The sequence below is a fragment of the Pinus tabuliformis genome, chromosome 8 (genome assembly GCF_031772625.1).
Source record: "Pinus tabuliformis cultivar Carrire ecotype Pingquan chromosome 8, CPIR1, whole genome shotgun sequence".
NCBI classification, from domain to species: domain Eukaryota; kingdom Viridiplantae; phylum Streptophyta; class Pinopsida; order Pinales; family Pinaceae; genus Pinus; species Pinus tabuliformis.
In genome coordinates, this window is record NC_142294.1 from 119,063,462 (window position 1) to 119,135,550 (window position 72,089).

Below are 72,089 nucleotides of genomic sequence, written 5' to 3' on the forward strand. Positions count from 1 at the left end.
ATTTATTTTTTCTGAAAACTCCTAACCGAGTTTCACTCCTTGCTTAGGAATACTGCAGTAGTCGAATCCCCAAAATTTCAATGCTGCCAAAAGTCCTGTGAAAATCATGCCCCGATATAGGAACCCCACACAACTACTCAGATCTAGTGGATCTGAGAGATCTGAATGGCTGATCGGATAGCTCTGAGCGACGCCACCGACTGCTGTTGCAGATCTGATGGATCGAAAAGGCTGGTCTGCTAACTCAGAACTGCGGGACTGATGTCTGCTGCTGCTGCAACCCCACTTGCGAGATCTGATTTGGCAGAGATTATGCGTGATCCCGAGATAGAAAAGGGAACTATGGTCTCGAGGAGTGTCAGGTGCTACAGATCGCAATATACACAAGGGTCTGACAGTAATACTCGGCCCAATGTTTCAGGGCTCTAACTAAGGAGGATCAACCGTACCCTTAGCCGTACAACCCAACTACCCTATCGTACGGGTGAGTAATCTCTCCGAGTGCTGTTCTCGGTGTACTGTAGCAGCAAGACAAGCGATGGTTTATCTATGGCGAGGTTTCAAAGGAGCTAGGGGGCTTTCGATATACCCAGAGGGTACTTGGAAGGCAATCCATGTGCGGTTCTGTCTAATGCGCTACTACTCGAAGGGGTACCCACAGGGGTTACAAGGGAGTCCAACAAGCGTGACCACCTCTTGTATTTCTTGCATGCATGCCTCCCCAAATCCGCAGGTTTATGTGCTCAACGACAGATCTCGGGGTTTAAAGACGCTGAAACACGTCTCTAGCCAATTTTTTTTTTTTTTTTTTTTTTTTTTTTTTTTTTTTTTTTTTTTTTTTTTTTTTCTGCTAAGAAATGGAGATCCCACCGGCCATGGAAAGAGCTCTGATACCACTTTTTATGCTCTTAACCTGCAAGATGATACCAGAAGACAGAATATGCGAAGAAATATACCCAGAACATAGAATAGTGAGAAACAACAACAAGTATTTTATTATTCAGAAAGCAATGTTCACTGGCCTCTTCGAGGGGGCAACCTCCAATAGAGCAGAGCTCGATTACAAAATAAGACACGATGCTCCTCGTAGGGAGTCTCTATTCTTTATATATGACTCATACATGCAATACCATGGATCAATACCATGGTTCTTATTAATACCATCTATCTAATACCATGGCCCATTTGCAACTAACTGTGGTCTCGTCATTAATTGCGGTTAGCCACTTACAATTATTAATATGGGCTTTATTGAATCCTTACTTAACTATAACTATGACTCGATCCTACTACATGAATAAGGGGGTTAGGGTGGGACCCTAACAATAAATCTTCATTTAACATCAAAGCAGATCTCCTAGACCAAACTTCTTCTCCGACTATCTTCAAAAGGACGAACACAATAGATCGTGAAGCTAAGACACCATGTAGGAATTTACAGGGTAAGTTCCTCAGACAGAACACCAAAGGACACCACGCACAACCAGATCGCAGATCAATACACCAGTATTTTTGACGTGGTTAAAACCCTCAAAGAGGGAAACAGTCCACGGCCTGAGCCAACGCGGCCACTTCAGGCAATTTATTTATAAAAGAATGAAAATTTACATATGCTTCTCTCATGCACGGATTACCCTACAAATGACCCTCCATGCGCTTTAAATAGAAATCATGGACCAATCGGGTGTCAAGCCACGGATCAAGTGTCGGTAATACCGAGGAGAGAATGAACCGTCAGATCACTACATATCGTGACCGTCGGATTGTAAGTTACAAAATGTACAACGGTAAAGAAACACACTTTACCTAACTCTATACTAGACCAAGTTGTACTTAACTATTTCCTATGTGTCGGAATATCCTAACATCCCCCCTTAAGAACAACTTGGGATAGGATTGAAGGATTTACAAATATGACACAATAGGAGAAGGAAGGAGGCACTAGAGCCTATCCCCCCTTAGTGACAACTTCCTGAACTCCAACCATAAATCGAAGTTTAGTGAACTTCGCCTCTGTGAGAGCCTTTGTGAAGATGTCTGCAACTTGATCATCTGTTGAACAATATTGCACTTCAAGAACATGGTCGTGAATGAGCTTTCTGATGAAGTGCATGTGCAGTTCAATGTGTTTGCTGCGCTGATGTTGGACTGGATCTTTGCATAGTTGAATGGCACTTTGATTATCACACCAAAGTGTAGTCGGATGCTGCTGCTGAAAGCCAAACTCTGACAGGATCTGACGAAGCCACAAGGCTTCCTTACTAGCTTCTACGGCACCACGATACTCTGCTTCTGCTGATGAAAGAGAAATGGCAGCTTGTTTCTTGCAAGCCCATGTAATAGGTCCTGAACCAAGAGTGAACACATAACCGGCAGTAGACTTCCGATCATCAGGGTCACCAGCCCAATCAGAATCAGTGAAACCAACCAATAGAGGAGCTGCTTCGGCACTGTAATGAATCCCAAACTGAACTGTACCTCGAACATAACGAAGTATTCTTTTAGCTGCTTTCCAATGACTTTCACGTGGGTTTTGCATAAACCGAGCAACAAGGCCAACAACAAAGGAAAGGTCAGGACGAGTATGGGTTAGATACAAAAGTTTTCCTACAAGTTGACGGTATAAGGTAGCATCAACTTCAGGAGAAGTACAAGTGACTGAAAGTTTGACTCCAGACTGAAAGGGAGAAGGGGCTGGCTTACAGTCTTCCATGTGAAAGTGGCGTAGAATATCACAGGCATACTTGGACTGAGAAAAGGAAATACCTTCCTTGGATTGCAAGACTTGAAGACCGAGAAAATAATGTAAGTGTCCTAAGTCTGTCATTTCAAACTTCCTTTTAAGGCTAGACTTCACATGGTTTATAAGGTTGGGATCACTACCGGTAAGGATAAGATCATCAACATAAAGAACAAGAATGATAAGAGACTTGCCCACTTGCTTGGTGTAGACAGTATTGTCAGAATGACACCTAGAAAAGCCAGATTCTAAAAGAAAGCTATCCATTTTGGCATACCAAGCTCGAGGAGCTTGCTTGAGACCATAAAGGGATTTCTTAAGCTGACATACAAGGCTGGAGTCTGTTTTTATGAAGCCAATGGGTTGTTCCATGTAGATTTCTTCATGCAAGTCCCATGCAAGAAGGCAGATTTAACATCCATCTGATGGACTTCCCATTTGAACGAGGCAGCAAGGGAAAGAACAAGGCGGATAGAGTTCATTTTGGCAACAGGGGAGAAGGTTTCAGTGTAGTCAATGCCTTCAACCTGTGAAAAACCTTTAGCAACAAGACGAGCTTTATGTTTATCAACTTTCCCATCTGGTCCATACTTGGTTCTGTAAACCCATTTGCATCTAACAAGTTTTCGTCCCTTTGGTAGAGGAACAAGATCCCATGTATCATTTGCCAACAATGAATGATATTCTTCATTCATAGCTGCTTCCCAATCTGGATGGCCTGAAGCTTCTGCAAAGGTGTCAGGATCATAATTTACTGGAGCTTGAGCCAGTAAAGAAGAGGCTCTCTCGAACTGAGAACGTGTACGTCGCTGATCTGTAGGATCACCGGCAAGATCACCTGCTGCATCCCGAGTAGCACGGACCCATTTTGGAAGCTGAGGAGCTGAAGGAGGATCCTGAGAAGGTGGGGGAGGATTGTCATCCTCACTATCATCATCTGAAGAAGAAATGTTTTCAAAAGTAGAAGAGATAGGGAGAGGTGGCACATCCGCCGGACTAGGCTCGCAGGCCGATATATTTTCATCAAATTTTACATCTCTTCTAATGATAACATTTTTGGACTTAAATGGAATAAGTCTATAGCCTTTGACATCTTCAGAATATCCAACAAAAGTACATTTTTCACTCTTAGGTTCTAAAGCTTTATGCTTTTCATCTGGAATATGGGCCCACGCTTCACTTCCAAAAACACGAAAGTGACTAACATCTGGTTTGATTGAGCTCCATGCTTCTTCTGGAGTGATATTCTTTAAAGCCTTAGTAGGAGTGCGATTTATTATGTAATTTGCACAGTTAATTGCTTCTGCCCAAAAACTAAGACCAAGTCCTTTAGATTTTAGCATACAATTAGCCATTTCCTTTAAGGTGCGATTCTTCCTTTCAGCTACACCATTTTGTTGTGGAGTATATGGAACAGTATGTTGCATTTGAATTCCATTCTCAGTGCAAAAGTTGATGAATGTGTTTTTAACATATTCTCCACCATTATCAGATCTTAGCTTAAGAATTTGATGTCCAGATTGTTTTTCAACAAAGGCTTTGAAGGCCAAAAATGTGTTAAATACTTCACTCTTGAGTTTTAAGAAGTATACCCAAGTGCGTCTGGAGAAATCATCAATGAAAGTTAAGAAATACTTGCAGCCAGAGAATGAAACAACAGGAAGTGGACCACATAAATCACTATGCACAAGCTGTAAAGGGGCTGAGGCGTGCCAAGAGGCACGTTTTTCAAAACTGTCCCGATGATGTTTTCTGAGTACACATCCGGAACAAACACCATCTCTGCAAGATACCATAGGAAGACCTGTCACCATATTTTCTTTACATAGATGCTGAAGGGAGCGATAGTTTAAGTGACCAAATCGCTCATGCCAAAGTTTGCTCACTTCATCGTTATGAGCAACAAATACTGAGGGAAGATTTGATGACCCAAAGTTGTGAAACTTATACAACCTTGTAGAATCATTAGCAATGCCAGTAGCCAAAATCTTTTTAGGATCTCTTAAGTCCTTGATTACAACATCATGAGGTGAAAATTCAACGATTTTACCTTCACCTGAATGAGTTATCTGATATACAGATAGAAGGTTGCAGGATAAGGTTGGAACACATAATACATCATTAAACTGACCATTGTCTAGATGAACAGTTCCAGTCCCTACAACACTAAGAGATCTATCATCACCAACATATATATTTTTGGTGTTACAATCATTTAAAGAAGAAAACATGGCTTTGTTTTTGGCCATGTGATAAGAAGCTCTAGAATCAATGAGCCACTCATGAGAATGAGAAGAAGAAGATACATTTAATGCATAACCAGACCGAGATGATTGACAACGACATGCAGAAAGTGCCATTCCTGAAGATGAAGTTGAAGTTGAAGAATGCTCCACATGGATGTTATGTTTCTTCATCGCTGCTTCCAAGGCTTCCATCTTCTTAAAGCATTTGGATTCTAAGTGGCCATCTCGATTACAAAAGTTGCAATGTCTATCAGTCTTCTTCCATTTGTTTTTATTTGTCTTATCATTTTGTTGAAATGATTTTTCATTTTGAGGCTGAGATTGCTTAGGACCCTTGTTTGGTTTAGGACCATTCTTTTTAGGATATGACTTCTTAGGATTCTTTGAATTTGGTTGCTGCTGGGCGGCTAATGCTTTCTTGGAAGAGTTTCCAAGATTAAGAAGACCAAGGTGTAAGAGTTTTTCTTGTTCTCTTATTAAAGAATCACAAAAAGAGTCAAAGGAAGGGGACTTGTAGTCTGTTCCTTGAGAAATGAAGGCTTCTCTTGTAGAATGGAAGGTGGAAACAAACACAGAGTAGGCTGGTCCCAACTTAGTGAGAATGGAATAGATAAGGTTACTATCTTCTTTCTTAACTTTAACACCTTCCAAGAGATATCTAAGGGTCTTGAACTTGGACAAGAAATCTTCAATGCAAGAAAAATTATTAGGGTCCAATGTAAGCAACTCATTTTCAAGTTGATGGGCTCTAAGTTCATTTTTAATCCCAAAAACTTTATTGATTTGTTTCATTGCTTCATCAGGAGTATCAAGTTCTGCAATATGGAATCTAAGATCTGGAGAAATAGACATCCCTATCAATCCACGTGCTTGATCTTGCCTATTTTCCCATTTAGCAGCCTTATCTTCATCCTTCGATTTCTTTTCTTGGCCTGAGGCTATTCTGTAGAGACCTTTACTTCTAAGTAAATCCTCAATGTATGACAACCATTGGAAGTAGTTGGTGCTGTCAAGGGTAACTTGGTATTGACTTTCCATTTCAATGGAAACTGAAGCTAAAGATGCTGAAACTAAGTGTTCCAATGGATAGATCTTGAAAAATTAGGCTGGTTAAAAAAAAAACGGCTCTGAAAACGGCTTCCGGATGAAGAAGTTATGGCTTTTTGAAAAAAAGTTGTTGAAGTTGCCGACGAAGTGCGGGAATGTGCGGAAATGAAAAAGTCCGCCCCCACAAAATGGAGACTTGAACCCAAGACCTCTACTCTCTTAAAATAGCTTTGAACCAATTGAGCTATACAAAAAATTTGAGAGAGAGAGAAAGAGAGAGAGAGAGGGGGGGGGGTGCTTTGGGTTGCGTGCTTGCTTTGAGAAAGCTCTTTTTCCCTACAAAACAAAAAACACAAAACCCAACACGGACATGCAAAGAAAACGAACCTTACGGCTCGAAGTTAGCTTTAGCCGAAAAACTAAATATTTTCAAAAATGAACCTTGCGGCTCAAAGTTAGCTTTGGCCGGAAACTAAATATTTTTCTCAATGTTTCTGATTTTCCGAGATCACACTAAGGCGCAGGGAAAAGAGCATATGCATGAGAAAAATCTTTCCTTTCTGTTTCTGATTTGCCCAGATCGCACAGAGTCGCAGGGCAAAGAGCATATGCAGAAATGAAAGGTATAGATCCGGTAATAAAAAAAAGGCTAAATAAACCGAAACCAAAATAAATAGAGAGAAAATAACTGCAAACTGCAAATAAACATTGTATACCTCCAGATCTTAAAAATGACGCAGCTAGGGCTACCAGAAACCTTTTCGCCTGAAACGAAAGGGGTTCCTCACTGGAACAGATGCTCCCAACACAACAGAGCAGTCCTCTCGGCCCGAAAGCAGTCAGAAACAATAGATCTAGGAAATGGCAGTCGGATGCAGTTCTACCGGCTTCAGATTTGGATCACCAACGGACGCGGCCCTCAAATAGCTCTGATACCATGTAGGAATTTACAGGGTAAGTTCCTCAGACAGAACACCAAAGGACACCGCTCACAACCAGATCGCAGATCAATACACCAGTATTTTTGACGTGGTTAAAACCCTCAAAGAGGGAAACAGTCCACGGCCTGAGCCAACGCGGCCACTTCAGGCAATTTATTAATAAAAGAATGAAAATTTACATATGCTTCTCTCATGCACAGATTACCCTACAAATGACCCTCCATGCGCTTTAAATAGAAATCATGGACCAATCGGGTGTCAAGCCACAGATCAAGTGTCGGTAATACCGAGGAGAGAATGAACCGTCGGATCACTACATATCGTGACCGTCAGATTGTAAGTTACAAAATGTACAACAGTAAAGAAACACACTTTACCTAACTCTATACCTAACTCTATACTAGACCAAGTTGTACTTAACTATTTCCTATGTGTCAGAATATCCTAACACACCAATGTCCCAAGAACCAGAAGAGATGAAGGAGATGCAAGATAAAGAAAGTTGGAAGACCATAGAGAAAAAAAAGAAAGCTACAGCACCAATCTCTCCAAGAAAGATGAGGAGCCAGACAATTAAAAACTAAGAAAATTATAGGTCCGATAGACCAATCTGGTCTCAGTGGACGTTAACCACCACCATCATCATCATGATCATCATTTGCAATGTAGAAATAAAATATTTCTTGAAATCAAATGTAATTCAAAACTAAATCACACACCTGGTAGCAAGGCACTTGGTGGGCTAAATTTGAGTAGTACTTTGATGAGTTTTTTTTGCGTATATGACTCCAACCGTAGTGAATATTTTGAATCCAAATATGCAAATGAAAGTACCTGCAAAACGAAGGAAGGAGGAGAATCTAGATGCGATAAATAATTAATAAAATAAAAGAAGAACCATTCCAGTGCCTTATGCCAATTAATATGGTAAGAGTTTCTCCTACTTCCTTGCATTAAAAATGACAGTTTATGGTCTCACTCAAATAAAAACACAATTGTCAAAGAAAGACAAATACTACATGAAATTTTTTCATGGAAAAGTTTTTTATTGCTTATAAAACTTTATGTAACTCCCACTTGGCCAAGACATACAAGAAAAATATCAAACAAATTTTGTTGTCTCACCTAAAACCTTACCATTTTGAGCTCTTTTCTTCAAATAGTTATTCCACTTCAACGTCTGAATTGAAACTAGTTGTCCTACACATATTGATGAGACCAATGAGGCAAACTTAGATTAAATTTGACCAAATATTAAAACTAATTTCTTGAATAAATAATAATTAAAAATACTTGAGTGCATGAATAATTGAATGACTCCTCTTGGTTTCGAGAATAAATTTTTGGAGCTACTAGTATAATCTTGGAGCAAACCTCCCTCAACTCGATGAAGCATCAATGAAGTCAACACTGGCTTTGTTGTTTGTTGGATTAAGGGTGTTTTTCTCAAAGATTGTCTAAATACTAATTAATTCTCTAGTGAATAGGGCCAACCACGTGAAGGTGGAAGCTCCCTTGGTCTCCCTCCCTGCCCCCCACATTACTATCGATTCCTTGATACCCAATCTATCTACGAAATAGTTGAAAGAAAAACATCAAAATACATATTAAAAAAAAAATAGAAAACTTTCATTCATTCATTCATTCGTAAATCCACAAAATATTTCATCTCAATATATTTTATCATAAAAAATATGATTACATAATATGAAACAACGTCATGTACATAAAGAGACATATAACAATTATTCATTAACATATAACATTCATTCATTAAATTATCATAGAAACAAAATACTTCATCTAAAAAACATTTATCACCAAAAATATGTTTTCATAATATGGTACGTGATGTTTGTAATGATATAACTATTACAATCATTTCTGTTCCTTTTTCTTTATTTTTTATGGCCTGGTTGGGTACTCATGACATTGTCGAGCCTGCCGAGGGAGGGGTGGGTCATCAACTATAACAAAAAGGAAATGTTAATATGATATTTTTTGTTATTATTAATTAATAAAAATAGCATTAGAGTTTTCTTTACCTCATGCACTAGTTGACACTTCATCCTCCATGTAATTGTTTCTGCAATTCATAGTTTCGACTTCTGCTCTATAATAGTCTTCTAAGATTCTATGCTTCCTCTCCATTTCTCGGTCTTGTAATAGTTTCTCTTAATTCTTGAACGAATGCTTCACTTCTCTCCTTCAAATGGTGAAATAGTAGGCTATTTATACTTATTGGTCACTATGCATTTTAGCCGAAATGAACAATTTGAATTGAACTCAACTTGTAGGCTTGTAATGGCGGCCGACTTGATTATCTTCTGTTTTGAGGCCAAATTTCAAGGATGAATGGTAATCCTTTTGGGAGAAGGAACTAAATTAGTGGAGGATATATTTAGACACAAAAAATTTATTTCTTTCTTGACCTTAAGGATCCAAAGAAGAGAGTCTTACAAAAATGACTTTGACTTTGACTGAACAAAAATTTGGCTTCACAATGCCCAAAAAACGTATTTGAAGGAAAACATTTAAGAAATTAGATTTCAAAGCCCCGCCCCTTCCTCATTTAGTGTTGTCTTTTGTATAATGGCTATGAAGTTGAAGGAACATTTTTTGTTAAGAGAATATTTCCATGTAAAACGATCCATTTTTGAAAGTCGATGATTAAATTTGAAAGAGATGAAATATATGTTCGTTACCCAAGTATCAACTCCTTGGAAATCTGTGGAATGAGCTGTAAGTCAAGCACAACATCACTTTCAAGACATTTTATCGCATTTATTACATATGGAGAAGTTCCAAAAGATTTATTTATTAAGCTTGTAATCAATGCTTTAGAAAAAATTCAGAATGAACTTAAAGATGAGACAAAAGCTTTCAAAGTTGTAAAGAAATATAGAGATTTAGATGGTGACCACATATGTCTTAAAATGTTATCATGTGGAATTCCTTTACATGAACAAATTCTTATTGGATTGACCGAAACCACCCTTGGAATACCATGAATGAAATGTGAATCAACGATCTAAAAATAGGTTTCTGGATTATGCACATGTAACTAGTGACTATGTGGCATGACTGCGTTAACTGGTGATTATGTGGCATGATGCCATGTCATAATGATATGGAACTAAGTATGAATTTGTATTACATGGCATGCTAATGTATTCACTATAGTCAATTAGTCAAATCTATGAACTTCTAGATTCTGGTCAATCCAATAAGAATTCATTAATGCAAAGGAATTCCACATTATGACATTCTAAGACATATGTGGTCTTCATCTAAATCTATATATTTATTTACAACTTTCCAAGGTTTTGTTTCATCTTTAAGTTCATTCTGAATTTTTTCTATAGCATTGATAACAAGTTTATAAAGAAATATTTTGGAACCTCTCCATAATTAAGAAATATGATCAAACATCTTGAAAGGGATGGTGTGCTCGACTTATAGCTCATTCCACATATTTCCAAGGAGTTGATACTTGGGTAACGAACATAATTTTCATTTCTTTCAACTTTTATCATCAACTCTCGAAAACGGATTGTTTTACATGGAAATATTCTATTAACAAAAAATGTTCCTTTGACTGAATAACCATTATAGAAAATACGACACTGAATGATCAAGGGGGATGCCTCTGAAATCTAATTACTTAAATGTTTTCCTTCAAATACATTTTTTGGGCACTGTCAAGCCAATTTCTTGTTGAGTCAAAGTCGAAGTCATTTTTGTAAGACACCCTTCTTGGGCACCTTAAGGTCAAGAAAGGGATTTAATGTTTTTGTGTCTAAATATCTCCACCAAATCAATTCCCTCTCCTTAAAGGATTATAATTGATCCTTCAAAGTTGGCCTCCAAATAGAATATAATCAAGTCGGCCTTTATTACAAGCCTACAAGTCAGGCTCAAGTCAAATTGTTCATGTCAGCTCAAATGCATAGTGACCAATAAGTATAAATAGCATATTGTTTCACCATTTGAAGGAGATATGTGAAGCATCCATTCAATAAGTAAGAGAAACTATTACAAGACAGAGAAATGGAGAGGAAGCATAGAATATTAGAAGAGTGTTATAGAGAGGAAGCTGAAAATGTGAATTATAGAAAAAATTACAAGGAGGCTGAAGTTCCTTGTTGCAGATATGATTACAAAAGGGATGTGACTATTGTAGAAGGAAGGCTGAGATTTCTTAAGAAGGAAGGCCGATATGTTTGAAGTAGGAGGGCTGAGACCATTACAGAAGGAGGGTCAAAATTTTGAAGTTGAAGCAGAAAGAGCCAAGAACCATGATTGCAGAGACAATTGCAGGAAGAACTGGTTTCGTGGTTCGACTAATTCTATTTATTTAGTCAAAGGGTCAAGTGTGTCTCAACCTGGTTTAATCTACTAGAGAAAGAGTTGAGTAGGTTTCCTCCTTCATAGGGGTTTTTCCCTGGATGTGTGCTTACATATTGTGTTCTTGTCTTTGTGATATTCATGTTGGAATTTACTTGATGAAAGGGGCACTAACAAAATCAACATATAATTTTACAATTACATGTCAAGATAATAGAAATCAAATTGAAGAATACAACTCACACAATGCCCTAGTTTTTACAACAATGGAGAGGTATTGGACCTCATTTGAGTCACATAAGTAATTTGATCTCTTCAAGAAGTTTGAGGAAAATTTAGAGCGAGAAAGAGGTGAAGGATAGCAAGGAAATCAATAAGGTCTACTTGTTTGGTTTGTGCATCACTTATTTGTTTGGAAGGCTCGCACGTATGGGAAGAAAGTTATCATTTTTTTTCTTCAGATTTTGAGCTCGAGAAGAGCACCAACCCGAGATATAGAGAGAAGTATTGTTGTTTGTGTGACAGGCCTATCACTTGGTGAGTTTTCTTGATCAAAGGTCTTGGAAGTCTTCCTTGAATTTCTATAAGTGGAGAAGATTTTGGGTTTTTTCACTGCGGAGGGGTTTTGCCCTATTTTTGGTGTTCTTGTTTGCATTACGATCTTATTTATTGGCATTGTCTTGATGATGAAAAAAAAATAATGATGATGATGATGATGATGATCTAACATTATATCAAAAGATTTCTCAATATAACAAGAGAAAATGTTATAAAAGAAACACTAATTATGTTTTCCCTAGTTTTTCTCAACATCTATGGTCTTGGAAGATTTGTAATGTAGAAATTAAAAATTGCTTGAAATAAAATGCAACACAAAATTAAATCACGCACCTGGTAGCCAAGCGTTTGGTGGGATAAAGTTGAGCAGTATTTCGAAGAGTTTTTTCTACTATATGACTCCAACCATAGCTAATCTTTCAAATCTGGATATGTGAATGAAAGTACCTGCAAATCAAAGGAAGGAGGAGAAGTTAGATGTGAAAAATAATTAATAAAATAGAAGAAAAATCATACGGGTGCCTTATGCCCAATTAATAGAGTAAGAGTTTATCCTACTTCCCTCCATGAAAAATGACAATTTATGGTCTTTCACTCAAATAAAAGCACAATTGTCAAAGACAGACAAATAATGCATGAGCTTTTTTCATGGAAAACTTTGTTATTTCTTATAAAAATTTATGTAATTACCACTTGGCTAAGACATACAAGACAAATCAAGAAAATCTTTTTGTCTCACCTAAACCCTTACCATTTTGAGCTACTTGCTTCAGATAGTTATTCCACTTCAACATCTGAATTGAAACTAGTTGTCCTACACATATTCATGAGACCAATGAGGCAAACTTAGATTAAATTTGACCAAATATTAAATTTAATTGCATGAATAAATAATAATAAAAATAATTGCGTTCATGACTACCTGAATGAGCTCCACTTGGTTTTGAGAATAAATTGATGGAGTAGTTTAATCTTGGAGCAAATCTCCCTCCACTCAAGAAGCAACAACAAATTCAACATTGACTTTGTTGTTGCTCTATTGGATTGAGGGTGTTTTGCTACAAGATTATCCAAATCCTAATTTATTCTATACTGAATAAGGCCAACCATGTGAAGTTGGAATTATCATGGCCCCTCCCTCACATCACTCTCAATTCCCCAATACCTAATATATCCAATGTATAGGAAATAGTTGAAAGCAAGACATTAAGATAAATAAAAAACAAATAAAAAATATTCATTTGTAAATCCACAAAATATTTCATCTCAATAAATTTTATCATAAAAAATATGTTTACATAATATGAAACAACATCATGTACATAAAGAGACATATAGAAATTATTCATTAACATATAACATTCATTCATTAATCATAGACACAAAATACTTCATCTCAAATTTTATTATTATCAAAGATATGTTTTCCTAATATGGTACATGATGTTTCTAATGATATAACTAGTACAATCATTTCTTTTTCTCCTTTTTTGATGTCTTGGTCATGTACTCATGACATTTTCGAGGCTGCTGCAAGAGGGGTGGATCATCAGATGTAACAAGAAAGAAATGTTTAATTGATATTTTTTGTTATTATTCATTAATAAAAATAGCATTAGAGTTTTCTTTACCTCAATCACTAGTCAACACTATTGGAATGGGTGCCCTGTAGTGGTGTCTATATGTTTTGTTGAGAAATTTCTCAACTTGATAAAAAGAAATGCCCTTTCCTACCACAAGAGCAGTATTATTCCTATGAGATTTGATGACCCTTGCCCTATACCAATGACTATTGTGGCTTGGTTTTGGAACATGTAATGAACCTCTATGTTCCTCATTCCTCAATCCCACTCCAATGGAGGGAAAGGACAAAGAGTGCCAAACGTAGAGTTTGACCCACCTTCCATTTAGATAGTGATACATGTCATGTTATGGACACCCATACCCACAAAAAAATCCACATTAAGTGCCACATGAGAGGTCTCATGTTTATTATTAATCTCAAATTATAGTGGATGTAGACCGCCAAATCCATGAGGGGAAATGTTAGGAATTGTCAGTGAATACTTACTAGTATTCAGTGTTCATAATTGTCTATGTACCATGACTATGATGTAATTAATGTACTTTTCAAAATAAAAAGAAAAGATATTTGTATTTTTGCAAAAGAAAATTATTTATTCAAGAATGGGTTTCTTTCCCATAGATTATTTTGTCTTAGGTTTAGCACCCATTTGTGTGCTCTACGGTTGTGACAAGGTCAAAGTCAAGATCATGATGTAAATTCCCATGAAGGTTTCTTGAATTGATGTAAAAGAAATGTTTTAAATGTAAATATGAGATCTAGAAGCTACCAAGTGATGGGTCGGCTAGCCCATAAATTCGGCCCCACAAGAGGCCCTTGGACCTCAGTGAAAGACTATTTAAAGGAGAGGTATTTGACCTCATTGGAGATAGATAAGCAATTCAAACTCTTCAATAAGTCTGAGAAAAATTAAGAGCGAGAAAGAAGAGAAGGATAGCGAGGAAAGGAATAAAAGTTTGTTTGTTTGACCAAGGAGTTAATTATTTGTTTGGCAAGCTTGCATACTTGGGAAGGAAGCTATCTCTATTAAGATTTTGAGCCAAAGAAGAGAAACAAACCAAGTTAAAGAAACAAGCATTTTTGTTTGGGTGGTTGGCCTATCACTTGGTGAGTTTTCTAGATCAAAAATCTTGGAATTCTTCCTTGAATTTCTAAAATAAGAGAAGTTTATGGGTTTTCCCCTATGTAGGGGTTTTTCCCTAGCATTGATCCTATTTTTGGTGTTCTTGTTTGCATTGTGATTTTCTTTGTTGGCGTTGTCTTGATGATAAACACATCATAATAATAATGATAATGGATTGAAATTGCACAATTATAACATTATGTGTAATTATATAGAAATAATAATAAAAATACAATGCAAATAAAAATAATATAAGAAGGAAAAAATTCACATATATAGACACTAGTTACAACTTTACACTGGCCATAGAAACATTGAAACCACTGAAATATATGAACTATCATTACTGTAATATCATCAACTCTATCATGCCAATATTATCACTAGGGTTTTAGGTTTTAGAAATGATAGCATGGATATCTTTGATACATGGTGCCATACTACTGTGTTCCACACATGTGCAGTGTCATGTCGATACTGAACTGCAATGTGTAAATCATGCCATGCTAATATAATAGAGTGTATAGTTGAACGATGTTGTATTATGTTACAATGAGATCATCATACATATAGAGCCAAATATATATATACAATTCGTTCCAATCATACCATGCAATAAGGCCGCATAACAGAGGTGGCATATATACAACAAGGGTTCCAATATACCACAGTACACTAGTTCCTAGAAGAACGGTGACGACAATGGAGACGAGACCGCATATGAAGAGGAACAATATGATTCCAAAACTGTAATGTAAATGTGATGTATGGTACCTGAGCTATCATATAGATGCAATGCCAGGAATTGAAATTATATGCAACCAAGATTGTATGCAGTGTATCAGACCATGCCATCACGCGGTGACAATATCATTATCTCATGCAATGCCAAGATGGTGCCATCATGTGATGGAAATACCATACCCTCATGCGATGCCAAGACGGTGCCATCATGCAATGTAAAGACCATACCCTCATAAGATACCAATATGCTACCATCGTGCGTTGTCAAGGACTTTCTCCTAGGACGAGATTCTAGAGAAAGTAAAAATCCAAGTTCTGAGCATAAATCTAAGACCTTATCATTGTAATAAAAGAACAATCCTATTAAAAATTAATCAGAGGTGTCTTAAGGATATTTTCAAGAGAACGAATATTCAATGAATCCATACTCTCAAGATTGAATTCATTGCTAATTAGATCATAGTTCTGGGCACTACATGTAGCCCTATTCTCATGTCCAAAACCACAGAGTTACATTCAAAGTCATTGAAATTTGGAAGAGAACAATATCACTATTTGCAAGGCTATGAATAGCCATGGTATTCACAAAGCTAATTTTTTGGTGGAGATTGAAAAATGAAGGCGTGATGAAGAAAAGAAAAAAAACCAAACCACTCATAATTACAATCCAAAGTAGCATGGGGTGGCGATACAACACTAGCATATTGACTCGTTTTTATTATAAGTAAGCATGTATAAATTATATTAATTGAACCAAATTTACAATATGTACATTCATGAGTTCCGTCTCTACCTTAGAGCGAGGAAACTAGAGAGATATGACAATAGTTCTATACCCCTGGAGGGGGAAGCTAGAGTTAACATTATACTTCCAAAATTAGGACCATAAAAACTACAGGGGAGGGAAAGGCCTCGCAGTGCTAGACCGTGGAATGATGAGAAATGGTAGTTTCACATTGAGGCATAGCAAAAATATTTTTAGTCTTAGAATTGGCACACTTAGGCCAAGCTAAACCTTTGATATCACATTGGTAATTGCTGAAGCAAAACGGTCTTCTGTAGTTTATTGATTAAAAGAAGAAAAAAACCAATCCAGGTCTACTCAAGATGTTGTCGGGTTACATGAACTACTATGAAGCCAAAAATAAGTCAAGATGAAGCCACCATGTTCTTGAGAAGTTCCCTGAGCCTGCAACGAATTGACCTCCTCTGAGATTTCCTCCAGAATGAAGTGCCTGTAAGGGCTAGGCTTGGGCAGGGAAGAAGGAAAAGCATTGGGGTGAATGGAGGTGGGGGAGCTATGCAAGAAGGAGGGGGGCGGGAGCTTGTAGGAGGGGAGTGTGTAGGAGACTTGACTGAGGAGGGGATGATGGGAGGGTAATCAATTCCCAGGTCCCTATAAGCTAACCGCTTCAAGGAGGTAGAAGAGTGGTTGAGGAGCGTAGAGAGCTCAACAATCCAATGAGTGGATTTTTCCTTAATCGCCTGTTGTTTCAACTATTAGGCTATAAGGTTTCGTAGGGCCCATAGGATTGAGAACCCATGACACATCTCCTCTTCCTCCATAGCCACAAATTTCCTACGGATACTCTTTGGAATGGCGTGGTTGAACATGGTGGAAATGGAGTGGTCATCCAGGGTGGTGGGGGGTCTCCCTCTACCTCGTCCACGTCCAAGATGATGGCCATGCCCTCTTTCCCCACTCATGGTTGGAGTACAAGAGCTGGTGGGTGTAGTAGCGAGGCTGGGAAAGGTGGTGTTGGGTAGAAGGGAAAGCAACCCGAGAAGGAACGACACAAAGTGTAGGTTGTGGAAGTTTAAGAAGCCGGGAGAAAACGCAGGGTGGTCCTAGCAAACCGAGGCAATATGGTGCATGAATTAAATACTTTGGGATGAATCCATGTGACAGCAAACTTCCTCCATGTGCCTAAGTCCGTCAGCGAGAAGGGGTGCTTGTCATCTGGATACCCGGATCTGGGGTAGTATATTGACTATTTACCCTAGCTTTCCTTATGAATTCTTTCGAATACCACATATCGTCTTCGGGGTACCATGTATGAACTTATTGGTCTCATGTTACCACTGACAATTTTCTTGTTTCACCACCTCTAGCCGCCCATGACTAAATATGATATTCAAAGATGGATGAATATGGTGTAGACCATGACTAAAGAAAGGACTCGAGAAGGAATTGAAATATTAATTAACTGATAACCATTCTACTACTCTATTATTAATGCATACATTGAGAAAATTATTGAGAAACCGTATAATTGTAGGTGTTCAAGACAGAATGTGTACTTACCATTGCTTAAACCCGATGCTCGAATCCATCAACTACTATGGATTCTTGAAGGAGTCCACAAAGGGAAGAGAAAGTTGAATCAAATGTAGGGAGGAGCCACTGAGAATTGCCTAGGCTGGTCTGCAAGAATCAAATGTATGGAGTAACCACCAAGAAACACGAAAGCGAAAATTGCATGGAATGTAGGGAGGAGTGAATGAGAAACCCTCAGGTCTACAAGAATCCAATGTAGGAGAAGCCACCGAGAAACACTCAAGGGAACACTGAATTGAGTGTAGGGAGAGGAGACATCAAGAAACCCTTAGGTATGTTACATTAATCAAATGTAGGGAGGAGTCACTAAGAAACACTCAAGGGAACACTATATCGAATGTAGGGAGAGGAGACATTGAGAAACCCTCAGGATCCACTGCAAGAATCGAATGTAGGGAGTAGATCCACCGAGAAACCTTGAGGTCTGCTGCAAGAATAAAATGTGGAGAGCAAAGAGAAACCCTCGGGTCTGCTGCAAGAATCAAATGTATAAGGTATTGGAGCCACTGAGAAAAATCACGGTCTATGCGAAGACCATATAATGCAATGACATGCCAAAAACATATAAGAGAGTGGAGCCACCGAGAAAACTCACATTCTTTGCAAAAACCATATGCAATGACATGCCAAAAATGTATAAAGGAGTGGAGCCATTGAGAAATCTCATAGTCTATGCAAACATCATATGCAATGACATACCAAAAATGTATAAGGGAGTGGATCCACCGAGAAAACTTATAGTCTATGTGAAAGCCATATGAAATGACATGCCAAAAGCGTATAATGGAGGGGAGCCATCGAGAAAACTCACAGCGTATGCGAAAACCATATGAAATGTCATGCCAAAAACATATATACGATCTAGGAATTATTAATAATAAATTAATAATATAATAATTAATATGATATAATCTTCATGTATTGTCTTATGATTTTATCTTTAAACCTCTACATTGGATTGCAAAGGTCGGGATAGTATCCCTCAAACATATATTGCAGTTGAACCCTATAATTCATTTGTAAATCATCCTAAAACTCCTTGAAATTCCCTTGGATGAGCACTTCCCATTCAATCACAAGGTTGTTTGCCCACTGGGCATATAATAGATGGTGATGGGGTGTACTGTTAAGTCACTCTGTTATGTGAAGGTCACTAATTCGAAACTCCAAGGGAAAAAATATATTCATGTTAAGGGTTGGTTTGGTCCAGGTTAGGTGCAATCCCCGAGTGATTTTGATGGCTTAGATGCCCTTGGGTCATAGTTTCTCAAGCCACAGGTCAAGCCTGATGTAATCTCTAGAGAACTTAAACCACTTTACAAAAAAAAAAAACAAGGTTGGTTAGTGGACAATCTATGAAGCTTTAAGCACTTGCTTATGGAATTTCCATTTGGTTGAATGTGAACGTCATAGATACACTCTAATATCTACGATGTATATGAAAGAATTATATGTCAAATCCATTGTAAATTACAAATATTAAAATTTCTCAATAATAATATTCATTGAGCAGCTAGATGGCTTGATGACTGCAACAGACACACAAGAGATATTTCATTTTCAAATTCAATAAGGAGCTCAATAAAGCTTATAAACAATACAAACCTGGAGAGTTTGAATCATTTCAAGGCTAAGAATACTAGCAGAAAGGTCGAAGACATGTGCTCAATTTCAAAGGTCTTGTAATATATTGTACCAAAATGTATAGATTCATTGTAGGCTCATTTGGAAGGTTTGATCCAAAGCTCAGTCACCCTAAAGGACTACAATTATCTTCAAAAAAATTGAGATTTATACGTTTTTTTTCCAAATAGAATCTTTCACTCCATCGAGTTTATTGAGAAATGGCTACAAGAAATTCCAGTTTAATTTGTCCTTGAATTAAATTGTGAATTAAAATTGAATTCTATTCTCATAGCAACTTGTAAATAGTTAATTAAGTTTAATTGACTTAATTAAATTAGGAATTTCGAGTTGGAAGTCTTCCTATAGTCATGTAAGTGTGATCCCTAAATTTTAGGGGTCTAGGATGAGTTTATTTGAGTTGCAATTAGATAACTCAGATTGACTTAGTTATGGTCAATTAAACTAGTTCTAACTACTGGAGGAACTAATAGAGGGCTAGTAGTGAGTTGGTGCACTGGTGCATCCTCACTACTACTCCAGCTAACTAGAGATTCACTCAAGAGAAACTCATGCATGCTAATTCAGATAAAGATCCAGTTGAGTCTAGATTGCAGGGACAATGTACTATCAGTTGTATGATTTTTCGAGTTGTACAGATCATGCATGCAATCAGGATGGACCTAAGTTTGGATTGTGTGGTTTTGGAAGAAGGATTTCCCAATTAAATATGGGTTGATCCTCTTAGGAATTGCGCAAGGAAATAGGGGCTTGGCAGGCAGCAGAATTGGCTAAGTGTTGGCTAGAGTGGGCTTGTGAGGCAGAGAGTTGATTATACTTGTGCAGGGATTGTTCTAGTGAGAACAAGCATTATATTTTCTTCTTGGATTTCTGATTAATGCAATATAGATAGTCGGGGTTTTGAGTAGTTTCTTTCCCGAGAGAAATATTGTGTTATGTGCAATTGATATTCTTCCTCTTGTTTATTATTGTTTTCATTGATCATTATTGGTTTCCAATGTTAAGAGTAGAGTATAATATTGTCTTATGTTTTAGAAAGTTACATGATCTCCTGAATCTACAGAAAAATCTACATGGTATCAGAGTTGAATACAATATACTAGAGGAGATTTCGAGTTTGGTTTTACAGGCAAAATTCGAATTATAAATTCATACTTAAGTATCGGAAAATGGATTTCTACAGTTTGAGACTTGAGTATGCCTTGGAAGGAAGCTCGAATTACATAGCTTGGAAGGAAAGGATGGAGGCAGTGATGGAGCACAATGGCCTCAAGGAATTCATTGATCAATAAATTCCTAAGCCACCAGTATCAGATGATAATGATCTGGCCAAATGGAAGAAGTGTGTGGCAAAGGTGAGGCAGATTATTCTTGAGGGAGTTCTAGACCAAATTGTCTCAAGTCCCCATGGAAAGGAAACTCCTTATGCTTTGTGGAAGGCATTGATGGACTTGTTTCAGAATAGCAGTGACCATATGAAGTTGGCATTAAAGGAAAAAAATTAGAAATATCAAGATGGAGAAGGGCGAATCAATTCTGAAATAATTGAACAAGTTCACTCATTATCGAGATGAGCATGGAAGTGTTGGGATTATTATTGCCGAGGATGATATGGTGAGCCTAGATCTTCTAGGACTTCCCAAGAGTTGGGATAGTTATCGAGATTATGTCAATGGGAGGGAGAAGCTACCATATTGGGAATGACTCTGGTCGGATTTGGTACAGGAAGAGATTCGGAGGAGCACTAGGGATTGATCCTCATCCAAGACTGGTGATGAGGAAAATTATACCTTAGTGGATAAGGCAAAGAAAGGGAAAGGGAAGGAATCCCATTCCAAATAGGATTCTTTTCATGGAGGCAAGAAGAAGGACATGTCAAAAGTCAAGTTGTTTCATTGTCATGACCCGGGACATTTTGCTACAAATTGTCCACTGAAGAAGTTCAAGAAGAAGTCCTTAGGAGGAGCAACAGGTGAGGCTCTTTCCTCTCAATTCGAATTGGAATTTACCCTCATTACATGCATGGTGTCATCAAAGATGGGTAGTGTATGGTACCTAGATAGTGGAGCTTCATTCTACATGACTAGCAACAAGGAGCTCTCAGTGACCTGGAGGAGAAGGATCTCCAGATGCATATCGAGATGGGTGATGATGGGAGGTATAGTGCTATTGGATTTTGTACGGTTACCTTTCAGAGGGAGTCAGGTGCTCCTCTCACCTTGAGAGATGTTATGTACATTCTCGGGTTGAAGAAGAACTTGGTATCCATTACCATGCTAGAGGATAGAGGCTATGATGTGACCTTTAGTAAGGGAAAGGTGTTCCTTCGTCACATAGGCACGGGATATGTAAAAATAGGATATGGATTCAGGTGAAGAATCTGTATAAGTTGGAGGTAGAATATTGTTCTGCATTGAGCCCAAAAATAGAGAAGGTGCAAAGCCGAGACATCGGTAAGTTGTGGCACATGCAATTGGGTCACTTGCATCATGGAGCTTTGAAAATCATGCAGTAGATTTCTACCGGTCTTCCTAAAGGGGCACTGGAGAAGGTTGATACATGCAATGGGCGTACTTAGGCAAAATATACAAAATCTTCCTTTCATGATAGAGACAGTTGAGCACGGGTGATTCTAGAGTGATTCCATTCAGATGTGTGTGGACCATTCTCAACAGCGTCCACATCCAAACATAGGTATTATGTTATATTTGTTGATGATTTTTCTTGTAAATGTTGGATCTTTTTCATGCAGAATAAACATCAAACTTTTGAAAAGTTTTGTGAATTTAAAGCATTGGTCAAGAAAGAGTCTGACAAGAAGGTTAAATATCTGAGGACTGATAACGATGGTGATTACGTCTCAAATGAGTTTTAGAAATTCTGTGCGGTAGAAGGGATTAAACGAGAGTTGACGACACCCCATAACCCACAACAGAATGGGGTGGTTGAAAGTAAGAACAAAAGGATTATAGCGGAAGTATGGGAGATGTTGCATGATTAGGGCCTACCACTACACTTATGGTATAAGGCATGCAACACAACTGTTTATTTGCAAAACAAAAGCCCACATCGAATTCTTGGGATGAGTACATCAAAGGAGGCTTTCTTAGGGAAGAGACCAGATGTTGGTCACTTCAAGATTTTTGGGTCATCGATATATTTCCATGTTACCAAATATGCATGGAAGAAGTTTGAGCCAACAACAGACTTAGGGATATTTGTGGGGTACACTGATACACCTCACAAATATCTAGTGTAATTTTCAACCAGCAGGATGACAGTGGTTCACAGGGATGTCAGATTTGATGAGGAGAAGGCCATGCGATGTTCCATTGAGAGGGAGATTCAGCTACATGGGATTGAGGAGCTTTTAGCTCCTAAGGAGGAAACTCATATTGATGTGGAGCAACCACATGCAGAGGATCTGGGAGTGGAGACATCCACTCATGCAGAGTCTTCTAGAGATGGTAGAAAGCGCACGAGAGAGGATGATAGGTTATTGCAGGATGCGAGAGAGAATGTGGGAGCACCCACATCACAATGCATGCAAAGGAGGTCACTTGAGAGGTATAATGGATACATGGCTCTTATGAGCGGATGTGGTTAGACAAAGCCATTTTCTTTTGAGGAGGTAGTGAAACAACTGGTTTGGGTTGTGTTGACGGTGTTGGACCTACCAACATGTTAGAGGATATCCCTGGAAAGAAGTCCCAACTAGACCTCATACCGTTTGGTGTAGGAGTCCCAACAGTGGGGTAATACGGTATCTCCTTGACTGTGGTTGCGCGCAGAGGTGAGTAAGATGCCCCTGTTGGTAGCAAGAGTGTGACATGCATAAAAAGTCAAGGAAGGTGCATGAATGGGTCTAACACACATAACAGGGGTATGAGTGCGCCCCTTAGAAACCTGTGACAACACACGTTTTGAAAGATAACGCACACGAGAGATACATCACAATATGAAAATAAGGTTATCCAATGATCCAAAGTGATGGTTAAACAAACATCACATCTCGATAAGATTCATACAAACACATATAGACAAATCCATACGTACATGCCTAAACAACGAATACATATATCATTAGAGTAACCAAGATAGCTAAAATACATTAACAACATATGCATGAAAAGTGACGACTATGTTATATTAAGAAAGTGAAAGCTCCAATCATACATACGACCATGTCCAACTACTAGTCCCGAAAACGGAACGTTACAATCACTACTGCCTGCTCCTCCAAATAGATATACTAGATTTACACTGTGGAGAAGCCAAGGCCGTTACAATACACTCCAAGATTTCTATAAGATACACCTATAGGAAGCTTGGTTCCCAAGAGCCCCTACAATGAGTTATGAGGTTCTATAAATAACAAAGGGTGGGGTGACCCTTGACATTCCCCTTTGTGACTCTTCACCCACCCTCATGACTCTTGAACTACTACATGACTGTTACATTCAACTATCGACACTTGGTCTTTCACTTTTACAAGATGTTACATTACAATCTGCACATGTACCCATGTGAGACAAAATAGGCTTGGGAAAGCCATGCAAGATATTACTAAGACTCGGACAACTGTGGAAAGACCAACTCTTCGACATCCTTGTGATGATCGATGGTGGCGAACTGATGCCAATCTTGGTAGTTCGTGATGGTGTCCGCATGCTCAATGGTGACTTCCTACTAAAAGCAAATTGTCACCTCTGTTGCATCCAGGTACACTGATTTGGAACCTCTATCCAACTCGTCTGATAACATGCACATCATAGTCTTGGGTGTAGCCAATATAGAAACATATTGATGCATAGTGTTTGTGTTGATCTCCAAGTATGCGTTGGTAGCTACACGCATCAACTCATCAAAGTACATGTCCATCTTCGTTCGGACTTTTTTCTTTAATTTCACCTCATTGAGTGTGCCAATAGATGGGATTGCATGCGTGTGCACAATGACATCCATGCTTTTGAACACCTGTGCATGTGAAGCTTGCAAACTGGTGATGAGCCGTGGGAGTTCCTCATAGTTCCAGTTCTGCCTCTGGATGCATGCCTTCAACTCTACCGCCTTTAGATTCATCATCTTTGGCTAATGCAATGCAGATCCTTTGTATCTCATTGTCCATGTCTACATGTGGTCGACAACAGTGTGCAGATTTGACAAGATGTGTGCTCTCCTAGCACAACATTGTTGCCAACCGTTGAGATGGACAATTTCCTTATGCACGGTGCTGAATTTGGAATACAACATCCACATGATTGTCTCGAGGGATGATACTTCATCCAGTATCACTCTCTTCAACTTTGCTTTGGTGTGTTAGAGTCAGTCTGGTCATCCCTCCGTCAGAGATCAAAACTCTTTTTGCATTTCATTTTTACGTGTCTCGCTTGATTCACTCAGTTGCATTCCGTTAGGAGCATGCCATAAATCTGATGGAAGGGCTTTGTCATTCATCCCCCTCATGTCTTGTACCCACTGGCTTAGGTATTTTCATCAATGTTTATTAAAGTCCATGATAGTCAATGTTTGATCTTTTAATGGGAAAGGAGTCATGTCAATCATAGGTCTAGGGTTTCACAAATTGAGTCGTTAAAGTGTCCAAATGCCAGTAGGCCAGAGGGAGGTTCTACACATGTTTTTTATTTTGCGAATTTCATCATCATATGGATGGATTATGACTGTTCTTCAAAACTCTGTTTTGAAGAAAAGTCAACATTTTGTCCTTTGTAATAATTTTCGAAAGTTTTCAGTTTTTGAAATCTTCAGGTGCAGCCCTGGTCTCCTTAGCCAAATTCCATGTCAGCTATCCCTACGAAAAATTGCCAAGGATTTCATCATTTCAGTCAAAAAATCAAAAAGGAAATTTAAAAATAGAGTTGTATTAAAATGGAAAAAGTGCCAATGCCAAAACATTACAAAGATGGGTCTTGGAGAGTCAAAAATCTAATCCATGTCTTTATAAAGATATTTTCATGAAGATCAATGTCATTTGCATGCCAATACCAAAGAGAAGCCATTCAAAGCAAATTGGTAGAGTCAGTGTGTGATTTGGGTGAAGTTGGAAGAAATTTGGCCGGCGCGGTGCACAGAGCAGGTGGCGTGGCGCACTGGGGAGGCACGGCGCACTGGGAGAAATTGTCCGGTGTAATTCTGAACGGGCGCGACGCACTGGGACGGCGCGGTGCGTTGGGTATGCGGCGCGGCACATACACCTGAAAGCCCAAAAATGTTTGAAATTTCTCCAAATTGCCATTTATTTGCGTGGATTTTCCAGGTAGGGTCGACATCTTAATGTTTCATCCATTTTTGTGCTGAGTGATGGTGGTTTATGGATGCTAATAATTGAAACAAAAATCCAAACCCTACTTCAACGTGCCTCAAAAGAAATTGCTGTGGGTTTCAAAATCAGTGTTTTGCTACCAAAGTTGTCACTCCTCCTTCCCATTCCTCCCTTGTATTTATCATTCCCTAATTTCCTACCCCCCCTAAGCTCATTAATTCCTTCTCTTAAATGCTTTGTCCCAAATTCTCCAATCTCACACCTTAAACCCGACATAACAATTCCTAACCCTATACATCAAATCCCTCAAAACCCTCCTACATTTCCCTAATCCCTATAGTTCCTAATCCCTTACTACTTTCCCTATTCCTAACAGTCCCTTGTTTCATTTGTTTCCCCTTGGTGGCAGAATTTGAACACATCACTAAAAGAGCAGTTCAACACAGTTTTCCTACACCAGCATCTTTTTCTCTAAGGCAGTTTGCGAAACAACAGTCATGGCATCTGAGCATTCATCGGACTATGAAGTGGAAACCCAAAGTGACTCACCCTTGGAAGAACAAGCACCCCAGAGGCCTCATAAAAGTGGCAGACATGTTAGAGAAGAACCGACCACCCTTACAGAATTGCAGGCCTGCCCTCTTGCTATGTTGTGTTTCCAGCATCAGTCATGCTTTGAGTTTTGTCAAAAGGTAGCTAGTGTTCAATTTCATCATGAGGTCGCTCGTCTATTCGTGCTGTACTTACATGGAGATCAAGCTATTTTAGCCAGTGTCACCTTCACACTTACACCAGAATCTGTCTCATTAGCAATCGGCATACTGAACAATGGAGAACCATGGAACAAGAAGTAGAAGATTGACTGGCAGCATTATGAGCCATACATTAAAACTGGTTTCTTGAGGCAGCTCAAGAGAGTGTTTCCATTCTGATATCTGAAAGATGAATATGCTCCACTAATGAAATTGATCATGAAATATTTCAGCTCTGAGGGACGTTTCTCTCGTCTATATGCTTATCACATCAGGTTGCTCATGCATTTCACCAGGGTACGGATGATGAACATTCCGTATTTCATTTGCTGGAACATAGAGAGGATGACCACCCTTGTGCAGCATAAAACCCCTCAGCAGCAACTTAACAGTGTTTATCATTTTGCTCTTATTAAAATTTTGGTGGTTCATTAGCTTGGATTACAGGGCATCACTTGGGATGATTTCATCTCTTGTGACTTCTTCAGAGCTTCACAGGGATTATCAAAGGTTAAGCATGAAGGTGGACCTTCTCATCAGTATGAGCGCCATGAGACCACTAGTGTGCCAATTTTCATCACATATCAGAGAGGCACTAGACATTTGTTTGCAGCAGCAAAGCGAGTGTTATCTCCACCCAGGGTGGAAGGGGCCTCGTTTCTGACATCAGCACCACAGGTACAGGACAAATGCAAGAGGCCAATGTAGGATGAGGGCCATCAGGTGAAAGAGAGACTGACTTCATTCTCCTTCATGATGATGATGCAGATACGGGTTCGCAAAGTGCGCAGCTTAGAGAGATCATCCAGGAGTAGCAAACAGAGATCCAAGCCTTATCCCTTGACTTGGAGAGAGCTAAGTGGACTATGAAGTATTTGGAGCAGAGGAACAAACAACTTGAAGATCAGCAAGCAATCATGGAGTTACAAAACATCCGTGAGAATCGCTAAGCTACACAAAGGAGAAGAATTGAGCTCACGTCATTGGAGCAAGAGATTAATGAGGACCGGGAGTCTAATCTCAAGAGAGTGAACATCCACTTTGAGAGAATGCTGGACAAGGCCGATAAGAACCATGCATTGCTGAGACACATGGCTTTCCACTACATGGCACGAAACAAGGTCTGCAATGCACGAATAAGGAATTTAAAGGCAAAATTGAGGAAGGAAATAAGGAAGCAAAAGAGGAAAAGGGAGCTTGATCATCTTAAGATATTGGCCAAAGCCTATTTAGCCCATAATGACACTTAATGAAGAAGATCCAACCCAAATTTCAAGAAATTTGGGGCATTTTTGGCATTTTGACAAATTTTGCACTAAAAAACAGGGTTTTTCTCCTTGTGCGCCGCGCCACGTGGCGCGCGCTTTTGCTAGGGAGCTCCAAATTGTAAAAATTTTACATTTTTGGATTTTTCATGAAAAATAATGGTTTCTGGTGCATGGCCAAGAATTTTGGGAAAGTTTTGAGTTCTTAGGAGGTCAAAAACACTCAAAAAATGACCTCTCTGCCCCTATTTTGACACATAGGAAGCAGTCCTGGGAGATTGCAGGTTTGGAGGGGAAAATGACATCCAAATTAAAAAATTCCACTTGGGTTGGAAAGTAGACAGGCAGGGCTTTTCAATGAGCTATCTTGGGCTCAATTTGGACTTTAGGAAGTGCCTCAAAATCAGCTCCAAAGTGGCGCGACGCATAGAGAATCAGGCGCAGCGCATAGAGGATTTTTGCCCATTTTTCACTGTTCAGCTCAGTAATTCGCCCAGTTTTTCTTCTTGATGTTATTCTTGACTTTTCATAATGTAATTTGACAACCATGATGTAATTTTGGCACAATTTTACTTGTTCTAGAAGATTCATTCACCAAAAGGTGAAATGTGAGTGAATGAATCAGTTTCCTAGCATATAGGGGTAAGTTGTTTGACTACCTAATTTTTAGTTCCTTGTTTAGAATTGGTTCAAACAACTTCTAGAATGATGAGCTTGACCCCTAGAGGCATGGGAAGGAGTTAGGCTTGTCTATATTATGTAATTCCTTAGTCATTTTCATGATTGGACACTAGGGATTGCTTTGGCATATCATTGTACATTCTATCTCTGCATTTTTGGCTAAGGAAAGACCAGGGTTTTGCAGCACTGTTTGGGATCCATGTGGCTTTATGTTTTGATGGTGTTATTATCTAAGTAATTGTAAGTTCATTAGTGTTATGTGTATCATTTTCCTGTCTCTTCTTCTGAATTTGAACAAATGAGTGATTAAAGTAGAATCCATTAACTGATATGCTCTGCCTTTGAATTTGTTTAAATTTCCATGTTTTCATATGTTTAAGGAGAATTCTTGAGACTCTCTCTCTCTCCTTAGCTCCTCACCAGTCTGATCTATTCATTCACTCAATTTAAAGCATCAAAACGATTGCCTTCCTTGCCCCAATCAGAACTCTGCAGAAATTGTGCCTCATCCCCGAGCCCAAATTTCCTTTCCCTGTTTCCAACACAAAACCCCAAAAAACTCAAATCAAACCCTTGTAATTCATACCTAGCCTAAAATTAGATTTTATTTAAGTCATCTCTAGCCCTATCACTTGTCTTTTGCCGAGATCGACCTGGAGAGAGACCTCTCATGTCCTCGTAGGGCTAGCTACGAGGCTGAGCGTGGTTTGATGTGGACCTAGAACCTTGTCTTTTCAGCCTGAGGCAAATCTAGGCTCTAACATGGTGGATGATGTAACATGTTCTCCTCCTTTCTTGGCCACTTGTAACTCCTTGGCCATGCGCTCGTTCTCTGCTATCAAGAATCGAACACTCAAGCTGTTGGCCTCAACATATGATCTGGTAGCATCGGCCAATGTTGTTGGATGCTTGCACACATAAAATATGATCATTCATTCTTCGAATTGCGTAGGAGATATGTGAACATCCGGAGTGGGCACTTTGCATGACTACACAACTCTGTGTTGCGACTCGTTGAAATATATGTTGTGCATTTTGGCCTCTAGATTGTCTTCAAGGATCTTTGTGTCTCCTTGATTGTTTGGGACATTCTCTACTTCCAGAGCTGGTGAAGTCGATGGGGTGATCTCTCATTTATGAGGCATGAGGTCAATGTCATGATCTGAATCTAATTGTGCCCTATTCGTATCCATTTGTTCTAGCATCTGTTCAATATCTTGAGATAGGTATTGCTCCTGCAACTGCTCACCATGTCTGCTTTGTGCCAGCTTCTCGGATAAGTCTATAACCTGTATGGGTGCAGTTTCATCAATTTGTGCATGCTGCGCCTCTTGTTGTTTTTGTCCCTGTTGCAATTCCTTCTCTCTTTTTTGTAGCTCTTGTTCTTCCCAGAGTTTCTGCTTCAACTCTTACAACTCCTTTTTTGTTTCCTCCATCTTTCATTTCTCTATTTGCCTTTGCGCAATCCTCTTGTTGCATTGTTGCCTCTTAGCCTCAATCTCCAAAGTTGCTTTCATTACGAATGTATATGCTTTGAACTTGCGGCTTTGTTCTGCCTCTGCGCTATCAACAACCTTTCTCTTGTCTTTGTCATGCGCAAATTTGCTACCCTCTGCTACTGTTGAAGATGCTGCTCTTTGAGATGTTGCTTCCCTCTGCTTTTCTAACCACTCTACAACTATGTTGACTAGTTCATTGAGCCTGGAGAAGTGATAAAATTATCTCCATGGGTCTTCCTTAGGACAATGACATGCCCAGTGGATCTGAGGAAATTGCACTCTCACATAGTGGTCCTTCACCAAGCAATGTGGGTCATACGAATTGAGACTTCTGGTGCCGAAAGTGATTCTTTTGAACTCCTCCATCTCAGAATCAACATGCTTGAGATTATGTATCTTGTATAACCCAATCTGCAAAGGAAGAGTGGGACAAGGTGCCTTCTTCTTCCTGTGCAGTCTAGCTGACAACCCTGTCGAGATGTGATATGACACTTCTTGCATGATGAGCTTGTCCATGGAAACCTTCAGTAAAACATGTGAAGGCTTCTCTGCAGTGTACATCCATATGAAGGTACCAAGGGGTGAGGCATACCAATCGTCTATGTCGATCAATGCCTCCATTTCTTCTTGCGACATGCAAGGTGGATCCTGCTCAAATATCATTTTGTACACAAGGGTGACAAAGTGGTCTGACAACTACATGATAACTCCGTGGAAGCTGCATTTGTAGAACAATCTGCAATAAGTGTGCACAGAGGTTTACAAGGGTGTCCATGCCAAAATTAAGCCTGGGAACTGTTGAAGAGCACATATTGCATCCAGAATGTAAGCGAACATGTATATCTCTACTTTTCGACCCTTGGGTGGATGCCAGGCTTTTATCACCTATTCCTTTGGCTTGAGAGCCAACATATCAGACTAGTTGCAAGACCTTCCTTCACTGGCTAGTTGGTCCAACGTAATCACCCAACTTTGCGGGAAGGTCTCTGTGCTCTCTTGGCCGTATAAGCGGCATGAAAATATGACTAAGTACTGATATGCCTTCTGCAGTATCTTCATCTTGTGAAACTGGCTGGGTGTCATCCTAAACTTGGCTGCCTCTTTCGCCTAGCTCTTTAATATATCTCTTGAGTTTACACTGTTGTTGGGTTTGCCGAAGGGTTTCTCCATTGTGATCACCAGCTGTGGCAAGTTGTACATCTCCTGATAGTCCTTCTTCCTGAAGGTAGTAAGCTCTATCCCATTAACACTACTCAACATCATCATCTCAAGATCAGTGTGCCAGACAATCCAGTGGATCATGTCCGTGCATGGAAACGTGGGGTACCTGCATGCAATCCAGTACAAGCCAGACATGTGGATGTTGACATAAACCCTACAGTCTTCTAGATTTTCCTCAAATGTGCCTGAAAATGTGTCGTTGATGTCCTACCATTTCATATTGATTTCCTTGTCTATGATCAACTTGGTGCCTTCATAGATAGGAAAGCTCATAGACCCTTGTTCAATTGCACCTCCAGTTGCACTTTTAACTGTGTCCTTTGACCCTGCTTTCTTGGAGGCCATTGAACCTGAACTATTGAGAGACGGATGAACACTTGTGATACCTGGAGAGATAACAAAACTCATGGAAAGAAATCTATCAGTTGAAAACCAAAAAAAAATTGATCACTGACATGCAACATACTCGGGTGACTAACAGTGAAGATTGCGCGATTTTTACAGGGAGGCTGGGAGACTAACTGCCAAAACTGCGCAAGGCATAGTCCGGGCTTCCAGGAGGATGAGTGACTATTGGAACTACACAATGCACAGTCCAGCCTAGCTTACTGAGGACTGAAACTGCACAATGCGCAGTTTCAGTTAACAATGACATGCAAGCCCACATACTGTATTGCACAATTTCTGGGGTCAATTGGGCACTGCCTCATAGAATTGCGAAATGAAAGCCTAGAGGTCAATGTTGACTAGATTTTTTCAGTTTTTGGAGGGAAGGTAGAGACTTCACTCTTAGAAATGTGCATTTATGTCTTGGCAAGGCAAGGTCCGGGCCAAGGCAGCCCAGACTTGCCGACGGGCGACTGAAAACATGAAAAGGTTCTGAATGCATGGCGAAGCTAAGTGTAAACAAGAATGAATGGTCATACATGCAAATAGTGAGTGAAAGATTCAAAAAATAGGGGAACAAGCATGTGTGTGAAGTGAGTCGCCGCAACGATGACCGTTAGTGCAGAAACAATGTCATGCATGAGGCAACACTGAGATGCAATGAAAAACTTGAAACAATGCTTCTACAAGCTAACATGCATTAAAATGACAATAGGCAATCAACAAAACCAAGAAAACAACATTAATACAAACCGAAATACAAAAAGAGATAGAAAAGCAGCAAATGAGATGAAAAGCAGACTTACAAGGAAAAAGTTGAGTTGAATGTGCCGAAGACTCCTAGATGCAACGAGGGATGTCAGAGCTCCAAGATCGATGTGAGGAATGAGCTTTGTAGCATCAAATAAATAATTGTTTAGATTCTCTTCCGGATCCATCGCATAAGGATTCTTTTCCATCGACGCTTCGAACGAGCAACGATGGTTCATCTTCAGGATGTGAGAAAATATTGAAAGACTGGTCTTATTTTTTTCCTATATATAGAGAGATGCTTAGCCGACAGATATGATTAATTATTATTATTATTATTATTATTTTTTAATTTTTATTTATTTATTATTTTTTTTATGGTTATATTCATTATATTGGTTTTTAATTTTCTAATTTATATAATTATTTTAATTAAATTTTAATTATTTTAATTTAATTTTAATTATTCCTTATTTTAATTATAATTATTTCTTATTTTAATTATAATTATTTCTTATTTTAATTATAATTCTTTTAATTAATAATCTTAATATAATTGTTATTTATTTTAATTAATTTTAATTTTAGTTATTATAATTATTAATTTTAATTTTAATTATTATAATTATTATAATTATTAATTTTTAATTGTTATAATTATATTGATTTTATAATTGTTTTATGCAAATTCTAATTATTTGTTTATTTTAATTAATTATAATTGTACTGATTGTATTTATTTTGATTATTTATTTATTTTAATTATTATTCTACTTAATTATTAATTATTAATTGTTAATTATTATAATTATATTTGTTCTAGTTTATTTATTAATTGTAGTTTTAGTTTTAATTATTATTATTATTATTATTATTATATATTTTTATTTTTTTTTATTCTTTTTAATGTCGTGATTATTTAATATGTCTCCCTATATATTGTTCTATGTTGAAGTGTTTATTATTATTGATAGATGTTTAATTCCCATGATTTATTTATTTATTTTTTAGGTCAAAGTGTGTTATTAAATTAAATTGGATTAGATTTACTAAGTTTGTTCGAGGTTAACCTAGAACAAACTTAATAAATCTAATCCAATTTAATTTAATAACACACTTTGACCTAAAAAATAAATAAATTGTTATAATTATATTTGTTCTAATTTATTTATTAATTGTAATTTTAGTTTTAATTATTATTATTATTATTTTTTTTATTTTTTATTTTTTATTTTTTTATTTTTTATTATTATTTTTTTTAATGTCGTGATTATTTAATAGGTCTCCCTATATAGTGTTCTATGTTGAAGTGTTTATTATTATTGATAGATGTTTAATTCCCATGATTTATTTATTTATTTTTTTAGGTCAAAGTGTGTTATTAAATTAAATTGGATTAGATTTATTAAGTTTGTTCTAGGTAAACCTAGAACAAACTTAATAAATCTAATCCAATTTAATTTAATAACACACTTTGACCTAAAAAAATAAATAAATAAATCATGGGAATTAAACATCTATCAATAATAATAAACACTTCAACATAGAACACTATATAGGGAGACCTATTAAATAATCACCACATTAAAAAATAATAATAAAAAAAATAATAATAATTAAAACTAATTTTAATTATTATAATTATTAATTTTTAATTGTTATAATTATATTGATTCTATAATTGTTTTATGCAAATTCTAATTATTTGTTTATTTTAATTGTTATTTTAATTAATTATAATTGTATTGATTGTATTTATTTTGATTATTTATTTATTTTAATTATTAATCTAATTAATTATTAATTATTAATTATTAATTGTTATAATTATATTTTTTCTAGTTTATTTATTAATTGTAATTTTAGTTTTAATTATTATTATTATTATTTTTAATGTCGTGATTATTTAATAGATCTCCCTATATATTGTTCTATGTTGAAGTGTTTATTATTATTGATAAATGTTTAATTCCCATGATTTATTTATTTATTTATTTTATTTTTTTAAGGTCAAAGTGTGTTATTAAATTAAATTGGATTAGATTTATTAAGTTTGTTCTAGGTTAAACAAACTTAATAAATCTAATCCAATTTAATTTAATAACACACTTTGACCTTAAAAAAATAAAATAAATAAATAAATCAATCAATCAATCATGGGAATTAAACATCTATCAATAATAATAAACACTTCAACATAGAACAATATATAGGGAGACCTATTAAATAATCACGACATTAAAAATGAAAAAAATAAAATAAAATAAAAAAATAATAATTAAAACTAAAATTACAATTAATAAATAAACTAGAACAAATATAATTATAACAATTAACAATTAAAAACTAAAAATTAATAATTACTTAGAATAATAATTAAAATAAATAAAAAAGCAAAATAAATACAATCAATACAATTATAATTAATTAAAATAACAATTAAAATAAACAAATAATTAGAATTTGCATAAAACAATTATAAAATCAATATAATTATAACAATTAAAATAATTAAAATTAATAATTAATAATTATAATAATTATAATAAATAAAATTAAAATTAATTAAAATAAATAACAATTAATATTTTTTAATTAGAAGAATTATAATTAAAATAAGAAATAATTATAATTAAAATAAGGAATAATTAAAAATAAATTAAAATAATTATATAAATTAGAAAATTAAAAAAAATATAATGAATATAAACATAAATAATAATAATAATAATAATAATAATAATAATAATAATAATAATAATAATAATAATAATAATAATAATAATAATAAAAAATCATATCTGTCGGCTAAGCATCTTTATATATATAGGAAGAAAATAAGACTAGTCTTTCAATATTTTCTCACATCTTGAAGATGAACCATCGTTGCTGGTTCGAAACGCCGATGGAAAAGAATCCTTATGCGATGGAACCGGAAGAGAATCTAAACAATGATGAAACTCGCAGAAACCTCAAAGACAAGATAATCAAATAAATAAGTTTGAGGCTTATGACACACATACCACAAATCTAGGGAAAAGCGACACTTGGAGGGAAGTTTCTAAAACGATCTTTGGATGTAACCTCTAGCTGCTAAAAATAGATCCCTAAAATCTAGGGATGCTTTTTGCATGTTTCTTTTTTCTATTTCGAAAAAAGAAGCCCATGCATGCAAATTAGGATTGCTCAGTCCCAAAGGGAACCAGTCAACCTGAAGGCACATGCAGCAGTTTGCAAGCCTGGGAAAGGGATTTGCGTAGTTTCTGGGCTAGGTAGAGCTGGTTGTCCCTTAGACATTGCACAATTTCTGGGGTCAACAGGTCACTGCCTCCCATAACTGCGCAATTTCTGGGATGAAGGCCAGTGTCGGACTGGATTGCACAATTTCCCAAGGGAGGGTTGCATGGTTGGATTGCGCAATTCTAGAGCTCAGTAGGCAGCCCAACATGATTGTGTAATTTCTTGAGGAAAGGCTGGTTCCCCTCCAGAATTAAGCAATTTTATGGGGAAGCATCTCATCCATAAATTACCTAAGTCTTGGAATGGCAACCTGATGAGCAATAATATTGCAGCAAGAATGCTGCAACTCCTAGGGCTACCAGCTTTACTTTATCAACCCGGGGTTTGTACAAACTTGGAGGTGACAATGTTGTATACACAAGTAAAAGTGATGGTTCTGCCCTTTTTTCACTGTTCAACTGGTGAGAGACCACTAGGGTTTTTCAAGCCAGACTTCTATGGATTCAGAAGAAGCTTGATTACTGATGAGGGAAAGAGAAATCTACTCTAAGAGAAAGCTTGTCTACTGCAATAAGGAAAAAGACTGAAATCCAATGCTAAAATCACACCATTTTCTAACTAACTGCTAAGAGACTATGCTTCAGAAAGAATGCTAAGTTAACATGTATGAAATTCTATTGTCCTAAGCATGTAAGTTCAAAACATCAAACATTACTACTGTGCATGTAAATGACTAGAATAAATCTATTTTTATTTCTATCTTTTTTTTGGAAGAGTGTGAAAGCTAAACTCTTTTGGCAATGTGGCAGGTGGATTAGGAATGTTGGTGGATAGATGGAAGGTTTGGGAGACCCTTAGGTGACCTTGTCTGGCTTCTTAGAGGCTTTTCCCTCAATTCAGCCTCAAAACAAGCCACTATACAAAAACCTACAGGATGTCCTAAAAACCTACTGGATTCCCTGTATTTCTATAGGATACAGACGAGATAAAAATGATGGGTGTTGATGGTGATGGAAGGCTTAGGGAAGGTGGTTAATGTATGGAATGAAGCAAGAAAATGCCTAGGATTACTCAGAACTCAAAACCAAGTTTGGGAGATGGTTGGATTTGCTCAACATGCTTGGAGAAGTTTCCTTTTAAAATTATGACATTGGTGAAGGTCTTAGTGAAAGCAAGGAATGATCATGGATGGCTAAAGTTTGAAGGAGGTTGCTGGCTATGAGATCTCTCTTTACTTCTGAAACACCTGAACTACATCAAACATTGATATTTGCCCAAAAATCATGTAAACAAGGAGAATTTCAATAAGCTAGGGAAACAGAGTCTAATGAGCTAGATTTCTACTTCAAGCATGAGAAAGACTTGCAGCATAATATGGAATCATTGATGATATCTATTGTAAGGCTAAAGATGGAAGAAATCATGACTAGGTCCTACTCTTGCAAATTTATCAAATGCTGGCTTAAGTACACAAAACTCTAAATTCTATGAGAAAATATAATTTTGTCTTTTTGGGGCTACATAGGAGTCCTTTCCTCAAATCATGATTCCTGAAAGAAGAAGTGAGGCCAAAACACCTATTGACATCTTTTTTATGGTTCTTTATCTCTTCTAAACTACTGCTGAAGTAAAGCACAAATGGAAGCAAACTAATAAAAAAACTAATCAAATCTATATTACTTGCAATGAAATACTTCTAAGGACAATTTAACCATGAATCTATGAAACCAATCTAAGCATATAGATACAAGAAAAGGAGCCTTTGCTGCTAGGGTTGGGTCCTAACCCAAGATCTTTAGCCCTCTGAGTTAACTCACTACTGGATCAAGAAAAAGCTCATTCTCATTATCAAAACAGAAAATTACATAGCAATGTCTTCCACAAGTCTGGAGCTCAAAAATAACTATTGTTTTTACAACAAAATTTTGAATCCTAATGAGGCTCTAGGCCTCTTTATTTATACAACTAAAGTCCCCAACAACTTCCTTAAATCTAGGTAGGCTAGGCTCCCAAACTCGATGTATAAAATATGATATAGGTTCACTCGATAATGCAATATAAATCAAATCAGAATACTATCACCTACTTCTAATATCAATTTGCGGAATCTTAAAGATCAAGACAAACAATATAACCAGAAGAAGAAGAATCAATGGCACAATACATATGAAAATACTTTGGGGAAAGCCTCAGCTAAAAACCCCACACTATTGTATTATCATACATGGTGGAGATACATAGGAATTATACAAAGCCTTAGCTCTCAGTACAATCCTCACAGATGCTCACAAGCAATCTTGGCTTCTCTCCAGCCTTCCTCTCTGCCCTCCAAGCTCCTATTTCCTTGTGTTGTTCCTTGTGGATGATTAGCCTATTACCAAGTGGAAAACCAAGTCTTCAAAACTGCGCAATCATCGAGGATGAATCCTTGACTGCATGCATGAGTTTTCTCCATGAGAAAACACATGCAACTGATAGTACACTGTCCTTGAACATTAATATCAACTGGGTCTTTCTCAGAATAGACATGCATGACTTTTTGATGAGGGAATCTTCAGTTAACTGGAGTAGCACTAGTTGAGTGCATTAATGCATCAACTGACTGTTAACTCACTATTAGTTTCTCAAATAGTTTGGAACTAATTTAACTGGACTTAACTCAGTAAACTGAGTTAACTAATTACAACTCAAATATAACTCAATCTTATCTCCTTAATTTAAGGGATAACTCTTGCATGACTTCATAAATACTTCTAACTTGAATTTCTCCAACTAATTAATTTAAAATAAATAAATTAATTATTTCTAAGTAGCTTTTTTTTTTCCCCTGGAAAAATCCGTAAAGTTTTCATTAATATATGAAAAGATTACATATGTAGATGCTATAGCATATGCCATGATCGCTGTGGATCTGTACAAAGTTACAAAAATTACATATATTCCTGTCTGATATAAACATTTTGAGCTCTGTTTATCTATCAAAAGTTTTGTTGCTTGTCAGCAACCTTCAGTCTGTTCAATATTAGAAAGATTAAACTATGCATAAAGCTGTGTTCAGTGATGTTGCTGCCGAGTCAAATATTAGGAGTGTGGTAGACCCGCTGTAGGATAACCCAGGTCTATATATGGCCTATGATAAAATTTCTGTTCTTGCTGATCCAAAAATTTTGTGATCTCCCATGTTCCACGTTCCATCAGCGCGGCCTCCTTTGACAGCTTGTTAGCTGCCATATTATGCTCCCTGTAAATGTGAGCAACAGAGATATGGTTAAATGCCTCTTTGAGTTGCCGAACTTCATCAAATATGACTCTGAGTGTGTGCAAGTGGCATAATGAGATCTCATTGAACCAGTTAATGATAATCTGTGAGTCCCCAAAAATGTTAATACTAGTGCATTGATGACTAATAGCAAAGTGAAGGAGATGGCGTAATGTGATTAGCTCCGCGAAATTGTTGGTGCCAGCCCCCAGACCCGCTTTGATATGATATGAGAGAGTTGTGGATTTGTGCAGAATGAATCCACCCCCGCAGCTTTGGGCATTTGCAGCACCATCGAAAAAAGCCCAGGGAGTACTCTGGTCAATGATGGGAGGGGGATTTGGTCGACGAGTCTTTGGGGGAGGCGGCTCAGGCAGTTCTCTATAAGCAGAAATGATGCTGGCTTCAATGAGCGGCCAGACAGGTGGCTTATCGTCAAAGATCACATGGTTCCTCACTTTCCATATGATCCAGTTAACAACTATAGGGAGATTTGCTTCTTTCTTTCCCTTGTGCCGATTACCCCAGTCAATCCAAGCACTGATAGCATCGGGCCCATTCCATTCTCCGGTATGATTGGTGTATGGTTTTATATTGCTCCAAACCTGCTGTACAGAATTGCAATTTAGAAATAGATGCATAGTAGATTCAGACTCAGCCTTGCAAAGTGCGCATCTGGTCGGACCATAATGAGATCGTCGCATGAGAAAGTCACCTGTAGGTACCCTGTTCCAGAGGACACACCATGTAAATAATTTTGAGCGAGGGGAGGCCGAGAGTTTCCATATATAATGCCACCATTTGTCAAGTACCTTAGGCTTCTTATGAATGATAAGATGCAGGTAACCTTCCTTCGGGGAGTACATTCCGCTGTCCGCCCGATACCAGATCAGTTCGTCTGGGCCCTCAGTGATCCTAATGTGAGATTCCGTCAATGCCGCACAGTAATCTTGCCAGATTGTGTGCCATCGCAGGGGAATATTTAATTGAAATGCAGACTGCCAGGCCTGGTGAAATATATCTGATCGATTCTGGTCTGCTATCTGCGCAATAGTCTTAGTGCCCTGAGAAGATAGGTAGTCCACCAAATCCTGTGGGAGCAGGTGTCTACCTCCACAACCGCTCCAGGGGTCAAGTCCAATTCGAGCCCTGTCTCCACTTTTGATTCTCCAAACTATGTTATCCCTGATGAGTGGAAGGGCATGGAGAAGAGCCTTCCAGATAGATGAGATTCCAACTTTGTTCCAGCTGGGCTGTCTGAGCCAATCCATGGTGTTTTGGGGCCAGATATATTTGTGATATACAATAGAAGTCCAAAGGCTATGTGTAGTCATCAGGGCCCATCCCATCTTGGCCGCCATAGCACATGCGAAGGTGGGTAGGTCCTTTAGCCCCCACCCACCCCATTTCTTTGGGAGGGCAATCGAATTCCATCCTACCCAGGCAAATGTGCGCTTTTCTTGTTTTCCAGCCCAAAGATATCTGTTGCAGAGCCTCTGTAGTTTAGATAAAATATTGCGGGGTATCCAGGCAAGCGCCATCCAAAATACTGGTGTAGCCTCCAGAACAGATTTGATCAATGTTAGTCTGCCTGCCCTGGATAGATAACGAAAGCTCCAGCATGTGATCCTTTTCTCAATCTTTGCAACCAGCCAAACCCAGTCCGCGATCTTTTGAGAGGTGGGTTTAAGCCAGTATCCCAGGTATTTGAGCCCTCTATCCAGGGGTTGGGTAGAGAAAGGAAAGGCTTGACAAGCAGCAAAAGATTCATTAACTGTGGTGCCAACCAGAGTGATGGAAGATTTTGCCTGATTTATCTCCATTCCTGTAGCATGTGCAAATAATTTTAAAATTCTGTTGAACGTGGAGGTATCTTGTATGCTGCCATCTAGCATAATAAGCACATCATCAACGAATAACAGATGGGTAAGATAACAATCCTCGGATATTTTGAGTCCCTTAATGGCTCCCTCCCTTTTTGCAGAGATAATCAGACGGCTCAGAGCTTCCATTACCAGAATGAAGAGAAGAGGTGACAGAGGGCAGCCTTGTCGAAGACCTCTTTCGGAATGAAAGAAATGAGAGGCAGCCCCATTGATAAGGATGCTGAAGGTAGGGGAAGTAACACAAGCCATAATCCAGTTGATAAAGGGGAGGGGGAAACCCAGATGAATGAGGATCATTTTAATGTAGAGCCAACTTACACGATCAAAGGCCTTTGAGAGATCAATCTTGAGGAGAATACTTTTAAGCCGCTTTGTCCAGATGGAGTGAATTGCTTCCTGGGCAGATCCAATTGCTTCATGGATTTGTCTATCTTCAAGGAAAGCAAACTGCTGAGGGGCGATATGATTTGACAGAATGGGCCGAATCCTATTGGCGATGATTTTTGATATGATTTTGTAGAGGACATTACAGAGAGATATGGGCCTGAAATCATCGAAAGATGAAGGGGAATCAGCTTTAGGGATGAGGGCAATGAAGGTGGAATTTATAGCATGGTATATCTGACCTGTAGTTCGGCTTTCCTCCACTACCTTCAGAATGTCTTCCCCAATGATCTCAAAGAAAGCAGAATAAAATTCAATGGTCCATCCGTCAGGTCCAGGGCTCTTCTCCTTCTGAAACCATTTGATGGTATGTTCCAGCTCTTCCATTGTGACAGGGTCAGTGAGCGGGTCACTATCCTCCTCATTTACAAATCTAGGGAAATGTGAAGCCACCCTGATGATTTCCGCCAGATTTGTGCCCGCTGGACTTTTGTATATGCCTCTAAAGTGAGAGGTACCTAAGTGTGAGAGCTTATTGAAGGTGTCCGCCAATCCTCCATCAGGTTGGGGGATATTCCATATAGTATTTGCCAACTTCCTTCCCTTTGCATAATTGTGGAAGAATCTAGAATTCTCATCCCCAGCTTTGAGCCAGATTGCCCTGCTTCGAAGTCTAAGCGATTCCTCCCTGAGCTTTAGAATGTGATTCTTTTGGTTTTCTAATTCGATGAATCGAGCCTTGTCCTCCATAGATCCGAATGCCAGATTCCTGTCATCCTGGAGAGCTTTGAGTTCTTCTTCCATTCTAATAAGATGTTCATCCTCTCTCTTCTTCTTCTCTTTTGCCCACTCTATAACAAGGTGCTTGAGTTCTGTCAAATTTTTAACAAAACCCCTTGCCATCGATGCTTCCCGATTTATAGGGTGGGATTTCCAAAAGTCCGACACTAAATTAGTGAAGCTTTGGTCCTGAAGCCATAAGTGATTGAATTTGAATGGTGCTTTTGGCTTGGGTAGGGGTCCCATAATTTCCAATATGATAGGAGAGTGATCGGAGATCCCTCCTTGTCCTACCCATTGCTTGTATCTGTGGAGATGGTGGATCAGGGGTTCCTTCATCAGAAAACGATCAAGCCTACGGGCAAGTGCTGCAGGTCCAATCCTTCTATTTCTCCAAGTTGGGAGAACCTTCATCATAGGGATGTCAATAAAGTCTTTTTGCTCCAGGAGGGATTTCATGAAATCCGAGATGGGATCAATCTGTGCCCGAGTTCCCCAAGATTCTCTGTATCCCATTGAAAAATTTAGGTCACCTCCCAAGATAATGCGATCATGAGCCATCAGTCTTCTGCTGAGGAGCTGTCTCCAAAAGGTTTCCCTCTGCTGGCAAGGCCCGTATACATTGACAATGCGCAGGTGTTGCCCCAGCTCAGCGGAAAAGATATCAACTCCCATGAAACCTGGACCCCCCCAAGATGAGTCCAATCTGATGGTTTTTGGGTTGATGCCAATAGCCAAGCCCCCTGATCTGCCATTTGCATCCAAGGCAATGTAGATCCAACGAGACGAGATGTGGTTGAGAATGAGAGAGATGTTCTCGGCTGATCCCAGGGTTTCTTGCAGGAGGATGATATCAGGATTTTCGACCTCAAAAAGTCGTTTAATGGCAAGTTTTTTGGGGGAACTAGCCAAACCCCTGCAATTGAAAGAGAGACACTTCATGAGGGACCCCGCTTTGGGGGTTTTGTAGCTCTAAGGACCCCGTCGATGGTGGATTGTCGCCCAGAGGCAACTTCCGCGCCTGCTCGTTTGATGGCTTTGTTGAGATCTGATTTTCTGCCTCGAGTGGAGATGGATCCCATACCCGGAGCGATAATACCCAGCCCAATCTGAGAATCGGAGTGTTCCACATGAGATGTCCGAGGGCGAAGGGAGTAGGGGTGGGGGGGGAAATTCCGGGGGGATGAATCGGATGGAGGGGAGGGGGATCGGATCAATGAGGGCGAGACAGTGGAAGTAACCAGGGGAGGGGGAGGAGGGATAGGGCAATGCACCATAGAACATGTTACAGAGATTTGGGGCTCAGTTGATTGCACATAAGAGGAGGGGGTGCAGGGCGGAGATTTGCTATGCATCCTAGGACCAGCTACTGAGTTTAAAAATTCAATAGACTGATCAAAAGAGATAGGAATAGAGATAGGATTAGTACCCGATGCCAGTGCTGCTGCCGCTGCCGCTCGAGCCCGAGTCATGGGAGGAGAGGGCACGTCCATCATGCTCTGCACCGGATCCACGCGATCTTTTGAAGGTTCAGCTTGCTTCAGATCCGATTGGGGGGTGAGAGGAGAGTTCCTTCTGGATGGGATAGGCGAGACCTTTGGAGAGCTGTCCTGACTGTTATTCAGTGGGCATTCCTTGTATAGGTGTCCCACTTGATGGCATCGGTTGCAGCGGAAAGGGACGCCCTCATAATCCAGAATCTGGGAGCGCCTATACTTTCCCAATTTGAGAGTAATTTTCTCTTCCAATCCTTCTCTGGTGTCCAGATGCACCAGAATCCGCGCCATCGACTTCTTTCCAGAGTCCTTGTAGGATCGATCGTGATCCAGGTATGTGCCCAAGGCATTACCAATTTTGGTAAATGCTTCATCTCTCCAATATTGCAGTGGTAAACCAGGTAACCTAACCCATAGAGGCCCTGCAGCAATTTGTTCTCGCTCGGGATCAAAGAGCGGGGTCCAACGCTTCAATAGAACAGGAGCAGATTCTATATGCCAAAATTTCTCAAGGACAGCATCCGTGTGTCCCTCGAGTGCGAAGTGTAGGGAGAACCATCCCCTTTGCAGAACCTCGACTTCTGGCATCGGAGAGAACAAGCCTTCCCATATTTCCTTCACCCATCGTTTCAATCGCTCCACCGTGTATGTGCGCCCTCGCACATGACCCACCAACACCGTGCGAGCAATCATCAAGGTTTCTTCGAAATCCATCGGGCTGCCGAAATCGACCGTGATGTCTTTTGTGGTTGCCCTAACACACTTGGACTTCCGTTTCTTTGAGCGGGGAGCAGATGGGTGGTCGACCAGCGGATTTGTAACCTTATTCTGGGGAGGAGGGTTTGGTGGATTTACATTTGCTGAGGGGGTACTGAAGAAACCAGATGTTTTTACCCCAGAGATCGGATTAGGGATTTGTACAAACACGCCTTGATTCTCATGGGTTTTGGTCGATACAGGCTGCTGGGGTGCGGAAGGGCCGACCTCAGTCGATTCAGGCTGCAGGGGAGAGATAGGGCCCAAAAGCAGAGAATCAGATGAAAGGGTGGAAAGAATGTGTGCAGTACCAGGGGAGAGTGGCGGAGCTTCCAAGCCGAAGTCAGATGATGAGGGAGCCGGTAGTGAAACTACCGGAAAAAAGTCCAGAGCTCGAGACCCATCCGCGGGAGGTGGAGCGAAACCCGGCGCAGATAGGCTAGGGTTTTGAAAAATCTGTTGTTCCTCCAACGGGTCCTCGGTGAAGTCCACGAGGTCCGTTATCCATTGACCCTCCTTGTCGGTAGATTCCAGTTCGTCTGTCGATTTCCGCGGCTGATCTGTCGTCATGTCGCTGTCCTGATTCCCAAACCGTTAACCAACTGCGATCCTGTGGCTGCGTTCCTGCGGCTTAACCCAATCCTCGCCGAAACGCCGTTTGCGCCATCAGAGCCTCATGTTGTCTTTCTAAGTAGCTATTAAGACTAAATTCTATTTTAATTCACAATTTAATTCAAGGACAAATTAAATTGGAATATTCTTGTTGCCATATTTCAACACTCCCTCTCAACAATAAAGGGATTATCTCCCAGCCCGATCTTGTCTCTATGGAACTCGAATTTACACTTTGACAATGCCTTCGTCAAAATGTCAGCATCTTGCTCCTCTGTCGAAATATACTCCAGCAACATGATCCTCTCGACCTGTGAAAAGCCATGGGCAACAAATCTTGCCTTATGCTTCTCTACACTACCATCGGCAGCTTGATTTACCATGTAAAGCCAATGGGAACTCACAAATGACTTGTTCTCCGGTCTCAGAACCACATCCCAAACAATGTTACGCACTATGGAGTCATACTCCTTCACCATAGCATCAACCCAAATCGGTTGTTGCACTGCTTCCTCAAAGGAAGATGGCTCGGTATCAACACATTCCCCAGCAAGGGCCATGTATCCAGTGTACCTCTTAGGTGACCTCCTCTGTTTGCGCTGAGAAGATGGTGCTCCCACATTCTCTCTCGCATCCTCCAACAATCTGTCAGCTTCTTTTTTGTGCTTCCGTCCATCTTTGGAAGACTCTTCTTGAGTGGATGTCTTCACTCCTGAAACCTCTGCATGCGGCTACTCCACATCAGTATAAGGCTCTTCCTCCTTGGGAACCAATAGTTCCTCCACAGCCTGTAGTTGGAGCTCCCTCTAAAGGGAAACTCACACAGCCTTTTGCTAATCAAACTTGAGATCTTTGCAAACCATTATCCTCTGACTGGTAGGAAAGTACACCCAATAGTTTTTATGTGTATCATTGTACCCCACAAATATCCCCAACTTTGCTGTCGACTGAAGCTTCTTCCGTGCATCCTTTGTCTCATGGCAATATACCGATGAGCCAAAGATCCTGAAGTGACCCACATTTGGTCTCTTACTGGAGAAAGCTTCCTCTAGTGTCTTCATCCCAAGTATGCGATGCAGGCTTCTCTTCTGCAAATAGACCGTTGTGTTGCATGCCTCAGCCCACAAGTGAAGTGGTAGGCCTTAGTCATGCAACATTGCCCATGCTGCCCCTACAATAGTTCTGTTCTTCATCTCGGCCACCCCATTCTATTGTGGGTTATGAGGTGCCATCAACTATTGTTTAATTCCTTCCACTGCACAAAAGTCCTTAAACTCTTGAGAGACATATTCTCCACCGTTGTCACTTCTCAAGGCCTTGATCTTCTTCCCTGACTCTTTCTCGACCAAAGCTTTGAACTCACAAAACTTTGTGAAGGTTTGGTGCTTCTTCTACATGAAATAAATCCAACATTTATGAGAATAGTCATCAATGAAAATCACATAATACCTTTGCTTCGCTATGGATTCCATTAAGAATGGTCGACACAAATTAGTATGAACTCACTCTAAGATAGCCTTTGCTCGATTGTCTCAATCATGAAATGAAGACTTGGTGTACTTTCCCAAGGTACAACCTTTGCATGTGTCAACTTGCTCAAGTTTACCTTTGGGAAGTCCTATAGATATCTACTGCATTATCTTCAAAGCCCCATGATGCAAATGGGCCAACCGCCTATGCCACAACTCGCCATTGTCTTGGCTTTGCACCAATTCTGCTTTCACACTCAATGCTACATAATCATCTACCTCTAGTTTATAGATATTCATCACCCGAATCCCTATCCTCTTGGTCTGACCCGTTTCTATGTGTCTTAGGAACGCCTTTCCTTTACTGAAGACAACATCGTAGCCTTTGTCCTCCAACATCGCAATTGATACCAAGTTCTTCTTTAGTCCAGACACATACATCACATCTGTCAAGGTGAGAGGAGCTCCATGCTCCCTCTGAAAAGCAACCGTTCCCACTCCTAAAACACTATACCTTCTGTCGTCACCCAACCTTCCATCGTCACCCATCTCTATGCGCATCTTGAGGTCTTTCTCCTCCAAGTCACTGAATAAATTTTTCACCGGTCATGTGGAATGAGGCTCCACTATCAAGATACCAAGCACAACCCATCATCGATGACACCATGCATGCGATGAGGGTAAAGTCCATTTCGAACTGAGAGGCTAATGCCTCACCTTTTGATCCTTCTGAGGATCCCTTCTTGGACTTCTTCAATGGGTAATTAGTCACATAATGTCCCATCTTGTGACAATTAAAGCACCTTACTTTAGACATGTCACCCTTCTTCCCTCCATGAGAACAATTCGATTTGAAATGGGAAGCCATCCCCTTCCCTTTCCTTGCCTTACTTGCTAAGGCAAGATTTTCTTCATCATCATTCTTGGATGAAGAATCTCCTAATCTCCTCCTGCATAAGATTTGACCACAGTGGTTCCCAATCGGCAGTTTCTCCCTTCCATTCACAGAGTCCTGGTAGCTATTCCAACTCTTTGGAAGGCCAAGGAGAGCGAGGCTCACCATATCATCATCGGCAGTAGTTATTCCCACACTACCAAGCTCATCTCTATAGGTGGTGAGCTTGTTGAGATATGTGGAAATAGTATCGCCCTTCTCCATCTTGATTCTTTGAAGCTTATCCTTGAGCGCCAATTTCCTCTAGTCGCTATTGTTTTGGTAGAGGTCCTTCAATGTCTTCCACATTGAAAATGGAGTATCCTTCCCATGGAGACTTGAGAAAATATGGTCTCGAACTCTACCAAGGATGATCCATCTCACCTTTTCCACACACTTCTTTCACTCAGCCAAATCTTGTGCATTAGTTGAAGCTGGTTTTGGGATTTCTTGATCAATGAATTCCTTGAAGCCATTATCTTCTAGTACAACTTCCATTCTATCTTTCCATGCTATGTAATTCAAGCTACCTTCCAAGGCATACTCAAGTCTCAAGCCATAGAATGCCATTGGCCAACCTTGAAGTATGATATGAATTCGATTTTCACCTGTAACCCAAAACTTCAAACTTCAAATTCTCTTCTCAGTATACTGTTCACAACTCTGATACCATATAGAAAATTTGATATAGGTTAACCCGATAACACAATATAAATCAAAGAAGAATACTATAACGTACTTCTACTATCAATTTGCAGAAGCTTAAAGATCGAGCTGAACAATATAACCAGAAGAAGAAGAATCAATGGCACAATACACATGAAAATACTTTGGGGAAAGCCTCAGCTAGAAACCCCACACTATTGTATTATCATACATGGTGGAAATACATAGGAATTATACAAAGCCTTAGCTCTCACAGCTAGCCATCTCTCAGTACAATCCTCACAGATGCTCACAGGAAATCTTGGCTTCTCTCCATCCTTCCTCTCTGCCCTCCAAGTTCCTATTTCCTTGCGCTGTTCCTTGTGGATGATTAGCCTATTACCAAGTGGAAAACCAAGCCTTCAAAACTGCGCAATCCTCAAGGATGAATACTTGACTGCATGCATGAGTTTTCTCCATGAGAAAACACATGCAACTGATAGTACACCGTCCTTGAAAATTAATCTCAACTAGGCCTTTCTCAGAATAGACATGCATGAGTTTCTGATGAGGGAGTCTTCAGTTAACTGGAGTAGCACTAGTTGAGTGCATTAATGCATCAACTGACTGTTAACTCACTATTAGTTCCTCAAACAATTTGGAACTAATTTAACTAGACATAACTCAGTAAACTGAGTTAACTAATTACAACTCAAATATAACTCAATCTTATCTCCTTAATTTAAGGGATAACTCTTGCATGACTTCAGAAAGACTTCTGACTTGAATTTCTCCAACTAATTAATTTAAAATAAATTAATTAATTATTTCCAAGTAGCTGTTAAGACTAAATTTGATTTTAATTCACAATTTAATTCAAGGACAAATGAAATTGGAATATTCTTGTTGCCATATTTCAACACTCGAGATAAACTAACTCTTTGACTGTCACTTGCTCGGCTGTCTTTTGATCTTCATGACTTGGCTGCTTGTACTCCGAGCTAGTGTGATTGATGGAGGAATATTCGAATGAGGGAGGAGTAAATGAGGAGGATTTACCTCCTACCATCTCTCTTCTTTGTCCCATTTGAGTTTCAGCCTTTAATCTTGCCAAAATTCGCTGATTTTCTCTCACAAACCTGCATTCAATGCACATTAGTCCACTAGGCATAATATCTCACTTTGACTCATCTCATTAAACAAAATATAATCAAAACACGTAATAAATTTTGAGAAGAGTTTATTTGACTAAGCTAGGAGGTGAACTAAGGTCCATATAGTTACCCACTGATGAGGCTCATCATCACCCCCTACTGAAAGTGTTGCTCATCCTCTGAGAAACTCAATCAATATCCATATCTTTCATAGCCCTAGTGGCCTCCCTAACATCCCATGCTTCTTCTATGGTTTCCTCTTCTTGTGCATAAAATCTTGCCTTCCTTTCTATCTCCTCCCACTAATTTCTTTCTTCCTCTTCCTTCCTTCCTTCTAACATCCCCAAGAGTAGTGGTGGAATGAGTCTCAAGCCAATCCAATTGAATTTGAGCCTTTGGATGGTTTGATTGTACATGGGTGTCCTGTTTAGTGCTTCTCTCATTCTTTGAGGAGAATGGTACTCTCATATTTTCAAACTATATGGCAAAGTATTCCATCTCCTTTGGAAAGCTTTCATGCTATCTTCCCCTAACAACCTGAACATATCCTCAAAATGTGTAATTGCATGCTCTTGGGAAACAAGATACCTGGGTGCAAGTTGAGGATCATTTGCGATTAAATTATGTGTGCTGATGACAACCATTGGATTTGACTACTCATCTCTTATCATGAGAAGCTCCGTTTGTTGCCTTGCTAATATCTTCTTCATTTCTGTGACCCTTGCTTCCTCATGGTTCATCCATGATGCCAAAGTCATCAACTGTAAATCCCCTATTTTTGCATTAGGGTCCCATACATTTAGGTCTGTCAAGGCCATGTTATGCAAGAAGAACTTAGACATCTTAGCCCTATCCTCCAGTGTGCTTTGATCATAAAGATCAATGAATTGTCTATGATCCTGGAATGGCATAGTGCCTCTCTATGCTAGGGTCTTGATTTGGAACTGCAACCCCTACTACTTAAGGTATAATGCATAGGACTTAGCTGGCATCCTGCACTATATTGCCTCTAGGGATAGACTAGCCATGGTTTCCAATTGATTCTCTCTTTCTTGCAGTTTTCTTTTCAACCATGCATTTTCTGCCTCCAACCGAGCTTTCATTATGGCCTCCCTATCCCTTAGGCTACTTAGTTCTCTTCCCATTTCTTTGAGCTTTTCCTCCATGTGACCTATGTCCTACACTCTCTTTGACTTAGCAATCTATATCCATCTATGTGTTCTTGCTATTTCTTTCTCAAGCTCAAAGAATAATGGGATGGCAAATTTTTGTGGAATGACCCTACCCCCTTCAATAAATCTGTCGTAGGAGTCAAGGTTAGGTTGAGGACTAGGTTGCCTTAACTATGGATCCTCCTGCTTTGTTTCTTGCTGCATATTCCCTTCCTTATCCAATTTTTGAGTTTCTTGTAGATTTAGCAGAGTTTCCTATGGGATTTTCTTTGCTTCCTGTAGGTCATGCTCTGTATCCTGTAGGATGTATTTTCCCTTGGGATGAGGCAGATCTAGTCACATGCCTTCTCACATAAGTGATAGGATACTTAGGGGAGGTTTGTCCTGAGGATCCTTCTCCTTGAGTTTGTATAAAAGGAGCCATCTTCTCCTGTTGTTTAGGTGAGTCTTCAATAACAATGGGAATCTTGGCAAGAGTTTGAGGTTTTCCTTGCCTTATTCTTGTACTTTTTCTTGTTCTAAATTATAAAGGAGTTTGTCTCTGTCTTTTGCCTTTTTTTTGATAGGGGTGCTAAGGGTAATGAGGGCAGTTGCTACCTCTTTCTCAGTGGGTTCTGGAGACACCCTGGGTGACTCCTCCTTCTCTTCTGCCTCCTCTTTTCCATTGCCCTTTTCATCTTTGTCTTTATCCTCTTCTTCTCCCTCTAGTTCCTCACCTTGTTCATTAGTTTCCTTCTTGGCATCTTCTTCTGTTTCTTCACCAATTTCATTCTCTTTCTCTTCCTCTTCTTCCCTCTCTACTTCTTCTTCATCTGTTTCAGTCTCGTCTTCATCCCTTTCACTGGCAGTAGGGATCTTATCATATTTGAGGGCTTTTATATCCTCCTTTGTCTGCATGTCTCTAAAAATTGTCCATGTGATAGGAATTCGAAGGTTGTGGAGGGAATCTTCTATGATGAGTCTAATTAACCCATGATGGGACAATTGTTGGTAGTTTCCTTCCTTCACCTTCATGCTCATATCTATTAGTGATTGAAGAAGGAATTAGGGTATGTTGAATATGTGGTGAGGAGGTGTATCTGCTCCAAACCTCAATTCTTCAAGAAGTCTAAACTGGTATCCATATACCACACTATACCTACCTTGACATGATATATATTTTATAAGCTGGTAGCTTATTTCATTCTAGGGGTATGGTAGGCTTGCTCTTCTTACTCCATTTTTGTCTTCCATGGCCTCCTCTCCCTCTAAAATGAATTTCTTCTTTACAGTTTAGTTATTTCCCTTGTCTTCCTTTCTACAAGGCACTCCTAAGGGGAGTGTGGTATTTACGCTTATGAGTTCAGGGGTGAGCTCTATAGAGAGGAATCTCACCACAACAGTGGCATGGGTCCTAGTTAGTGGAATGAGGGAGAGAGAAAAATCTCTGGCTACTTCATCATCATACCCCCTTAATTTCTCAAAGAAACCCATCCAATTATGCCTTGTAAATATTTCTAGCATAGGAGGGTGTTGGTGAATCCTCATAGTGTTGATGGGCTCCCTTCTATTAAACCCCCCTGTCATTTTGTCTAATTGATGGAGGAGTATATATGTCTAATACAAATTTTTAATTAAGGAGGAAATTAAACTAAAAATTTCTGTGGATACAATTCCCTTTTACTGCAATCAATTTCAACAAACTAGAGGATTTTTTGTTCCTTTCACTTGGAGAAATAGGAGGAAATTTAGAGTCGACCTCCTCACAATGCTTGATGTAGCCAACCCCTGTTTTTCTCCCTCTGAAATTGCTCATTGCCGATCTTGTAGACTGCCTGACTATATCCTATAGGATTCTTGTGGGATCCTGTAGGATTACCTATAGGATCCTATAGGTGGTCCCGTGTTGGAAATGAAATTTACCTCTCCTGTAGACTACTGGAGGGCTGAGAGAGACTTTGCTAGTGTGAGCCTCGAGAATGTGAATGCATCTATGCATGGGGATCAATGTTTATTTCCTCTTATGGTTGATTCGAGTGAGGTGGTGTGTTGGCATCCGAGGTACAAATATCTATTTTTGGACCATTGGTCCCACTACCACATCATCATTCTCCTCACCTCGTAATCAACTCCCACTTCAGGCATCCATAGTCTTAACTTCTTTCGACCTCATCCTCCTTTTCTTTGACTTGACTGTTGCCACGTGTGTGAGGACTAACTATTTTGTCCTCGTTGACTGAATGAAGGTGGCCAAGTTAACTGGCCACCTTTCGCTTATAAACCAACTCGTTCACAATTTTTACATCTTTTGATCACATTATGAAAATGAGAGAGTGGAAGCAAGATACTTACCTGTGGTAACAATACCTTGCTGCAGTTGTTAAAGAAATGAGGTCTTTGTTGTGTGTTGGCTGCATGTGATTTCTCCTCTTTTTTTTTTATTGTCCTTTGATGATTTTATTTGATGTGCAGGTACCTAGTGTTGATGATGATGATGTTGTTGCTGCTACTAGGCTCTGGAGGAGCTTCTTCTACCTTTGGATATCCATGCTTGAAACTTGTTGTAACCTTTGATTTTTGTTTTGTGGGATAGTATGCTACATGATTTCCTATAGGATGTCCTGTAGCTGCTTCTCTTCAAAAAATTTAATCATATTCTACTGCTAGGATCTGAGGATGATTAACATGGGTAGAGAGGAGGTCTAGGGGTTTGTGAATGATGAAAAATGACCCTCACGTGTTGTCCCCTTGCTCTTTGTATTCATCTTTTTTTCTCTGCGTTTTTTTTTGAAAACTGTAATTTTTGAAAACTGATTTTTTTTATGAATGCAGGGGGCGATCATGGTGGAGAGAGACATGGCAATGAGATGGTGATGTAAGAATTTATTTCTTTGACATGGGCAGGCCATTTATTTTCTCTAGGGTCACTTCCTTTAGGATTCCCAAGCAACTATAATTCCTACAGGATCATCTTGTAGGTTTTTAGGGAATCCTGTAGGTTTACAGGGAATCTTGTAGAAAACACAAAACCCTTGTAAACTGAGGCAAATGAGTGAAAAAAATGAAAGGAATGGTGGAATGATGAAGGATAATGAATGGAGAAATAAAAATATGAGTTGAATAGGTCCCTTTTGATTCTCCATTGTTGCTCTGATCATCCTCCTGCTGACTTGCAAACAATATTTTCATAATTTTTCTTTTCTCTTTTTTTTTTTTTTATTTTTTTTTATATTTTTTTTAAAACAATTAGTCTGCCTCCAAGAGGTTTTCATCCTAGCTGCTTGCCGTGGGTGCCTCAATAGAGGTTTTCACCTAGGGATCTTTTTATTTCTCTTGTTTTTTTTTTTGACACCATTGGGCCGCCTTAAGAGGTTTTCAACCCAACAGTGGGACTCAGGCGCCTCATGGAGGTTTTCAACTGAGTCTCCTTATTTTTATTTTTTTCTTTTTCTTTTTCTTAGGGACTTGATGAGGTAGGAGCAGAGACTTTCTCCACCACCATCACTGTTTTTTTGATACCATCAATGAACTCTTTCTTTGACAATGGCCTTTTGTAAACTTTCAATCTGTGCCCATTAACAAGTAAAGGAATGACCTCTACATCTATGGTTTTGATCTACACTGAACCATTATCATGACATTTCTCTATGACATAAGGCCCTAACCATATAGTCCTTAACTTTCCCTTAAATTATTTATATCTGGAATCATATAACAAAGCCCAATCAACTTCTTGAAATTACTTGTCCTTGATGTTCTTGTCATGCCAGATCTTCCTCTGAATTTGAGTTACCTTTGTGTGTAGGAGGGCCTGCATTTTGAACTCATCTAATCCATTCAATTGGAGAAATCTCTCTTTTTGTGCACTACTGAGATCTAGATCTAGTTGGGTTGCCATCCTCAATGTATTGTACTCAAATTCAATGGACAATAGGGCCTTTTTCCCATAGACCAAATCATAGGGTGTGAATCCAGTGGTGGTCTTCCAGGTGGTATTGTAGGCCTAGGTGGCCTCAACTAGTCTATCTTCCCAATCTTTTCTACTGCTGCTAACTACTTTGGTCAGGATGCCCTCCAGTGCTCTGTTGGCCACCTCCACTTGCCCATTAGCTTGTGGGTGATAGGGAGTGGAGGTCCTATGCTTGATCTTGTGCTGGCTTAAGAAGTATTCAATCATGTTGGATGTAAATTGGTTGCCTTGATCAGTGACCAATTCTCTAGGGTACCCAAACTTGTAAAAGACATTTTCCCTTAAGAACTTAGCCACCTTCTCCTCTGTTGCTGCCTTGATTGCCTTGGTTTTAACCCACTTAGACAAATAGTCATTGCACGCAATGATGTACTGCTTTTTCTTGGAAGGAGGGTCAATAGGTCCAATGAAATCCATGCCCACTTGTTAAATGGCTTGAAAGTCACTTGAGGTTGCAGAGGAATTTCATGCTTTGGAGTAGTCTTTCCCATCCTTTGGCACTGATCACACTTTCTAGTATTTATTTTCACATCTTGATGAAGAGTCGGCCAATAATAAGTAGCTTGTAACACCTTGAATGATGTCCTGTTTGCTAAAAAGTGACCTCCACAAGGCTCATCATGACAGGTCAGAAGGATGTCAAAGACTTCCTCCTCCCTGACACATCTTCTCAGAATTTGATCTGGGCCTAGTTTTAAGAGGTTGCCCCCAATCCAAGTGAATGGGGCGGTCTTCCTCACAATCTTGCTTTTCTCTTTGGAGGAGAAATTCGGTGGGAACTGTGAAGATACCAAATAGTTTTCTATGTTATCAAAACATGGAGAGAGAACTGAAATGGAGAATAAGTGTTCATCCGGTAACTGATCATCAATCATTCCTTCCTCACCTGCAGGAAAAGTTAATATGGACAAAAAATCTGCAACAACATTTTCCTTTCTAGGCTTATCAATAATGGTTAGATCAAACTGCTGTAATAAAAGTAACCATCTAATAATCTGGGCATTCACATCAATTTTATTCATTAAATATTTGATTTTAGCATGGTCAGTATGTACAAATGTTTGATAAATTGTAATGTAATGCCTAAATTTGTTCAATGAATGAACAACATCTAGGAGCTCCTTTTCGATCACTATGTAATTCAGTTCGGCCTTTGATAGATTCTTACAGATAAAGTAAATGGCATAAGGAAAATTTTCATCTATCTAGCCTAGAGTTTCTCCTATGGCTTTGTGTGAGGCATCAACATGTATATGAAAAGGAAGGGCCCAATTTGGGCCTTGGAGAATCGGTGTAGTGGTTAACTTGTCCTTCAGGGTGTCCAGAGCCTCTTGACAGCTTTTTGACAATACAAACTCAGAGTCTTTGGCCAACAACCCAAACAAAGGAGGAGCTAACTTGCTGAAGTCTTTTATAAACCTTCTATAGTATCGAGCTAACCATAGGAAACTTTTAACATCTCTCCAATTTTGCGGGGGTGGCACCCTTTGGATGATAGCTATCTTGTTTGGGTCCACCTATAATCCTTGTTGGGATATTGAATGACCTAGCATAGTCCTTGCAATCATCAAGAACACACATTTTTCGGGACTAAGATACAGGTTCATTTCAATACATTTGTTCAACACCTTACCTAATTTGGACAGAGCCTCCTGGAAATCATATCCATAAGGTGTAAAATCATCCATATAAATCTCTACTACATCATGGACTAACTCGACAAAGATACTCAGGATTGCTCTTTGGAATTTGGTAGGAGAATTGCATAGGCCAAAAGGAAGGACCCTATAGGTGAAATTACCCAAAGGACAAGTGAAGGTGGTTTTATCTTGGTCTTTCGGGCTGATCTGGATTTGATTGTACCTACTGAATCCATCTAGGAAAGAGAAAAACGTTCTCCCTTCTAAGCCATCTAACACTTGGTCAATGAAAGGTAGATGGAAATGGTCCTTCTTTGTGGCTTTTTTTAACTCTCTGTAATCGACACAAATCCCCCTCTTACCATTTTTCTTTCGAACCAACACCAAAGGAGAGACCCACTCATTGTTGGCGATAGGGTAAATGAATCCTACATCTAGTAGCTTTTACAGTTCTTCTTTGACTATATCTTTGAGAGTTGGATTCATCCTCCTTTTCGGGTTGTCAGACTAGTTTGTAACCTTCTTTGATATAAATGTTGTGAGTACACACCGAGCGGTGCACTCCCTTCATTTCTTTGTAACTCCAAGCAAAGGCATCTAGGTGTTTCTGTAGCATGTTGCACAAATTTTCTTCTTGGTGAACAAAGAGAGATGGGTTGATTTTCAAAGTTCTCTCAGGGCAAATTCTATGGTTTTGACATGGATAGGGTTGGAATCGGATAAGCATAGATCAATATGGCGGTTTTTTTGGGTTTCCTTTACTACTTCTTCTAAGGACAATGTACTGGGAGTTGGACTTTGGAGTATGTGTTCAATCAAATCATCTTCATTCGGTTGTCCCCCTCCCATGGTTGTTTCTAAGGTATTGAGTTGGGCGGAATAAAATTCATCTTCTTCCTCCTCTTCCAGCCATAAAGGTAAGTCATGATATAGATATGGTTGGCCTAGAAAATGTAGGACTAATTGCTTGGATATATGCCCATTCTTGAGAGTCATATTTCTAGCCCTGCAACTAATGTAGGCATCAGCAGTGGCTAACTAAGGCCTCCCAAGGATGAGAGGGTAACCAATAATATTGGCCTTAGGCTGGAGAACTAGAAAATCTGTAGGGTGTTCCCAAGAGTCACTAGAGACCATCACATCATCCACAATCCCCCCGGGGGTCACTGTGGAGCGGTCTGTAAGTTGCAGGACTGTTGTGGTCTTTCTTAATGAACCCTAGAGGTTGAGCTTGAGCATGGTGCCCTTGGTCATCACATTAATGGTAGCCCCTAGATCAATCAAAGTGTGTGGGACAATGGTGCCATTGATGTGCACATCTACTATAGGGCTTCCAGGGTCCAAATACTTTGGACAAATTACCTGCCCCATCATTAAGTTGGACAATTGTCCAGTGACATTAATGGTAGGGGAATCTCTTCTTTTCCTCCTTCGATGTTTGAAGAACTTCTCCTTGATCAACTTGTTGTAAATATGAACATCTTTTATAGCTCGGAGAAGTGGAATTTTGACACAGATTTTTCAATTCTCCCAGAAGTTCAGTCTCTTCTAGGGTAGGTTGGAGTGGTTGGGTTCATCTCTCATGAAAGGGTGGTGGTTTTAATTTAGGCATGATTTCCTTTCTTTCTTCCTCAACCTCCCTAGGTGGAGGTAGAGGTTGGTTGTCCGAGAGTACTCTCCTAGATCTTAGGTTGATTTCCTAAATTTCGACAACATAAGTTGGATAGGATGTCTGTCCACTGTATACTGGTTGTGCCTATCTATTTTTTGGTTTCAGATTTGGTTGGGTAGGCATTTGGGGTTATTTAGGTGGAGAAAAGTGTAAAAGATGTGGTTTAGCAGGTGGTGAAGGCAAAAAATCTAGAGCATTGTTGTATGGGGGCCTCCATCCCTGGGGCGTGCATTCCACTGAGGTTGTGGTGGAGCATATGGTTGGAATGACTGGCCGGTTGGCTAGGAATGATCCTAAGGTGCAAAGGACCAAGGAGGAGGTGTAGACCAGGAAGGATGAACAGGGGGTCACCAAGAGGGAATGGATGTGGTTTGGTTGGGGTTTTTTTGCTTGAAGGGGCCTGACCTAGGATCAGCATTGGTTAGCCAAACAAATCCCTACACTACTAGCCCTTTCGACATCAGCTCACAAAGCGTGGACTGAAGTCCCACCCGAAGCAGTATGGGGGATGCTGGAACCAAGCTTCCGCACCCTTAAGATGGATGTGATGTCAGTTTATTACAACTATGCCTGCCTTCACGCAGGTTGCTTATCCCTCTACTCTACCCTTCAGTACCTTCATAGAATGTTACAATAGGCTTCTTCGCAGCCCTAGCTAGGGGGTGATATGCTTTCGCGCTACTAGGGCAGCGAGCTGTGATATTTTCCAAACTACACTACGTATCTTACTTAACTTATTAATAGATCTTAGTGAGCTTCACATAAACAGATGTTCTTACTTGTGTTCACTTAACCAATACAATTATACGCATTCACGCATCATATATGCATTATAAGTGAAATTCATACCCAATATAATAGATGCATAAATAGGAAATAAGGACGCATAATTTATAGAATACTTCTCTTTATTGATAATTCCAGACAATTACAGACTCGAATCGCCATGCGTACTTAGCTATAGGGGTCCGCGCACTCAACTGCAGACTTCTAGGCCTATGCACACTTAGCTGTAGAGCCTCTACCTACACTACAACCAACCTAGACTTCTGCTCCAAAGATATGACTCAATTCTTCATCAGTGATTTCTTTGTTATTCCATTTAACTACTTAGAGCTTCGCTCTATATATACAATCCATGGTTCGCGGACCATGGGTACATTTCTTAAAATTGACATTACATTATCAAAATAAGGGGGGACAACCCTATCACTTGTTAACAATTACGCGCTCCGCGACCACAAAATGCAGAGTCTTTACATTCGGATTACGAAATTGGACCAAAATATGGGCTCTTAGCCCCAAAACTTCCCTTGGGGGATCTCATGCCCAACAGGATTGTAATATGCATGGGATGACCCTTTCATGCCCTGCTGATATGGCCTAGGCCCATGGGTCTCCTTTGGTTTATGTAGCAGAGCTGTTCATTTACCCCTTCAGCTCCTTGATATACAACGTTTAGTCTAGGTAGAGAAGGCCACTTGATTGTGGAGTGGTTTTCTTCACAGACTGAGAATATTTCAATCAAATTCAATGGAAATTCATTCCTAGGGTGCCTCTTGGTGCATCTAGGGTAGAAAATGGCTAAGGCTCTCTCTACTTCCTCCTCTTTTCTCGTAATGTGCATAGTGTCCATCTGTAGGGCAAGGGTTTGTAGCATCTCACTCTTGAAATGCTCCAGCATGTTTCCAATTTCACCCTTGATGGATGCATTGGAAGAGGATGGACTCACCATAGGTTGACTACCCCTACCCTTTTTCCTAGCTGCCCTAGAATGGTTTCTAAAGACAGTCTTGATATTGTCATAGGGTAACTGGTAGATGTCCCCTCCTGCTAACAAGTTTAGGGTATCCAGAAGATCTTCCCTTACTCCTCTAAGCAAGAATAGCTTCAGTGACTCAGGGTCAAGTGTGCACTTGACCCTTTTGCATGGAAAATTTTAGGGGCTAATGTTCGCCCAGTGGGCTAATTTTCCATGATTTTTCCACAAAAAAGATTCGCCAATTTCCAATTTTATAAAAGACGATTCGCCCAAATTTTAGAATATAAAATTATTTTACCTTAAAAATCGCCAACATTATATAGAGGATTAATTTTACAAATATATCAATAAACATTTATAATTTGCATATTAGGGATTAGTGAGATTCGCCAATGTTTTAAACTTCAAGAAAATTTTCCATCCTTAAAATTTTCCTTGTTTTGTAGCTAAGCTGGAATCTTTCTTCATAATCATCTAGGGATTTTCGACTTAGTCACTGGAGAATGCACAGTAAGAACCATTTTCTGCCAACGTTTCAAATCCCAAACGGGATCCATCATCAGGACAACTTGAATGCTTGATAGAGGAAGAGCTGCTTTAGGGATTAAATAGTAATGGGGAGAGAAAAGATGAAGGTCGGCTCTCAATATTTGCAAAACAATTAATTTGATGAGAAGTCGGCTGACTAAAAGAATTAAATCTAGAAAATTAAATTAATATCTGAAAATTTTTGATCTAGGGATTCATCATGCCCTAAGGTCATCATAAAAATTTCCTATTTAGTGTCTTTAGACCTAGAATAGTCTTGATACTTGTTTTTCAAGGCTTGCTGCATCTAAGCCCAAGTGGTGATGCTATCCCCAGGTAAACCCATGAACCAACGTAAAGTCGCATCCTTGAGAGTGGATGGGAATAGTTTCAACTTCTGCTAATCATTGGTGTAGTCATAGTTTCAGCATATGATAACAAATTCAAATAAGAAATATTTTGGATCTTCTGTGGTCAGGCCATGGAAATGAGGAAGGGAAGAGGGGCTTATATTCTTCTTCTTAGTATCCAGATTAGTTTCCCTGATGGGGAAGGAACCCTAAACTCTTTCTCTATTTCTTCTGTCATTTCTATTTTCAGCCATTGGATCAGTAGGAATGGGTTCTTCTTCTTCTTCTTCCCCTGTAGGTTCTTCAAATATTTCAGGTTGCTCACCTATAGCTTCCTCCAATTCACAACCATTGAAGAAGAGGGTAGGTTGGCTATTTGAAGCAGTGGGGGTATTTGGAAAAGAATTCCCTAAGTTATCCCTATTCCTACGAGGCATGAAAGAAATTTTTTTTGTTTTGTTTTGAGTTTTTTTTTTAAACTTTGAAAGTGATTGTAGAATTGAAATTGCAGATTGAATGAAAATTAACTAACTAAATGAAAAATAACTATTTGAATGGAATATTACTTGCAAAATGGAAAGGAAAGAAAATAATGCAGAATGGAAAAGAAAGCAACAAATACTCTTGCAGAAATGAAACTAATAGTTGAATATCAGAAAAAAGAAATGGAAGAAAGAAAGAACTAATCACATATTACTTAGACACCTCCCCGACAAAGGCACCAAAAAGTGATGAGCACCAGTATTGTAGTAAGAATGTTGCAACTCCTGGGGCTACCAACTTTACTTTATCAATCTGGGGTTCGTACAAACTTGGAGGTGATAGTGTAGTATACACAAGTAAAAGTGATGGTTCTACCCTTTTGTCACTGTTCAGCTGGTGAGAGACCGCTAGGGTTTTTCAAGCCAAACTTCTATGGATTCAGAAGAAGCTTGATTACTAATGAGGGAAAGAGAAACCTACTCTAAGAGAAAACTTGTCTACTGTAATAAGGAAAAATACTGAAATCCAATGCTAAAATCACACCATTTTCTAACTAACTGCTAAGAGATTATGCTTCAAAAAGAATGATAAGTTAACATGTATGAAATTCTATTGTCCTTACGATGTAAGTTCAAAACATCAATCATTACTACTGTGCATGTAAATGACTAGAATAAATCTATTTTTATTTTTATCATTTTTATGGAAGAATGTGAAAGCTAATCTCTTTTAGCGATGTGGCAGGTAGCTTAGGAATGCTGGTGGATGATTGGAAGGTTTGGGAGACCCTTAGGTGACCTTGTCTTGCTTCCTAGAGGCTTTTCCCTCAATTCAGCCTTAAAACATGACATTATAGGAAAACCTACAGGATGTCCTAAAAACCTATAGGATTCCCTATATTTCTACAGGATACAGCCAAGAGAAGAATGATGGGTGTTGAAGGTGATGGAAGGCTTAGGTAAGGTGGTTTATGGATGGAATGAAGCAAGAAAATGCTTAGGATTACTCAGAACTCAAAACCAAGGTTGGGAGATGGTTGGATTTGCTCAACATGCTTGGAGAAGTTTCCTTGTAAAATGATGACATTGGTGAGGGTCTTAGTGAAAGAAAGGAATGATCATGGATGGCTAAGGTTTGAAGGAGGTTGTTGGCTATGAAATCTCTCTTTACTTATGAAACACCTGCACTACATCAAACATTGATATTTGCCCAAAAATCATGTAAACAAGGAGAATTTCAATAAGATAGGAAAATAGAGTCTAATGAGCTAAATGTCTACTTCATGCATGAGGAAAACTTGCAGCATAAGACAGAATCATTGATGAGATCTAATGTAAGGCTAAAGATGGAAGAAATGATGACTAGGTCCTACTCTTGCAAATTGATCAAATGTTGGCTCATGTACAAAAAACTCTAAATTCTATGAGAAAGTAGAATTCTGTCTTTTTGGGGCTGCATAGGAGTCCTTTCCTCAAATCATGATGCCTGAAAGAAGAAGTGAGGCCAAAACACATATTGACAGATTTTTGATGGTTCTTTATCTCTTCTAAACTACTGCTGAAGTAAATCACAAATGGAAGCAAACTAATAAACAAACTAATAAGATCTATACTACATGCAATGAAATACTTCTAAGGAAAATTTAGCCATGAATCTATGAAATCAATCTAAGCATATAGATACAAGAAGAGGATCCTTTGCTGCTAGGGTTGGGCCCTAACCCAAGAGCTTCAGCCCTCTAAGTTAAATAAATACTGGATCAAGAAAAAGCTCATTCTCATTATCAAAACAGAAAATTACATAGCAATGTCTTCCACAAGTCTAGAGCTCAAAAATAACAAGTGTTTTTACAACAAAAATTCGAATCCTAATGAGGCTCTAGGCCTCTTTATTTATACAACTGAAGTCCCCAATGACTTCCTTAAATCTAGGGAGGTTTGGCTCCCAAACTCAAGATAAACTAACTCTTTGACTGTAACTTGCTTGGCTACCTTTTGATCTTCATGACTTGGCTGCTTGTACTCCAATATAGTGTGATTGATGGAGGAATATTCGAATGAGGGAGGAGTAAATGAGGAGGATTTACCTCCTACAATCTCTCTTCCTTGTCCCATTCAAGTTTTATCCTTTAATCTTGCCAAAATTCCTTGATTTCTCTCACAAACCTGCATTCAATGCACATTATTCCACTAGGCATAATATCTCACTTTGACTCATCTCATTAAACAAAATATAATCAAAACATGCAATAAATTGTGAGAAGAGTTGATTTGACTAAGCTAGGAGATGAATTAAGGTTCATATAGTTACAATGATGAGGCTTATCACAACTTGTGGTGGGAGACAAGAAAGTTGACATGCAGAGGCTAGCAGGCCACTGAAACTCAGTTGAAACCTATGTACGTGATCAATGCAAGACATGCTGCTAAGGATGGTTGTTAGGGAGTCTCCAAAACGAAGCTAAGGAAACATTTTTGAGGGTGGTTGTAGCCACTACAACATGTTGATGCCATGGTGGAGGAGTATGACTCCATTTTTTATAACATTGTTTGGGATGCGGTCCCAAGACCAATAGACAAGTTAGTGGTGAGCTCCTGATGGCTTTACAAGGTAAAGAAAACAACGAATGGTAGTGTGGAGAAACATAAGGCCAGGTTTATGGCCCAAGGCTTTTCACAGGTGAGGGAATTGAATATGATGAGACCTTTTCTCTTGTTGTAAGGTACTCATCAATGAGATCCATTTTGGCACTATCAACGCAAATGCGTTGGAAGATACATCAGATGGATGTAAAGATAACCTTCCTTAATGGTAAGATTGAGGAAGAGGTGTATATTGAGTAGCCTGAAGGTTTTTATACCTTTGACCTTGAGTCGCATGTGTTTCAAGTCAAGCTAGCATTGTATGGGCTGAAGAAATCACCCCGTGCTTGGTACACCACGATCGATAGCTACTTCTACAGTTTGGGCTTCACCAAAAGTGAAGGAGATGTGAACCGGTACCACATTGTGGTGGAAGGTGAAATTTTTATCATTTTTCTATATGTCGACGATTTTATTATGACATGTGATGATAAGATGATTAAGTCTTACAAGGAGGATCTGCAAGAGAGTTTGAAATTAAGGAATTGGGGCTCATGCATTACTTTATGGGCATGGAAGTATGGCAAGGTGATGGGGAAATTTTTATCTCTCAAGGAAAGTATGCCAACAAGATACTGCAAAGGTTCCACATGGAGAGCAGTAAACCCATGGAGACTCCTCTAGTAGGTAATTGGAGGAAGGAGGATGCTACTTTGGGTGAAGTAGTGGAAGCTACCATTTACAGGTAGCTTGTGGGTTCAATCATGTATTTGGTGAACACATGACTGGACATGTGCTATGTAGTTAACCAACTTAGTCAAGTGATGGGTAGGTCTACAGAGTTGTATTGGAAGGCGACCAAGCATGTGTTGAGATGCCTCAAAGGCACTACTCAATATGGATTATGGTATAGATGGAAAGAGGGAATGAAGCTTCAAGTCTTCACCGATGCAGATTGGGTAGGGAGTCCATCCGATAGGAAGAGCATGTTGTATCTTTGAGATAATGATGGTCAGCTATTATGCCAGAGCATCTAAGATAATTTTTTTGGGTTTTTTTTTTTTTTTTTTTTTTTTTTTTTTTTTTAATTTGGGAGACCAATGGATGAAATAGATATAGAACTGATGTGCCTAACCTCTTGAATAATATCAATATCTCGGCTGCTATAAATATTTACACAGTGAAATATATTTTGTGATGATGAGTAGAAACAGAAAAGTATTAAGATTGCCACAGTTTTCAAATTGAAAGCTAAATAATCATAAGTATGAAAACCTTTAAACTATGTTTAAAAGGTTCGATAAAATAAACTTGAGATTACAAAAGATGTTGATTATTTATTGATCTTGAGCGAATTAATTAAACAAACAGTCCATTAATTCATTCTCTTTATAGATTATCACTTCAGAAGCTTATAGGAATATATTGAAATACAATTATTCCTACCTAATTATCTATGCAAGACACAAGTATATGAAGAAAAAACATAATGAATGACACTGGAAACACTTACAGGAAACACAAACTGTGTAAAATAAAATTCAGAATCCTTTTCTTCGTATTAATGATCCAGAAAGATTAATTACATCGGATGTCTAGAAATGCTTCTTCAAGGGTGAAACCCTTAATAAATCATGAAGAGAGTATTTATACAATAGTAAGATGAAAAATACCCTGAACTGCTTTTACAAAAATAGATTATTTACACAATCAAAAATAAAACTGTCTAATGTTTTGACACTATTTTGGTGTTGCATTGTTTGATGACTATTACTGAAAAAGTTGAAAAGTGGTTGAAGTTGGTTGAGTGTTCCCTAAAAAACTAAATGCTATTCAATTATCCTTAATTAAGTAAATCTGTTAATTCTTCACAACATTTCTTAATCTTTGTTACCCTCCTGTAGATTTTATCCATGATGAAGAAAGAATCCCCAAGTGTTTTTACTATGGTGTTGTTGATCCTTTGATATTGGCAACTGAAGTTGCATGGGTTCCCACATCTGTTAACTTCTTAACATAATCCTCAATTTCTTTAGCCATTGGATCCTCAAATGTTGGTAGTTTCAGCTGTTTCTTTCATGTTGTATACTCTATCTGGTTCCTCTGTTTTGATAGTCAATGTCTTAAGAAAACATAGGTTGACAGGAAAGTCAATTGATGGCTTTATTGCACAGGGATGTTTGGGGAAGGAGTCGTGGAAATGTTTTGAAAGTAATCAGAGGTCGAATTGTGTTGTAGAGGTTCAGGGTGGAGTGGAAGTGTTTGATAGGTTTTAGTGTGAAACGCGGCGAAAGGAATAAAAACGAGGGTTTTTAGGGTTTAACAGGCAACATTTTAAATTTGGCATGGAAATTCATATTATAAATAGTAGGTGGTTTATCAGGTTGAGCGGGGAGGCAGTTTACTAGACTGTCACACCGCTTATGAGGTGAAGGCAGTATTGAGGAGGGGTCACCCAATCTACCTCCGTGATTGACACATAACCTTTGGGGTTCGGGGGAAAACCACTTTATCGAGCAGGTAACGATCGGCCATCAGGCGCGGCCATTATGGCTGTGGACTGTTGGATGAAGGGGATGGTAATCATACGGCAATTGAGCGAAGGAAGTGCGTGGGTGATAAAAGCATGTGTTTCAAGGGGGCCCAAAGCTTTAATCCTCAACGGATTGGGATTTATTAATAGGTTAATGATGGGTTAAAACGATCGGGCGGAACTTAATGAACATTTAATGTAACTTTGGGTAAAGGTCGAGCGTTGGGTGAGCCCGATATGGCTATGCATCGTCGGATTTGGGCACAGATGATCGGACGGTAGCCGGGTGGTAGACTAGCGTGAAGGAAATGGACGAAGGGTTGAGATATTTATTTAGGAGATTTAATTAATATAGGGGAAAAGAGTATATAGGGAATTATATAATAAAGTTAAAAATTAATATGAAGTTGGCAGAGTGGATATACCCTTAAGTATACATGTGAAATGTAATATTTGTGCATTTTATTTACATACACTCAATACTTAGGATAAGATGTCTTTTGTGGGTTTTTGAGTGAAATAGGATTTACATGGGGGTTTTCACTTTTCCTAGGCAAATGAAGTTTATCCTTAGGAAAAGGGGTTTTTTAGGGAAATGAAGGGGGAACGAATTTTATGAAGGGGATTCTTGCACTTGATGTCCATGAGTCATTAAGTCGAGGGTCTAGTCCCACCAAAAGTCAGAGAAATGCTCTGAGCCTCTATGACTTGAAGAATTAAAAGTACTAGAACATGCTTGTGGATAGGAAATTAGTAAGGGGAAATTGAATGAGGGGGAGTTAATTAAATTAACTTGTAAACCTTTGCTATTGCTTCCATAGTTGATCATACATATTAGCACATATGTCTAAGCATGATGCATGTGTTTTGATCCAACCAACTTTGAACTTCAACAACCTTTCTTCTACTTACCCATTTCTTACCCTAACATGTTTTCTTCATTTCTTTGGGTGCATTTAGGCTAGAAAACCCTTCTCTTTATCTTTTCTTTTATAAAACAAACTATCTATTTCTAACCTTATATCATCCAAGGGCTCAGATTAAGCTTATGAGCTCCTTTTATTTTCTGTACCTATCTATGATCTGCCAAGATTAAACTTTTTGGTCAGATTTTATTCTCTAACTATAAACATAAAATTCAAAGCATGAAATAACCACGATTAAATAGTTTGACTACCATGGATTGTGGCATGAATAACAAGCTTCACACAATCATTATTATGCATAAAAGTAAATAGTAGTGCCATTTAGACTTGCACAATTTCATGGTCTATTTTTCTTTTCTATCTAACCTAACATTTTATTTTGCCTTCATTTTTTAGGGCATCTACCCTAACATTTTCTTTGATATGGACATATTTATCAAAATATTTTCCTAACATTTTTTATTCAATATTCCTTTTTTCCACATCCTATCTTAACATTTTGTAAATACATTTTCATTTTTTGTCTAATTTATTATAACTTATCAAAACCAAAAAATGCTACAACATTGGCTCCAACTGGGGACTACTTTCTCCTGTAGAATGCAGAGAACTTGCAGATCCATGTGCCTTCTCCTTGGGCTATGGAGTCCTTTGTTGTAAAAAATCTCACTAACAACTTGAAAAGTAAAAGAAACCAGAGTTTTTACAATGAAATGTATTCCAACTTCTTAGTATTGAATGAAATGTTTGAGAAACATTCCATTTACAGGATAAGTGGAATATAGTCCCTCAAGATTTTGTAGCACAAAAGTGTTGTTGCCCTTCACTTCAGCAATTGCTAAAGGACCAAACCATAGGTTATCAAACTTTCCATGCTTTCCCTTTTCCTCCCTCTTGGAGTCCCATCTTAGAACTAGGTCACCTTCCTTGAAGTCCATTTCCCTGTCTTTCTTTTCAAACAGGATTTTCATCTTATTTTGATATTTCTTCAATTTGTATTGAACTTCATCTCTATTTTCATTTAGTTCAATAATTTGATCTATCCTTCTTGAAAAATCATTAGGTTCATCTATTGAGTTCTGCAAGAATTTTAAAACTGAGAAAGCCAAATTGGTGGGAAAAATTGCATATTTCCCATAGACTAACTGAAAAGGAGATTTCCAGTAGATATTTTTGGAGTTATTCTGTTTGTCCATACTACATAAATTAAATGAGAGTCCTGTTAGTGTCAGTATCTTCATCCCTCCATCAGTGATCAAATTTCTGTTTCTGCATGCATATTAGGTGTCCCATCCGATCAACTGCATTCCATTAGGTCATGGATCAACTGATGGTAGTGGTTCATTGTCAATTCCCTCATGGAATTTACCTGCTAGCCTGTTTTCACATGTTTAGGTCATTTACTGTCATTTTTGTTTCATTTCATTTACAAAAGTTAGTTTTAGGGTTTTAGTCTCATTAGGTCTAGGGTTTGCCACCATGATCATCCAAAACTCAATAAAAGGTCAGTAGGCACATGAGGTTTTATAAGTTCAGAGAATCATAAATTCACTGATGATATGCTCAATAAATGGTTTTTACCTCAAAACTCTGTTTTGAGGTGAAAACAAGGTTTTTTATTTTATGTACAAATTTTATGTAATTTAAAGTGTTTTTATATGTAATAAGTTCTAGTTGCTACCCTTGCTCACCTTGCCAACTCCAGCCACTGCAAACAAAAGCAAAAGCATCAATGCATCAGTTCATCAAGTGATCAAGAAAAGTCAATTCAAATGAAAAATAGAGTTTTAAAGAAAAAGTGACTATGACATTATAAAAGTGGGTTTGAAAGAAGGAAAAATCAAAAGGCATCCATATATAAAGTGAAAGGAGTGCTATTCATCTATTTCATTGTGCAAGATACCCTTGGAGAGCTAAAATCGTGATTTGGAGGCAAATTGAACAAAGGAAGTTGAAAACCCTATTTTCCAAGCAAATCTGCTTGGCGTTGCGCATCAGAGGTAGTGCGCTGCGCATCAGACTGGCGCTACACATCAGTGGGTTTCTACCAGTGTTAATTTACAAGGGCATTGCGCATCAGGAGGGCGCTGTGCATTGGGCCCAGTGCGTTGCGCATCAGTCAAAAAGCTGCCAAAACATTCTAAATCACTCAATAACCCTAAAAATGCTACATTTCTCTTCTACAAGTAAGTCCTCATTGCATTTGAGTTGAATTTTATCTTCTGCATGTCTTCTTCATGAGTTTTGCATTTTGAAACATCAAACCCTAGCTTGTCTTCATCATTTTCCATTTCATTGTACAACTTTCACTCCATAACCAAAACCAACATCATTTTTCCCTTTTCTATCTTACATTGCCCTAAATCAATCCATTAATCCCATTTTCCATATCCCACCTAAAACCTATCCCTTCATTCCCTAACTGCATTTCCCATTAGTAAAATCTCTTCATACTCATCTCCCTTGTCCTCCCCCATTATCATTTTCCACCATATTATCATCACATCACTTCCTTAAGACAAGCACCAAGCACCATGACAAGAAATAGTGAGTCAAGTTATGAAGAAGAAACATTAAGTGACAGCTCAAGAGAAAGAAATGTATAGCCTAGGATACCTCATAAGGGTGGAAAAATTATCAGAGAAGAACCTATTAGCATGACTGAACTCCTTGCTTGCCTCCTTGCTACCACTTGTTTCAGATACCAGTCTTGCTTTGAGTTTTGTGAAATGGATGAGAGGGTCAAATTTCACCATGAGTTAGCAAGGCAGTTTGTGATAAACATGGATAACAGTATGGTACATCTTGCTGGGATAAACTTCACTCTTTCACCCACTATCATTGCAGAGACCACAAGAATTCCAGATGTAGGGGAAAAATGGAAAAAAAGGAAAAAATAAGGATGAAAAGCTCAACATTTTGGCTGATGTCACTTTAGCCCAAAAAGCAATCAATGAGGGACCCTTGTGCCGAATTTGGAGAAATTTTGGGAAATTTTTGTCATTTTCAATTTTTGAAATTTTACAACACAGGAAATTTTGGCTGATGCGCAGCGCCACCGGCTTTGTGCATTGAATTAGTGAATCCTCTTAACAAAAGGCTTATATATTTGGATTCAGCATAAAAAAAAAAAAGCAAACCCAGAAAGTTTCATCAATTTTGGAGAAGATCTTGGCCAATAAAAGGGAAAAAAAACACTCAAAAAATGCCCTCTCTGCCACTTTTTGGACACATAGGAACCAGTCTTGGGAGAATCCACTTTTGAGGGGGAAAATGACCTCCAAATAAGAAAATTCAAAGCGTTCCAGAAACTACACAGGTAGAGCTTTCCAACAAGCTATCTTGGGCCTGATTTGGTGAAGCGGAAGGCCTTCAAACTCAGCCTTGAAGTGGCGATGCGCATCATGATCAGGGCGCTGCACATCAAGCAAAATTTTGTCAATTTTTCCTAAAAACTCAGAATTTCACCTAGTTTGCTGCCAGTTTGAATTTTTCTTCTTTATCTGGTAACTTTATGATGTAATATGATGTACTATGATGTATAAACAATGAAAATTGACTTGAGGAGGTAGATACATCAATTAGAGTTGGTTTGAGGATGAATGAATCAGTTTCCATAGTTTTAGAGGCAAGCTGTTCCACTACCTATTTTTCAGTTCCTAGTTTAGATCTTGTTGAGACAGCTCCTTGACTCATGGATTCGACCCCTGATGGCTAGCATAGGTGGTTTGATGCCTATATCTTGTACTTTCTTAGCCATTTGTTAAGGTTGGACTCTTGTGGATGCATTGAGCTTGATTCTAAATCACTTCTGCAGTTTGGTAAGGAAATGAACCAGGGTTTTGCAACATTTTGTGGGATTCTTGTGGTAATGTGTCTTGGCATTGTTTCTTCCTTTGTTATTTAGTTTCTCTTATGTGTATATGTTCCAGCATCTATTTCTTTCTCCATAACTAAATGAATCAAGATAAATAGGTGGAATCCATTGATATTTCGGTGCTCTGCCTCAAGGATGCATTTAGTTTTTAATGTTTTCTGTTGTTTGAAGAGGACTCATGAACCTTGCATGCCCTCTCCAACTCATCACTGGTCTTAAACTTACCATCACACCTAATTCAAAGTGCCAAAACACTTACCTACCTTGCCCCACAGAACCTCTTGTAAATATGAGTTCATTTCCTGGACCCAAAGCCGCCTTCTTCATTTGATCCAGCAACCAACCATCAAAATCAAACAAAATCCTCTGACCTAATATACCTAGCCTAAAATCAGCATTTATTTTCAGTCATCTCAAGCCCTAGTTTCCATATTCTAATTGAGATTGACAAGGAGAGAGCCCTCTCCCGACCTGGTAGGGCTAGCTACCAGGTTAAGCGTGGTTTGATATTACCCTAGACCTACCTTCCTTTAGCCTAAGGTAGATCCAGGCACTAACAAGTCCCAACTCTTTTGTGATCTGCTAGGGTCTTTTTGATTACCTTCACTAGACTTTTATTTGAGTATTCCGCAAGGCCATCACCTTGAGGGTAGTATGGAGTTGAATGATGTAAAAAAACTTGATATTTCTGGCAAAACTCAATCATTTTAACACTAGAGAATGCTGTTGCATTATCTGTGACAATTTGAGTTGGGCAACCAAACCTAGATAAGGTATTTTCTTCAATGAATTTAATTACTACTGAATTGGTAGAATTTCTTACTGGAATTTCTTCCACCCATTTAGTGAAGTAGTCTGTTGTTGTGAGGATCCATCTGTGCTGACTACTTGAAGTAGGATATATTTCTCCAACAAAATCTAATCCCCATTGAAGGAAAGGTGATGAGATTATTGATGGTACAAGTGGAAGAGCTGCTAGTTTCTACTTACCAGCAAACATCTAACAAGGAACACAACCTCTAACATTTTCCCCTACTTGCAAGAACAATGTTGGCTAATAAAATACTCCCCTTAAAATCTTGTATGTTGTTGCTCTCCAAGCATAATATCCTCCACAAAATAATTTATGAAACTGATCAATGATTCCTTCAGTTTATGATTCTGTTAAACATAATAACAAAATATTAAGTGGATCTCTCTAGTACAAATTTGCATTTATGATGCAGTACATGACTGCTTTCAATTTAAGAGTTTTACGTTGGGCTTTGGGAAATGATGTTGGGCATTCAAAATGGGGTAGAAAATTTACACTGTCTTGATACCAATCTGACAATAGAAATTTGTCATCAATATGTAAAGGGCTGATCTAATCTCAAGGTAAAGGTTATTGTGGATTTTTATCTTCGGGTTGAAGAGAAGGTTCTTTTTGATTCTCCCATTCTACAAGGAAAAAAGGTTCTTGTGGATTATTCCCTTGTAAAATTAGGAAAGGTTCTTGTGGATTCTTCCCTTGTAAAATTAGGAAAGGTTCTTGTGGATTCTTCCCTTGTGCAAGGACAGAAGGTTCTTGTGGGTTCTTCCCTTGTACTTCTAAAATAGAATTGATTCCAAGCACTTTGCAATTGGATTCTGCTAGAAGCTTGGCTAATCCTTGGCCTTTTACTAGCTTTGTAGTTTTGATAGTTAGATCAAACTCAAGTATTTGAGTGATCCACCTACCTCTTTTCCCATCAGTGTCAGGTTGTGTTAAAACAATTTTTACAGCACCATTAGGAACATAAGTAGTAATAGGTGAATGTAGGACATTCATCTTGAAAGATTTAAGGGCTTGAATGAGGGCATAAGCTTG